This window comes from Camelus bactrianus, chromosome 11 (genome assembly GCF_048773025.1).
Source record: "Camelus bactrianus isolate YW-2024 breed Bactrian camel chromosome 11, ASM4877302v1, whole genome shotgun sequence".
Classification (NCBI taxonomy): Eukaryota; Metazoa; Chordata; class Mammalia; order Artiodactyla; family Camelidae; genus Camelus; species Camelus bactrianus.
The window spans coordinates 41,179,396-41,241,397 of record NC_133549.1 but is presented as its reverse complement, the minus strand read 5'-3'; the positions used below and the strand labels follow the sequence as shown (position 1 = coordinate 41,241,397).

The 62,002-nt window shown below is 55.1% G+C and overlaps 6 protein-coding genes across 20 annotated transcripts; 4 read left to right on the top strand and 2 right to left on the bottom strand.

The window, feature by feature from the left end:
• The first annotated feature begins 2,422 nt into the window (after positions 1-2,422).
• On the top strand, positions 2,423-15,871 carry SEMA4G (semaphorin 4G). Of its 3 annotated transcripts, none has more exons than XM_074373750.1 (16): positions 2,423-2,575; positions 5,549-6,027; positions 6,122-6,270; positions 6,549-6,611; positions 9,179-9,277; positions 9,395-9,488; positions 9,641-9,754; positions 9,928-10,097; positions 10,262-10,350; positions 10,612-10,756; positions 10,886-11,108; positions 11,515-11,630; positions 11,769-11,929; positions 12,137-12,201; positions 13,591-14,646; positions 14,775-15,871. In XM_074373750.1, the coding sequence occupies exons 2-15, from the start codon at positions 5,904-5,906 to the stop codon at positions 14,418-14,420; spliced, it is 2,442 nt and encodes an 813-aa protein (XP_074229851.1). In that variant the 5' UTR covers positions 2,423-2,575; positions 5,549-5,903; the 3' UTR covers positions 14,421-14,646; positions 14,775-15,871. The 3 variants fall into 3 exon arrangements, with proteins under 3 accessions (XP_074229851.1, XP_074229850.1, XP_074229849.1); XM_074373749.1 differs by having other exon boundaries at positions 10,181-10,350; positions 14,779-15,871; XM_074373748.1 differs by having other exon boundaries at positions 10,181-10,350.
• A 500-nt stretch (positions 15,872-16,371) lies between these two features.
• On the bottom strand, positions 16,372-17,628 carry MRPL43 (mitochondrial ribosomal protein L43). The gene is made up of 3 exons (XM_010971032.3): positions 17,409-17,628; positions 17,212-17,318; positions 16,372-17,096 (listed from the first exon to the last, which is right to left on the bottom strand). Exons 1-3 carry the CDS (start codon positions 17,537-17,539, stop codon positions 16,855-16,857), a joined length of 480 nt encoding a protein of 159 aa, XP_010969334.1. The 5' UTR covers positions 17,540-17,628; the 3' UTR covers positions 16,372-16,854.
• A 51-nt stretch (positions 17,629-17,679) lies between these two features.
• Positions 17,680-22,776, top strand: TWNK (twinkle mtDNA helicase). Of its 2 annotated transcripts, none has more exons than XM_010971033.3 (5): positions 17,680-19,492; positions 19,681-19,921; positions 20,054-20,161; positions 20,472-20,613; positions 21,543-22,776. In XM_010971033.3, the coding sequence occupies exons 1-5, from the start codon at positions 18,250-18,252 to the stop codon at positions 21,861-21,863; spliced, it is 2,055 nt and encodes a 684-aa protein (XP_010969335.1). In that variant the 5' UTR covers positions 17,680-18,249; the 3' UTR covers positions 21,864-22,776. The 2 variants fall into 2 exon arrangements, with proteins under 2 accessions (XP_010969335.1, XP_045363349.1); XM_045507393.2 differs by having other exon boundaries at positions 19,357-19,492; positions 19,743-19,921.
• A 2,096-nt stretch (positions 22,777-24,872) lies between these two features.
• LZTS2 (leucine zipper tumor suppressor 2) lies at positions 24,873-35,064 on the top strand. Of its 6 annotated transcripts, none has more exons than XM_074373752.1 (5): positions 24,873-25,253; positions 30,497-30,946; positions 31,571-32,233; positions 32,776-33,033; positions 33,950-35,064. In XM_074373752.1, the coding sequence occupies exons 2-5, from the start codon at positions 30,539-30,541 to the stop codon at positions 34,631-34,633; spliced, it is 2,013 nt and encodes a 670-aa protein (XP_074229853.1). In that variant the 5' UTR covers positions 24,873-25,253; positions 30,497-30,538; the 3' UTR covers positions 34,634-35,064. The 6 variants fall into 6 exon arrangements, with proteins under 6 accessions (XP_074229853.1, XP_074229854.1, XP_074229852.1 ...); XM_074373753.1 differs by lacking the exon at positions 24,873-25,253 and adding an exon at positions 26,457-27,249; XM_074373751.1 differs by lacking the exon at positions 24,873-25,253 and adding an exon at positions 27,682-27,960.
• Positions 35,065-35,123: 59 nt separating this feature from the next.
• PDZD7 (PDZ domain containing 7) lies at positions 35,124-53,245 on the bottom strand. Of its 5 annotated transcripts, XM_074373746.1 has the most exons (18): positions 52,971-53,239; positions 51,594-51,981; positions 48,431-48,571; positions 47,967-48,141; positions 47,254-47,430; positions 46,852-46,999; positions 45,614-45,674; positions 44,809-45,216; positions 44,113-44,310; positions 42,494-42,544; positions 41,720-41,895; positions 38,617-38,708; positions 38,391-38,482; positions 38,172-38,243; positions 37,558-37,715; positions 37,092-37,443; positions 36,693-36,793; positions 35,124-36,276 (listed from the first exon to the last, which is right to left on the bottom strand). In XM_074373746.1, exons 2-18 carry the CDS (start codon positions 51,814-51,816, stop codon positions 36,064-36,066), a joined length of 2,838 nt encoding a protein of 945 aa, XP_074229847.1. In that variant the 5' UTR covers positions 51,817-51,981; positions 52,971-53,239; the 3' UTR covers positions 35,124-36,063. The 5 variants fall into 5 exon arrangements, 3 of the variants coding, with proteins under 3 accessions (XP_074229847.1, XP_074229846.1, XP_074229848.1); XM_074373745.1 differs by having other exon boundaries at positions 37,092-37,715; positions 52,971-53,238; XR_012510162.1 differs by lacking the exons at positions 35,124-36,276; positions 36,693-36,793 and having other exon boundaries at positions 37,307-37,443; positions 37,558-37,711; positions 52,971-53,240.
• Positions 53,226-61,120, top strand: SFXN3 (sideroflexin 3). Of its 3 annotated transcripts, XM_074373759.1 has the most exons (12): positions 53,226-53,271; positions 53,952-54,013; positions 55,373-55,536; positions 56,193-56,367; positions 56,665-56,759; positions 57,123-57,198; positions 57,361-57,446; positions 57,656-57,783; positions 57,981-58,030; positions 58,880-58,929; positions 59,407-59,454; positions 59,723-61,120. In XM_074373759.1, exons 3-12 carry the CDS (start codon positions 55,376-55,378, stop codon positions 59,817-59,819), a joined length of 966 nt encoding a protein of 321 aa, XP_074229860.1. In that variant the 5' UTR covers positions 53,226-53,271; positions 53,952-54,013; positions 55,373-55,375; the 3' UTR covers positions 59,820-61,120. The 3 variants fall into 3 exon arrangements, with proteins under 3 accessions (XP_074229860.1, XP_074229858.1, XP_074229859.1); XM_074373757.1 differs by lacking the exon at positions 53,226-53,271 and having other exon boundaries at positions 53,998-54,126; XM_074373758.1 differs by lacking the exons at positions 53,226-53,271; positions 53,952-54,013 and adding an exon at positions 54,056-54,126 and having other exon boundaries at positions 55,502-55,536.
• Positions 61,121-62,002: the final 882 nt, after the last annotated feature.

The following is a 62,002-nucleotide window of genomic DNA, read 5'->3' as shown; positions in this document are numbered from 1 at the left end:
CTATGTCCCAGGATATAAATTCATGGCTAAGTTAGGATTAATTTCTTGGTTTGACTTTGAGTCTCTTCCACTGTCACTATTCCCCTTATTCATACTTGATCTGCAGAGAGGAGTATTGTCAATCAAAGGGGTTTCCTATAGAAAGTTCCATTAATTGCCGTCACATCTGATCATTTCATTAACTTCAGAGATTGAAGTGGGGGATGGTAGAAATGGATTGTGGGCTAAATATATTATCAGAGGTAGTGGAGTAACTGCCCAACTACAGTTTAGCAAGTACCATGCTGGAGCTCAGCGTTGTATTTACACATACTGTTCATTTGAAAATGTGTGAGTTTCTGAGTCTGCCATCAGATCACCTTAGAGGAAAAAGGCTTGCCTCCTAGAGTGTAGGTGAGTGGGGTGCTGAACCAACCACCAAGTCACTTTGGCCTGCTTGCCACCTCCCAAGGTATCTAAAGTTTACACTGAGTTCTGTGAGAACATGAGGAGCTGTGTCCCTTAGCCCACTAGGCGCCTCCCTGCAGTTCAATTTCTCTCCTTTCTAAAACTGTGCGGCTAGCAGTCTTCCTGCTGTCCCTCCATGGTCACCCCCAACCCACTTTCCCACAAGGAATGCAGATTTATTTTTCATAGCCATGTCTCTCCATCTTTCCAGCTTAGACTTTCTTACTCAGTCTATCACCTCTTTCAGGATTTTCCTCTGTGGTCTTTTCCAAACTACTTGCTGACTTTTCCCTTCTATTTCCTACTAAGAACCTCCTCATCTCATCAAATCAAACTCACTTTCCTCTTTCATGCCCGGAATTTCCCTTCTACCTACTCCCCCAACACCCTCTGTGCACAAACTTGCACATTTCTGCCTTTGCTCTGACAATTCCCCTTCAGGCTTACCTTGCTTCCCTCTTCTTGGGCTTTTCCAGTCCTGATTATCTTTTGTGTAAACACAAGAATAAATTTCAAGAGAGTCACTTAACCTTTTAGAGCCTCTTTTCCCACCTATAAAATAGGGCTATTACTCCCTCAGGATGGAATGAGGGTCCAATGAAAAATATGAAGCTGGGCACTCTTGGTAAAAGTGTGTCTACACTTTAATAGCATTTCTCCCCAGCTACCTCCCCCTCCATACACACACATCCTGTCTACAGAGTGCTGGGGGCGGTGGAAGTGTGACGTGGGCCCTGCTGTCTAGCGATCTGCAGTCACACACAGCAGCCCAAACTACGGGATTGTATATGATGAAGTGCCAAATTGAGCTTTGAGGAATTCTGAAAAGAGGGTGACATGTGGTTCCCCGGGTCTCTTCAGTTAAATACTAATAGCTACTTTAATCATGTTCACCCTCTCTCGAGCCAGTGCTCATCTGCCTGTTCCCTCACTCCCTGCTCCTCCAGAGCTCAGACTACTCGGCACATGTGAGACTCAGTTACCTATGACCCTCTGGCCCTCATCATTTTCTTGGGCCCATATCAATACTGTCATGGATGAGACAGGGAGGATGAGGCCAGGTCACTGCTGGAGATTGGGTTTGATTCAAACCCTAGAGGAGGATTTAACACGCAGTGGAAATTATGACCTGAGTTGAGGGGAAATTGCAGGGTCAAATCACATGGGAGGACTACCCTAGTTGAGTTAAAGGTGTTGAGTTCATTCTGAGGAGGCTTCCTAGATTGCTGCTGGGTAAGGTGATTAAGTCTAGGAAGGACAGGATATTTGCCTAGGAGGAGCCACTGGAAGATCAGAGTAAGAATCATTTTCAAGGTGAGCTGGAAGGGAGGCAGATGTCTGAGTGACCCAGTCCCTGAAGAGGTGAACCCCAGTTATGTCTGAGATTTGTTGAGTGGACAGCTATAAATAGTTGTGGCTTATTTATCCAGAAAAACAGCATCTTCTGCGTGCACTTCTCGTCAAGTTGTTACTCCATCCTTCCAAGCCTGACCCCCTTCAACCCTTCAGACCTCAAGCTGAATGACCAGGTGGCTGGGAACCCTTGAGCTAGGAATCAAGACGCAGTTCTGTGTTGAGTGCTGCCTCAATGCTTGGTGTCCATCTACTCTGGCCCTCTACCCTAGGCAGAGGGCAGAAAGAGGTGGCAGGAGTGCAAGAAGTGAGGTCCAGGTTAGAGGACGGGCCAAAGGGCCCTTGGAGAGTTAAGCCCCCAGAGGACAGGTATGCACATCCCCAAGAGTAGGCAGATCCAAGGGGGTCCTAGGGTTGAGAGAAGGGAAAGTGAGATAAGCCCTTCAAGGGCGCACAGGGTGGTGAGGCCACCACTAGGGGGCGATACCCTGGCCATGGCCCTTGGGGGCGGGGCACGCCAAACGCTTCAGGGCTGTGTGAGCCTTAACCTACTGTGTAGGGTGGGGGCGCGAAAGCAGAGAGCATCCTTCCCCCGCCCCACACCCTGTCCTCTCTCTCCGGCTCCGCCCCCAGGCCCCCGCCCCACCCCCAACTCCGCCTCCACCCCCGCCCCGCCTCCGGCCGCGGCCCCTTCTTCCCGCAGCTGGTGCTGTGGTGCTGTGGGGCCGCGGATCCGCGCATCGCTGTCTCTATGGCCGGGGATCTGAGCGCAAAGGTGAGAAAGGCGTGGAGTGCGGGCAGTGGCAGGGCCTGGGCCTGGGGGCGGGGGCCACGCCAGGCCTTCTCCACGTCTATTATACCCTCCAAGCTGGGTCAGGCCTTTCTCACCACCAAGTCCCCTGGCCCCGCATAAAGGCTCTAGAGGGGCGCGGGCCAGGCCTCGGGCCGCGCTGGGCGCAGAACTGCCGCCGCAGAGTCAGGAACTGGCATGGGGCGGGGGCCCGCGTGGCGAACAGTGTTCCCTAGGATCTGGGTCACGTCTCCCAGCGTCCGGCAAGATCGAAGGAGAGCTTGTCCTCGGTCTGCAGCAGTAGAGGCTGAGGTTAGACCTGAGGCGAGGAAGAGAACCGCGGACTGTCCAGGATGGTGGAGGGAGAGGATAGTGGGGGAGGGGTTCTCAGGCCAGGGGGGATCGCCACCCTACTGGGTGGAGGGAGAAACCGCCCACACTAGGCAGGTGGACATCTGGAATGAAGGTCGAGAATCTGCTGATCCTACACGGATCCTGTTTGAGGGCTGTCTCCCCTCCTCAGTTCCCTCTGCCCTAACATCTAATAATGGGCAGGTGGTTAGAGTTCAGGGGGCTGGCCCTGGGGAGGAACCCAAGCTGTGGAACTGAGGGTGGAGTGTGAGATGTGGACTAGAGACCTTGAAACCTCTTTGCCAATGGGGGAGAGGGGTGGCATCACTACCCCCCCATTTAGCCCCGCACTCCCTCCCAACAGGTTAAGTGGGGGCTGAGAGCTACATCCCAACTCCCATGTCTAGAATTGCAGTATTCATGGAAGTAGAGGAGGGCCAAGTTACATGTTCCATTCCATCTTTCCTTTGCTAAAACTAGGGGCCTCCTCCTACCTGGGTTAAGTAGCCCCTCCTTCCCTAGCAGAGCGGCCTTGACCCATACATCCATTCAATCTGAGCATCCGAGGTCAGAAGCCTCCCCTATCACTACACACACACACACACACAAACACACACTCACAAACACATACTTGGATTCTGGCCTTAGAATTGGGACTTTGGAAAAGGAGGCAGGGTTCTGCTCTGCATCTTACCCTCAGTGGACACTGGCAGCCTCCAAGCCTGCAGTGAAAACTAGACCCCTTATGTACATATGCTTGTCTCTGTGTAGATGTTATTGTGTATTTGAGAACTGTGCGCATACACATGTACTTGATCCTTCTGTGAACATGACAGTGCCTGACCCAGTGTATCAGTGGGTTTGTGTGCATGTCCCTACACGTATGTGTGTATGTGCAAGACCCTCCTGTGAATAGGTGTACAATCCTTCATATACACATGTGTCGGTTTATTACCCTCCATGTTAACCCTTGAGGCTGGGTGACCTACTAAATGAATGGGCATGTGAATACAACCTTACATGTGAATATGTATGAACACATGTGGCAGGCCCTTTAGGTGAATATATGTGTGCACAAACCTCCCTGTGAATGAGTGTGTGCATGACTCTCCTGTAAATACATGTGTTCACAGCCCTCCTATGAATATGTATGTATGTGTGTACCATCAGCATGCACATCACTTTGGACATATGTGACTCTTGTGCAAACCTATGTAAGTGTGCCATGCACCACACTCTGAGTGGTTCCTCTGACCTGGGGTGTGTTCATCTTGCCCAATCCTAGGGACTGATCCCTCCTAGCCATAGGGCTCCCCTCTCCACTTGTGCATTGGGTAAATAGGAGGCCCCAAAGGTAAACAGGTGTGCCTCTACAGTAAGAGGTGGGGCACAGGCAGTTTACCTGAGGCATCCTGCTGTCTTCACCCCCAAATCAGAAGCTGATGCTTCTTTTGTGGTTCAGAGACCCTCTTCTGTCTACTCATACCCTCATTCTCCCCCTCTGGGCTCTGCCCACTACAGGGGTGACCTTTACCTCTTGCAAAAATGCTCCAAATTTCTGTTCTCCCTCTGGCCAACTCCTGGTCCCTCCCCTCTCCTCAAGGCCACATAGTTAATATTTGACCTGGAAGGGAGAGAAGAGGCCAATGGCCCCTCTGGCCTTGTTTGTGGGCCTCTGATGAGATTGGGTGAGTCAGGCTTCCTCCACACCTAGCCCGGCCAAGCTTCGAAGCTTCAGAGATCAAACCTGTTACAGGGGTCAGAGGAGGCCTGCCTGCCACATACCCCAACCCCATCCCCAGCTTGCTGGCTTGAGGGAGGGTCTAGGTGTGGCAGTAGTCTCCAAGATATGCCAGGGAGGTGGCCAAGAACTCAGGGATCCCACTGTTCACCTTTTCCATGTGGCTTATGTCTCAATTAAGTGGCCTTGAACACTAGAGCCTCCTGCACAGACATTATACCTGTGCAGCCAGGGGGTGCCCAGATACCCCCACCTGTGCCTGTGAGTGCCTGTTGGCAGGTAGGGGCATGTGTAGATACCTAGCCAGAGAGTGCAGTACAGACTCGCAGGGGCAGGGCAGAGATGTGCACCCCCTTGGAGAAGAATGCTGAGGAGGAGTATCTAATTAAAGAGAAATTCCAGAGGGAGCTCTCAGGCCAGGAAAAAGAAAGAACAAAGGGAAAACTGGACAAAATAAACAAAGGCCCATTAAGTGTCTCTGCCCAGGCTTTCCTGCACAAGGCACCCCCGCAGGCAGCAGGGGCAGCTGCTGCCCGAGTTGGGTCTCATTGCTGGGAGAAAGCATTCTCCCTGAGAACCAAGGCTCCACTGAGGTGGAGGCCTAGCTAAGCTTCTGACTCGGTCAGAGGAGGGCTGTTACCTCGGTTTTGGGTTGAAGGGAGTCTAAGGTATTGTAAAGTGGGCAAATTCCACTCAACTTCCTGCATCAGAGCAGCGAGTCAACAGAATGACTGAGGCAATTCTCTTGTGGGAGTTTTGTAGATGCTGGACCTCCTCCCTTTGGTACCACCTGAAGTCTGGGGTAATGCTGTCTACCTTCCACCCACACACAAATCAAAGGGTTTTTCTCCTGTTTCTTTCTTCAGAAAACGGACCTCAGAGAGCCAGGACTAACTCTGCTGTCAGAGGAGGGTGACCCCATCAGTGACCTACAACCCCTCTGTGATCCCACAACTCCCTCTCCCAGTGGAGTTTGTATTAGATGCCAATAGGCAGTGTATAATCCATTCCTCCTCTTGACCACTTACCTGGGATTCCATGGCCACACAACCCTGTGATTCCATGTCTCCCCTATTCCAGGACCCTCCCTGGCCCCATGACTCCTGACCTTCCATGTGACTTCCCTGGACTTTGACCCCTGTGACTATTCTTCCCATCATCCCCTTTACTCTGGCCCTGGCTCCCTTTGGGGGTCTTGTTGGTCTGGGCCTCCCAAGGAAGATGTGGGGGAGGCTCTGGCCCCTCCTCCTGAGCTTCCTGACCGCAACTGCAGTCCCTGGACCCTCGCTGCGGAGACCGTCTAGAGAACTAGATGCCACCCCGCGGATGACCATCCCCTACGAAGGTTAGACACCCCCAACCTCAAGAAGCATCAGCAGCCAGGGCTGCAGGTGGGGAGACAACCTCAGAGCTGGGCTCAAAGCTCCTACTCTCCCCAGAGCTCTCCGGGACCCGGCACTTCAAGGGCCAAGCCCAGAACTACTCAACGCTGTTGCTGGAGGAGGCCTCAGCAAGGCTGCTGGTGGGAGCCCGAGGTGCCCTGTTCTCTCTCAATGCCCACAACATAGGAGATGGGACTCACAAAGAGGTCAGCCTCTGGAACCTGGACTACCCAGAGGGTCTCCAGCTTCATCCAGCTCCCTGGGACCTCAACTTCCTGGAAACCCTGTCAGCCTTCCATAGCCCCCTGGTCAGACAGCACTGCCCTTCCTGACCCAGGTCTCCCATACATCCAATGCTCCTCCTGAAATCTACCCCTACCCAATTTCCCCCGTTCCCTGGGGTCCGATCACCTAGTCCCACAGATAATGGGGAAAGGCAAAGGTATTCTCAATGCATCAGCCCATTCCCTTCCCCCTCCTCCAGATCCGCTGGGAGGCCTCTCCAGAGATGCAAAGCAAATGTCATCAAAAAGGGAAAAACAACCAGGTATGTGGTCTACCCTGTCCCCTGCTCCTTTCCTCTTCCTCCTCAGTTGGGGATATCAGGGTTAGTGGAGACACAGTTGGAGAGGCACAGATCTGCCAGTCATTTGCAGCAACCACAGTAACCACTGTAAGTGTAAGTGCCACTGGAGTGGCAGGCCCTGGGAGCAGGACTTCTAATCCAAACATCTGGTGATCTATTAGCTTGGTCTGCGATAGCATTTTCATCTCCTCTGAGCTCCCAAATAATCACGATAACAATAAGTAATCTCTAGAAAGTGCTGACTTAGCTATTAGCTCACCTAATTCTAAAATAACCCTATGAAATAGTATAATCCTCCATTTTACTGTTGAGAAAAATGAAGCTCTGGTCAAGGAAATAGGTCATGGACCCAGTATTCAGTGGAGGGATGTTAGCAAAGTGTCAGCCCTTTCTGACTAAAGAACAGGGTGTCTACAGGGGTCCTATGTCTGGCTATGTAACAGATCCATCCGGAGAGCTTTTGGAAAACATATTCCCAAGGTCTACCAGCCTGGGAATTCCGATTCAGTGGGTTTGTGGTGGTGCTGGGGCAGCTGCATTTAAAGAAGCATCTCCAGGAGATTCCATCAAAGGCTGCCTCTTGGTACAACATGGGTAGAAAATGGGGCTGGTAAGGCAGATGGAGCCCAGTTTGTGGAGGGCTGTAAACAGCTGGGTGGTTGGATTTTATTCTGTGACAGTGGGCACCCTCACCATTTGATACTTTAGAGACCCTCAAACCTTAATGTGCATGTGAATCACCTGGGTATATTCTAAGTGCAGATGCTAATGCAGTAGGTCTGGGGAAGGGCCTGAGATTCTGCAGTTCTAACAAGCTCCCAGATGAGTCTGACACTGCCGGTCCTGGACCACACTTGGGTAGCAAGGCTTTAGGAGAACATTTCCCAAAGCATGTTCTGAAGAGCATTAATTTTCAAAAGAGGTACTTAATGGTTAGATAAGTTTGGGAAATTCTACATGCTCAGTGCTCCAGTGCACAGCAACACCCTTCAAGCTTTGAGGAGTAAAGGTAGGTTTCACCCATGGTTTCCTACTTATTTGACCACAGAATTCACCCCCACCCCAGCTCCCCCTTTTTTAAATGTAAACATCTTGGGGAAACATTACTACAAGAATATTTTCATGGTCTCAGGCACTGGATGGGTTAAAATAGAATGAGTATGGAGGCGAGGAAGGCAGTGGGGAGGTTGGGGGCATCATGTAAGTCAGAGGAGGGAGACCTGAGCAGGCTGGTGGAGAAGAGAGATGGATGCCAAAGTTCTACACCTGGTGAGGGAATGGGATGAGAAAAACAGGCCAGCATGGACTCAAACCCTGGGTAACAGGCAGGAGGAGGACTCGTTAACAAGGCAAAGAAGTCAAGAGGGCGGCAGCTTAGGGCATTTGATGGGCAGAGACCAGTGTGGCTGGAATAGGGTGAATGAGGCCAGAGGAAGGGGCAGGGCCCTATCATGCAGGCCTGGAGCATATGGAACCCTATGTTCAGGACTCTGGTGAGCCACTGAAGGGTTTTTAAATACAGCGGTGACATGGTCTGGTTTATATTTTTAAAATATGCCTTGGAAAGTAGGTTGCAAGAGGGTGCTGACTGGTAGAATCTCTCTGAAAGGAAACTCCAGACAATGGTAACAGCAGTCTCCTTTGAAGGCAACAAGGATAAAAGGGAGACTATTTACAACATATCCCTTTGTTCCTTTTGAATTTTACACTGTGTGCCTGTATTCCTCACTCACTGAATAAATAAGTAGTTTTTGTAAAGACTGGCGGAGGGCTGGAAGAGCTGTCAGGTGGTCGCTGTAGTTGTCCAGGGAAGAGATGATGGTGGTAATTTGGGCTAGGGTGGCAGTAATGGAGGGGGAGTGGACCAAGTCATAAGACATGTAGGACAAAGGCTTAATCATGACAGAGACTGAATGTAGGGGTGAGGGAATGGGAAGCAGCAAAGATGACGCCTGGTTTCTGGACTGAGTACAGGATGGACAGATGAAGTGAGGTGGGAATGACTGGACGAACAGGTTTAAGAGGGAAGACGCAGGTTAGGAAGGAGGGGATGAGCTTGGTTTCTGACAACATGAGTTTGACATGTCTGTGGGATATCAGGTAGAAAGATAGCTGGAAGCTGGGGGTGGGTTTGGTAATGCCAGCCCAAAGCAGGTATGGGAGCTCCATGACTGGGGGACATTGCTGAGAAGGAGATGTGAGAGAGAAGCATCTTAGAGCAGTGAGAGCCCTTGGAGCCGCCGGAACTGCTGGTGCAGGGGACAACAGAAGATGCAGGAGAATCCAGCCAAGCGTGTCAGATAATCCAGGAGATAGTGGAGAGAAGAGGGGTCATGCCATTGGGAGGCCAAAGGACAGTGAGTTCCAGGGAACAGTCTGTGTTCTAGGCAGTGAAAATGCCCACAAGGATCTTGGGAAGAACTATTTGTCCTGTGGGTAGGGGCAAGAGCCAGACTACAAAGCTGATCTAATGGAAGAGGTCTCTAAGGAGACCCAGGGCTCACAGCCCTCCCCTACCTATGCCACAGACGGAGTGCTTCAACCATGTGCGATTCCTGCAGTGGCTCAATGCCACCCACCTCTACGCGTGCGGGACTCATGCCTTCCAGCCTCTATGTGCAGTCATTGTGAGTCTGCCTGCCCCTGCCCTGCTTGCTGGTCCCTGACTGCAGACTGGTCTGACCTTGGGCAACAACCCCTGCCTGTCCTCAGGATCACTGACTTCTGGCCCTTCCTTCCCCCAGGATGCTGAGACCTTCACCTTGCCAACCAGCTTCGAGGAAGGGAAGGAGAAGTGTCCTTATGACCCAGCTCGTGGCTTCACAGGTCTCATCATTGGTGAGCATGCCCTCCTCCCCGACCCAGGCCCCTCATCCATAAGCATGCTGTTTGTGGGACATGGATCTCATTGCTAGGACTTGCCACCCATGTGTGTTATGTGTCTGGTTGTACGTGACATGTCTCTCATGCCTGGTATGTCCCTGCCTCAGATGGAGGCCTCTACACAGCCACGCGGTACGAATTCCGTAGCATTCCTGACATCCGACGGAGCCGCCACCCACATTCCCTGAGGACTGAGGAGGCACCGATGCACTGGCTCAATGGTTAGCAGGACAATGCAAAGGATGATCAGGGGGACAGGAGACTACTTCTTCATCTCTACTGCCATCCCCAAACCCCCAGGAGAGCCTGTTTATTCCTGTGCGTTGTTGAGTGAGAGCGGTGGGTGGAGACGCCCAGCCTATCTCAGAAACCACCTGTACTGCCTGACCCACAGATGCTGAGTTTGTGTTCTCTGTCCTGGTGCGGGAGAGCAAGGCCAGTGCAGTGGGTGATGATGACAAGGTTTACTACTTCTTCACGGAGCGTGCTGCTGAGGAGGGTTCCGGCAGCTTTGCTCAGAGCCGCGGCAGCCACCGCGTTGCCCGCGTGGCCCGTGTGTGCAAGGTGAGCAGGACTGAGGTCAGGGCAAGGGTGTAGAGGCTGAACCTCTGACCCTGGCCCTTGATGCCACGCCCCTACCTTCCCAGGGAGACCTGGGAGGGAAGAAGATCCTACAGAAGAAGTGGACCTCCTTCTTAAAGGCGCGTCTCATCTGCCACATTCCACAGTATGAGACACTACGTGGTGTCTGCAGCCTGGAAGCGGACACCTCAGCCCGCACGCACTTCTATGCGGCCTTCACGTTGACCACACAGTGGTCAGTGCAGGGACAGTGGGGAGGCAAGGAACGGGGACAACATAAGGGCTGGAGCAGAGGTCAATGAGGATGAGATAGGACCTATCATGGGGAGCCTGGCTGCAGACAGAATTTCAGGCACATCCAGTGGCCTGCTGACCCTCAGGAGAGGCCCTATGGGCCTGGAGCTGGGGTTGGTCAGGGTAACAGTGGGCTCCAGGCCAGGCAGGGGGAAGGCTCCACTTAGTGTGGCTCAGCCCCTCCTCTACATCCCATCCCTAGGAAGACCCTGGAGGCCTCAGCCATCTGCCGCTACGACCTGGCCGAGATGCAGGCTGTCTTTGCAGGCCCCTACATGGAGTACCAGGATGGTGTCCGGCGCTGGGGCCGCTACGAGGGAGGCGTGCCAGAGCCCCGGCCTGGCTCGGTGAGTTCCCAGGCCTGGAGTCACTGCTGAGTAGCAGGACCCCTGAGAGAGGCAGAAGGGTCTAACCTTGTGGGGAGGATGGGCAGGTGGTAGAGTCCTGAGATTCACCAACCCCATCTCCCACCACAGTGCATTACAGATTCATTGCGCAGTCGAGGCTACAACTCATCCCAAGACTTGCCATCCCTGGTCCTGGACTTCGTGAAGTTGCACCCACTGATGGCTCGGCCCGTGGTGCCCACACGTGGACGGCCCTTGCTGCTCAAGCGCAGCGTGCGCTACACGCACCTCACAGGGACACCTGTCACCACGCCTGCTGGACCCACCTATGATCTGCTCTTTCTGGGCACAGGTGCTTCTGATCCCTGGCCTGAGCCCTCTGGTGACTGCTGACCTGAGTCCTTGATCCCTATTGACCTCTAGCCCCCTGGATGACCCTTGATCACAAAACCCTGGTAATCACTGATGTCAGTTCTTCAATGAACACTCACTACTGGCCCCCAGTGACCACTAGCTCTTGGTGACTACTGATTCCTGTCACCAACCACAATGACGTCTGACCCTGGTCACTAATGCTTCTGAATCCAATCATTCTTGCCATGACCAGGTGGGAGTTCCCAGTGTCCTGAGGGCCCACAGCTATTGGCTGAATCCTTGTCTCTGACCACATGACTCCAAGCTGCTCCCTTCAGGCTATTGCAGGGAGCTGAGAGTAGATTCCACTGTCGGAGTCTGACCTTCTGTCCTTCCCCTACCAGCTGATGGCTGGATCCACAAAGCTGTGGTCCTGGGCTCTGGGATGCACATTACTGAAGAGACACAAGTGTTCAAGGAGCCCCAGTCTGTGGAGAATCTGGTCATCTCTCGGATGCAGGTAGCCCCTGACTCCTAACCCTCAATATTCTGGACTTCCCAGAATAGGTGGAAGGAGTGGGGAGGCTGGCATTGGATGTATGTGTGTCTGTAAGTGGGAGGAGGGTGTTGCCAACCAGCTGTCCTCTCTGGCTCCTAGCATAGCCTCTACGTGGGGGCCCCTAGTGGAGTCATCCAGCTACCACTGTCCAGCTGCTTCCGCTACCGTTCCTGCTACGACTGCATTCTGGCCCGGGATCCCTACTGTGGCTGGGACCCCAGCACCCACACCTGCACAGCGATCACCACTATAGCAAACAGGTCCCAGGGTAGCAGGTGGGAGGTTATAGGGGGCTGTGAGGGTCCTATGCACCCATGGGATCAAGGCCTGAGGGGAGGAGGAAGACCTGCCACCCCAGCTATGGAGAATGGGGGCCAGTTGTTGGTAACAGGCCATTTATTGACCCTTCCACTGGGGGAACTGAAGCCCAGTTCCCTTGTTCATGAATCCTGATCTTCTGTCTCCAGGACAACATTGATACAAGACATAGAGAGAGGAAACCGAGGATGTGAGGGCAGGGACAGGGACACAGGTAAGTGACATCATGGATGTGTGTGGGTCTGGCGGCACATAGCCTTTTCTCTTTACCATTATTTGTCATTTGTATGTGCATGTATGTATCTGAATGGCTGTGTCTGTGCTTTCAGTGAGGATGACCTAGCACAGAGTAAATGCTTAACAAACATTTGTTGCCCCAAAAAATTATAAAGGAGGAAATAGGCTCAAGATACGAAGTTTTATGTCATTCCTGGAGCTTACAGCCAAATGTGTGAGCAGGCAATCAAATGATCACACAAAAAAATTATTATTTTCACTGGTTTTGGTTACAAAAGAAGTAATTACAACTATGCCAAGGGTTTGAAGGATAATAGGTACTTCCCAAGGAAGATCAGATGGCTAAGCTGATATCTGAAGCAAAAGCAAAAGTTAATAATTATAGTTAATATATACTGAGTACCTACCATGTGCCAAGCACTGACCAAACACTTACATGCACAATCTCACTTGTTCTCACAGCATTCCTATTGGAAAGGTACCATTATTACCATCTCCATGAGGGGCAACCTCGCTGAGGCACAGGGAGAATAAGTAAACTGCCCAAAGTTAATCAGTTATTAAGCAGCAGGGTCAGAATTTGAACCTGACCCCAAGCAGGCTGACTGGAGTTTGTGCTTTGGATCATGGCTGTGCTCTCTCCCGCAATTTAACTGGGCAAGCAGAGGGCATGGGGAGGAGATGATACCAAAGCAGAGGGAATAGCAGGCACAGCAAGCTTGGTGTTTGAGCAACAAGAGAAGAGACTGGAGAAATGGGCAGGGACGGTGCTGAGGCAGGGGAGTGGCATGATTTCCTTAATGTTTTTAAAAGGTCACCCCACTGCTGCCTGGAGAATAGATTAGATGGGGGCCAGAGTGGGCCAGCAGTTGGGAAGGAGAGATATGAACAGGTCTGAGATAGATTCTAGAAGCAGAATCTTAGTGAGGGTTAGAGACAAAGGTGAGGGAGAGAGAGAAAAAGGGAACTCTAAGGTCTCTGGGAAATGGCTGGTGGTGCCATTCATGGTGATGACAATTCAGGAAAAAGACCTGGTGTAGTTTGGGAGGGAGGCTTTGGCCTTACTTCTTGTGACATGTCCAAGAGACCTCACATGGAGATGCCTAGCATGTGGAAGATATTCAAGTCTGATGCTCAGAAGAGAGCTCCATGCAGGAGATAGAGATGAGGAATCACTGGCAGATGGCAGGAACTGAAACCGCTGGGAAGGGCCAATGTGAACCTTATGTGGGAGCATGAGCACCGTGATTCCAGATTCTGTGCTTGGTGCTGGGGATGTAACAGTGAACCATCTGGCTTGCCATCTCTAGTACCCTCTCAGGATAGGCAGTCACTGACCACTCTTACTGTCTCCCGCTCCCTCTAGGGCCACCACCACCACTGAAGACCCGTTCTGTGCTCCGGGGTGATGATGTCCTACTGCCTTGTGACCAGCCGTCCAACCTGGCCCGGGCCTTGTGGCTGCTCAACGGGAGCATGGGCCTGAGCGATGGGCAGGATGGCTACCGTGTGGGTGTGGATGGGCTGCTGGTAACAGACACACAGCCTGGGCACAGTGGCAACTATGGCTGCTATGCTGAAGAGAACGGCCTCCGCACCCTGCTGGCCTCCTACAGCCTCACGGTGCGGCCAGCCACTCCTGCCCCAGCTCCACAAGCCCCTGCAATGCCTGGGGCACAACTGGCACCTGATGTGAGGCTGCTCTATGTGTTAGCCATTGCTGCACTTGGTGGCCTCTGCCTCATCCTCGCTTCCTCCCTCTTCTATGTGGCCTGTCTTCGGGGAGGTAGAAGAGGACACCGACGGAAATACTCACTGGGTCGAGCCTGCCGGGCAGGGGGCTCTGCTGTGCAGCTGCAGACAGTCTCAGGCCAGTGTCCTGGAGAGGAATATGAGGGCGATGATGGGGAGGCACCTGGGGGCCTGCAGGGTGGCTGCCTCCAGATCATCCCTGGGGAGGGAGCCCCAGCCCCACCGCCCCCACCCCCCCCACCCCCACCGGCTGAGCTGACCAATGGGCTGGCAGCACTGCCCAGCCGGCTACGTAGGATGAATGGCAACAGCTACGTGCTCCTGAGGCAGAGCAACAATGGCGTGCCGGCAGGGCCTTGCTCCTTCGCAGAGGAGCTCAGCCGCATCCTGGAGAAGAGGAAGCACACGCAGCTCGTAGAGCACCTGGATGAGAGCTCTGTCTGAGCCCAGCCCCTAGGACAAATGCTCTTCTAAACTAGCCTGGCTGCCCCAGGCTGGGCTGCTGCCTCCCCAATGCAGCCACCCTACCTTCACCCCCTAACTCCAGGCCCTTCTCCCAACGTTTTGATGTCCCCGTAGGGCTGGCCAGAGTCAGGCCCAGCCAAAGTCCCCTTCTCAGTCTCCACAGACCCATCTGTGAGCAGCCCAGGCCAACCGGTGCTCCTCAGAGGTAGGTGCTCCCTCAGGCTCTGCACACTCAGACCCAGCTCCTAATCCCTTTTAACCTAAGCACTTGGGAAGAAAGGATGCCATCTTCCTGCCCCATCCATCAGCTCAAACCCTTCCTCTTTCTCCCAGGCAGGGCTCTGCAGATCCAGATGGCCTCAATGTCACCACTCTCTGCATGGCCCCATGTGCTGAATGGTCCTGAAAACAGACAAGACCTTTGCCAGCCACCAGAGCCACACGTACATTCACATGCACACGTGGAAGAATGTCTATTAGCTGGGCTGCAGGGCTCCCACCCCCACCTCCTGGTGCATTTTGGTGTTTCATCCCTTCTGGACTTTGGGTGTCCTCCCAATTGCCACATCCCATCTTATCTAGTCCTCTCTCGTAGTCCCCGCCCCATGTGATGACCTCTTTGGCAAGAGCTTGGGAACAGGCCAGCCTGGGGAGGTAAGACTGCATCATTCCCTCCTCTCCCTTAATGTGCAGCCCTTGTGAGTCAGCCTTCCCACCCCCTTGGTCACTCTCAAGAGTGACAGAGTTCCAGGCATGTCCCTTCCTCATGCACATTTGCTTACATTTCCACTCACATGCACCTTCTGAGCCTCCCCTTGCTGCCTCGGACCTGTGTCTGTTGGGTTTGGTCCATGAACATTTCAGAGGGAGAGTCTCTCCTGTTTAGCTGTCCTCACAGACACTTCCTCTGGACGGGTGACCAACACTGCACTCAATGAGCCAGCCTCCCTCTGGGGACCAAGCATTTGCTATCCCTAGACCAGAGTAAGGGGAGGAGAGATCTGATGTCTCACCTGGCACATGAAGCCCGTTCTTGGAACTATGCAAAGGGCAGAGGCTGGGAGTTTGGATGCTTGGCTCCCACCCCTGTCCTACCTCACCGGGGCACTTTCAGGGTCCAGGGGCCTCTGAAGTCTCCAGGCCCATAAGGGACAATCAAAACCTGACTGAGCTCCAACATTCCCCTTGGGTGAGGATGACTGTTATTTTTGTAGTTGAGAACGTGGACTCCCACGGATTTTTACTGCCCTTCACCCAACCTCTCCCACCTCCACCCCACAATGAATGTATTTATTGTGAGATGGCCACACTTCTTTAGGAATGCCCCCCGCTCACCACCCAGGAAGGCGGGACTGGCATGTGACAGAATGGGGAGCCTGGACTCAGCTCCTCCCCCCACTGTTGGTTAATAAATACCCTCTTTCCCCACACCTATGAGTGGTCTGCTTGGTCTAGTCTGGCCTTCCCCCAGGGGACCGGCTTCTGAGCCTAGGGTGAAGGTGCAGCAGGGTTGGCTTTGCTTCCCACAAAACCATTTGCAGAGGAAATTAGGATCCTCTGCTTCCATTCTGACTGCACTGGGCAAGTACTTAAAGGCTCTCGCTGTTTACTGATGGTGCTAAGGGCATGACAAGCAAAATTACAACAGTCCAAGATTCATACAGAGGATTTTAGGTTTTTACCTTCTCAATCTTTTCCTCACGCTGGCCCTGCCCCCCTCCTTTTTTAGTTAAGCCTAGAAAATGCTGCCTATTTATCAGCTGGCCTGAGAACATTCTCTCCAAGGGTCAGGCCTAGATTAATCACATAGCCATTGATAATACACCATCCTGAAGAGTTATTACTCATTCTGCTTCTGGTTTTAGTATAATAAAAAAAAAATGGGGTTATAGTTAAAATATGCACGTATTTGGAAATAAGACTTCAAGTGTGACCTTGGCAAGTTTATTAACTTCAGTTTTCTAATCTGCAGACACACGTTCACAAAGATACACATGGCCTAGCCCAGTTCCAGGCTCACAGCAGAGTATAAGGTGCTAGCTCTCTCTAGGTCAATGGTTGTAGAAACAGGACACAGGAGATTCTTCAGAAGTCAAACCTGAAAACCCTCACTGTGATCTGAGAACTCTGATTCCAGAGAAGAAGACACAGCAAGATCCTTGAAGACTCTCAGGTTTCAGGGATGTCAACTGGGTAACAATTAGGAGACTCACAAAGTCACTGCCCCTCTCAGTGGGCACCAAAAAGAAACAGGCAGCTCTTCTTTATCCCAAGCACTAGCTTTGGCATCAACTTTGCCTTTGGTGGGCTCCATCTGTCTACCTGGGCTTGGAATCCCGTGAACCAGTTGGGGAAGAATCACCTCTACTGGGCCGAGTCCAAAGCCTGGGATTGGAGTTGGTGGGGCAACTCTTCACTGTACTTGCACCTGGCCTGGGGCAGGATCCTGGACCTCTCTGGGGCGCAGCCCGCCCAATGTTGTCGATTTGTTGGTGAAGGGATGCCACTGGCCCTGGATGCTAGGGCTGTCCGTGTGGAAGGGCTTGCGGATGCGGATCACATCCAAGCCCGACTGGTCCGCCAGCTTCTGCACCAACGTAGCGATCTCCTCGACCGACTTGCAGTGGATGCTCTCCTCGCGCACAGCCCCGTTAACTGGCCGAAAGGAGGTAGGGGTAAGAGGAAGCTGATCAGATGTCAGATGAGCGGCGGACGAGCAGGCCAAGCACCCCCCGATGCCGCCCTCCAGCCCTCGTCCGGCCCCACTCACGGTATTCGGCCACAACCCTCGGCACACAGCACGGCCGCGGGTTCACGTATATTACGACCCCGGGATTCCGTCGGGCGAAGTCAGTCACCTCATGTTCCACGAACTCCCTGAAGGACCCGAGAAGGGTGAGCAAGGTGACCCTTGACCCGGGGTGACCTCGGCCCGGAATCGCACCCCCGCGCCCTTCCCCGGCTCACCTGGCGCCGCGGGAAGAGGGCGCGTCCCGGCTGAGGCTAAAGCTGAGGCGCTGCAGCTGCTGTACGTAGCGACCCAGCCCATTGTGCAGGACACTGGTCAGGAAGCGGCTAGCGGTCCCGCGCGCCGTCATGGCCACAGATCCAAGATACCCCAGCCGAACCGAGCCGAGCCGAGCCGAGCCGATCCTGGAGAAATGGGGGAAGGACTAACCCGGGGCTTCCGGTTCCGGGAACACTCGCGCCGCGGCAGTTTTGCTTCCGAGGTCACGGCGAGTGGCGCGCACAAGTGACCCACGTTGCCAGTGACAGGGGTGGGCTGAGAGTGATGACGCGGGGCTGAAGAGGCCACGCGGCTGAGGCGCGACAGGCATCTCTCTGGGCACGGAGCTCGGCGGGAGCGGCGGAGTGGCGCTCCGGTCGCTTGGAGTTCCCTTGAAGGAAGGAGCAGCGGATCAGGCCTCTAGCAGGGGGCTCAGCAGAGACACTACGAGAAGGACGCTAGCGGCCGCAAAGATGACAACGTGGAGGGGCAGTAGTGGCAAGGAGATGATCTAAAGAAACTATATCGGCGAGGCACGAGGGGCGCCGCAGAGGGTGGCGGAGGGGAGCGGCGGGGGAAAAGCTGTGGAGGACCTAAGAGGTAGGGAACCGGCCACAGGGTCGCGGATGTGAAAGGCTCGTGTCCTGGGCCATAGATGTGAAGCGGCAATGTAGAGGGGCTGAAGCGGATTCAGAGGAAGAGGAATGCTTTTTGGAGGATCCCCAGGGTCTGACCTAGTGAAGGCACCCGAACCGGGCACATAAGACATTTCAGGCAGTGACTTCCTCCATTTGACTAGAAATGTGGGTCCTTCTCCGAAGTGGGTGCCCCCTCCGCATCCTGCTGCCCCTGCGTGGGTCGTGGATGAGTCGGAGGGGCCTGCCACGAAACTTGGCCCCCGGCCCTCCTCGCAGACGGTATAGGAAAGAGGCTCTCCCCGCCTTGGAGGTACCAGTGTTGCCTGTAACTGCAACTGAAATACGCCAATATTTGCGAGCACATGGGATTCCCTTCCAGGATGGGCACAGCTGCCTTCGGGCACCAAGCCCCTTTGTAGGGGCTTCGAAACTCAAGGACCAGACTGGTGCTACCACTTCCTTCAGTCTCTTTATTGACAAGACCACAGGCCGCTTCCTCTGCATGACGAGCCTAGCAGAGGGGAGCTGGGAAGACTTCCAGGCCAGCGTGGAGGGGCGAGGTGATGGGGCCAGGGAGGGGGTCCTGCTTAGTGAGGCCCCAGAAGCTGAGAACAGTGAGGAGGTCCGGAGGATCTGGGACCGAGCAATACCTCTCTGGGAGCTGCCTGAACCAGAGGAGGCTCAACTGGCTCGTGTGATGTTTGGCCTTACCAAAGTGACAGACGACACACTCAAGCGTTTCAGCGTGCGCTATCTGCGGCCTGCTCGCAGCCTTGTCTTCCCTTGGTTCTCCCCTGGAGGTTTGGGATTACGAGGCCTGAAGCTACTAGGGGCTGAAGACCAGGGGGGTAGAGTGCACTATGTGGAGACCACCATTCCCCGGCCTGGTTCCTACCACAACCTGTTCGGATTACCACTGATCAATCGTCGAGATGTTGAGGTGGTACTAACAAGTCGTGAGCTGGACAGCCTGGCCTTGAACCAGTCCACAGGGCTGCCAACCCTTGCCCTACCCCGAGGAACAGCCTGCTTACCCCCTGCCTTGCTTCCTTACCTTGAACAGTTCCGGCGCATCGTGCTCTGGCTGGGGGATGACCTTCGGTCCTGGGAAGCTGCCAAGTTGTTTGCCCGAAAACTGAACCCCAAGAGATGCTCCTTGGTGCGGCCTGGAGACCAGCAGCCCTCTCCCCTGGAGGCTGTGAACCAAGGTTTAAACCTTTCCCGTATTCTACGTACTGCCCTGCCCGCCTGGCACAAGTCTATTGTGTCTTTCCGGCAGCTTCGGGAGGAGGTGCTTGGAGAACTGTCAAATGTGGAGCAGGCAGCCGGCGTTCGCTGGAGCCGCTTCCCAGACCTCAATCGTCTCTTGAAGGGACATCGGAAGGGCGAACTGACAGTCTTTACAGGTGACCCTTTGGGAAATCACTACTTAGAGGTGGGGCAGAGGACCAGATGACTAAAGCATGTGGGTTTGGGCCACAGTAAAAGCGGAAGAAGAGCCTTCCCCTCCTAACTTTGAAACTCTGCACATGTCTTGGTTTCAAGGGTAGGGCTTTCCTCCCTCACCCAGGTCTGTGTCCAACCCCCCATGCAGGGCCAACAGGCAGTGGAAAGACGACATTCATCAGCGAGTATGCCCTGGATTTGTGTACGCAGGGGGTGAACACGCTGTGGGGTAGCTTTGAGATCAGCAATGTGAGACTAGCCCGGGTCATGCTGACACAATTTGCTGTGGGGCGGCTGGAAGAGCAACTGGACAAATATGATGAGTGGGCTGACCGCTTTGAGGACCTGCCCCTCTATTTCATGACTTTCCATGGGCAACAGAGCATCAGGTGAGCTTCCCAGGCCTGGGGTTTTTAAAGAATGGGAGGGCAGGAGAACAGACCTGCAACAGTTTTCTGACTGGGATGGTCTGGAGACTACTTGTAATTGACTTTGAATTCATTGCCCCTTTCTCTTCCCAGGACTGTAATAGACACGATGCAACATGCAGTCTACGTTTATGACATTTGTCATGTGGTCATCGACAATCTGCAATTTATGATGGGTCATGAGCAGCTATCCACAGACAGGTAACATCCTCCTCTTGTCTAGCTGTAACCCACTTGAACATACATGTCTTCTCAGGCAGCTGGCTTCTAGACATGCACCCTGTACTCTTATTTCCTGACAGGCACATACCATCCTTTGTGTATTTCTATCTCTGTGGAGGTTTGGGATGTGGCAGTAAGAAGTATGGACAGGGACCTAAGTGTGAGTCCTTGGGTAGAGGGAAGTAGAGCAAGGTTGTGTTTGTTGGGAGATGTGAACGAATGAAGAGTATGTCTATGTTCTTGTCCTTCAGTGTCTAGTAACCTGTTTGCTTTGTTGGGGTTGGGGCAGGATTGCAGCCCAAGACTATATCGTTGGGGCCTTTCGGAAGTTTGCAACAGACAGTAGCTGCCATGTGACACTGGTCATTCACCCCCGGAAAGAGGATGATGATAAGGAACTACAGACAGCATCCATTTTTGGTTCAGCCAAAGTAAGTGGTCTTTAGAAGAGTTCAAACTATGGAGAGTAGAAGAGGCAGTTGTGAGCATGGACAGCCCTCACTGAGCCTTAAATCTTCTTGAGTGTCCATCTGGAAGAGATAGGAGGCTGCTGCCTCTGGAGCCATGACATGAGGAATACAAAGGCTGATAATTATTGGTCCTTTGCCCTCCTTGCCCTCCAGGAACTTACATCCTCTATTGGTGAAAAGAATAAGAGTGATTACAACTGAGCATGATAAGAGCTATGATAGGTGGCGTAAGTGTTTGGGGGAACAAAGACAAAAGACATTTGAGTCAGCCAGGGACATCTGGGGAGACTTCCTAGAGGAGGTGTCAATAAAGGTTGGGTTGGGTTTTGGCAGACAATAGGTGTCAAAATAAGCAAATAAATGGGAGTGCCTTCTGAGCAGCTGGACCAGCCTGATCCTGGAGCTTCCAGTGATACACTGAGTGCCTGTTACATGCCAGGCCTGGCATAGAGAATACAGAGCAAGGATCACAGACTATGTGCCATGATGGAACAGACATGGAACTGGGGAAGTTCCACAGAAGTGGGAAGGTGGTGCCTTCTTTACTTACGGGAATCAAGAATGATCTCTCTGATGAAGTGTGACACTTAGACTGGGACCCGTATGATAAGGAACTGGGACTGAGTGAGGTGATAAGCTGTGGAGCAGAAGTGTTAGCAGCAGAGGGAAGAGCATGTACAAAATCTGGGACAGCAACAAGGTTTTCAAGCAGCTGAAAGACTCAAGTGGCCTCAGCTTTGTGGTCAGTAGTTCAAAGAGCTTTGGTGATAAAGGAAGTACTTTTTCCTTCCTGCATTCTTGCTACTCCTCCCTGCACCCTCAGCCTTCCTTTGTGTTGCTCTCATATGTCTTCTCATTGCTCCTTCCTCCTTTGGCCCTTTATCCACCAGGCAAGCCAGGAAGCTGACAATGTTCTGATCCTGCAAGATAGGAAGCTGGTAACCGGGCCAGGCAAACGGTATCTGCAGGTGTCCAAGAACCGTTTTGATGGAGACGTAGGTGTCTTCCCACTTGAATTCAACAAGAACTCTCTCACCTTCTGCATACCACCAAAGAGCAAGGCGCGGCTCAAGAAGATCAAGGATGACAATGGGCTGGTGGCCAAAAAGCCCTCTTCTGGCAAAAAGGGGGCTATGTCCCAGATCTCTGAGACCTGCTCAGGCCAGGCCCCCAACCCCTGCCAGCCAGACCTCTCCAAGCCTTCAAGGTGAAGGCATTGCAGAGCTGGACACTAAAACGAGCCTAGCAGGACAGGCTGGGGTGGAGACTCTTTCTTACTCCTCTGCTAGGGCTGCCACTGTCTTGTGGTCCTGAGCTATGGGCCATTCTCAGTCTGAGGGGCCACGCCTAGAGCAGGGTTCCATTGCAAGAGAATTCAATTTAGCAGATATTTGAGAACCACTGGGTGCCAGACTTTGTTCTAGATCACTGACAAGACAGATGAGGTCCCTGCTTCCACAGAACCTGTAATCTGGTAGAGGAGACAAAACAAGCAGTGAACATATATACATGAAACATAATTTTAGATAGTGAAAAATGCTCTAAAGAAAAAGACAGTAATGTAATAGTGCTTACAGACTAGTTTAAATTAAGGTCTGAAAAAGTGTCTCTGATCAGAGGACATTTGAGCTAGGGCCACAAGAACTAGGATTGAGCCATTTGAACATCTGGAGAAAGAGGGATCCAGGCAGAGGGAAAAGTAAATACAGAGGCCCTGAGGTAGGAACAAGCAGGTTGAGTTCAAAGCAGTGGGGTCAGACCCCCTGAATGAGCAGGTTGAGTTCAAAACAGTGGGGTCAGGCCCCCTGACTTCCTGCCAAAACTTTAGCCCAGGCTTTCAAAGCCAAGGGTGACATGGTAGGTACCAAGTTCCTCTACTCCCCACTCTTGAGCCTGCGGTGGTGCTTACTACCATTAGGTCTGGGTGCTTGGCCTTTGTGATACCAGGGCCTCAAAGGTGGAAGCTTGGCGAGAGTCATGGAAGGAAGCTGGGAGCCCAGAGTGCCTGCCACCTGGACACTGGTCCCATGGTATGCTGCCTTAGACTGCTGGAGTGGATGCAATCATGACTTTTTTGTAGAGCCTTTTCTAGTTTTACTGAAAAAAAAAAATTTTTTTTTTCCATTGCCTTTGTTTCTGTGCTTTTTCTTGTTTGTCCACCAGGTGTCTCCCCAGTCTTTACTGGACTTTCTTACTTTGAATTGGGGTTGGATGCCCCCCCTTCCCTGTAGTCGGAGCTGTGTGCTCCCAGAAAGCAGGAGCATTAAAGGGTCTTCATGTACACACCCCCTTACACTTCTTCATGGCCTAGGGAAGACAGGATGGTGCCTCTTTATCCCTATCTTCCCTGAGGATATCCATGTGATCCCTGGCAGAGGTGTGGGTCACTGGGCCACATGCCAAGGCCTTGCCTGACCAGCTGTCCCTCTGTGACACAAGCCACTCACTGGCTTCTCATTGTGGACTCAAGCTCAGCATATTCTTATCTGGCCTCCCTGTCCATTTCCCTCCTCTTGTACCCTCTCAGCATTTCTCTTATGTTAGTGTGTGTCAGAACTGGGGCTCTTGTTTAGAAATGCACAACCTAGGCCCTGCTCTCCCCTCAGTCCTGGTGCGCTATTTCTGGAGGTTCATTTTTAAGAAGCCCTGAAGTAGACTGTAAAATAACCTACCGAGAGACCCTGTCAGGAATATTTCTAAATAATACTTTCCCATCTCACTTCCTCTGATATCCTAAAATCCTAGTTTCCCTTTAGATTTGCCTGCAAGAGTGATGAGAATGCAAGATGCTCTAAGGGGGCTGGGAGAAGCCTTTTGTAAGGGGGTGGGGGTGGTTCCTGCTTCCTGGAAGCAGGTATACCTTACCAAGGTCTCCCTGTCAATCTAAGAGGGAGCTTCCAAAACTCTGTGGAAGGGTCTCTGGTCTGTTGTGTGTGAGAACTGTGGCTACAATTGTCTCCTGAAACAGACTCTGGAGCAAAGCTGTTCTCTGGGGGAAGGGAGGGGAGAGCTCCTCCAGGGCCTCCCTTCTTGGGGGTCTCTCCCAGACTGGCTGGAGCCAGGCCTCCTAATCCTGCAGTAATCATTCCCAGCCGCTGGCTGGTCTAGGCCTCTTCCATGGTCTGTAACACTGAATGTCAGCCATGCCTTCCAGATGTACACCACCAGGTCTATCCTACCTATAAAGGATATAGGTTCCACATTCTGGTCTCCCTAGAATGCCTGGTGTGTTCTCAAGAAATCCTTTAGTGATTTCCATTAGGTGGGGTTTGTGAGGGCTCTGTAATTTGGGGATAGAAGGGTAGATATACACTTGCCTATCTTGCCCTACCCTCCTGGCAGACATCCCCACAGAGCACAAACCAGGTGATGGGGGGAAGGGAAACTAAAGCTCCCCCAGCTCCGCTCCCTACCCAAACACATTCCATTCCACACCTGTCTTAAAGTCACATCAAAATTAGCCCAAAGATGTTCAGAAGTTCCTGGAGCCTAAAAAGCAATCAGTAATCCCTGGGTCCTGTGTAAGGTCCTTGGGAGCCACTGTCTCTGTACCCAGCCAAAGTGGATTGAGGCAAATTACCTGGTCTGGGAGCAGTACTCTGCCTGTGCCCAGCTGGATGATAAGAATCTCCCCGAGAGCTCAGGAAGAGCCTGGACGAGCAGGGTCCTGCTGGATTTGCAGCCCTGTCCTCAGATTCAGTGTCACACTTGGCTGTGAGGGGGCAGCTTTGGTCCTTCATCCCTTTACTGGGGATGGATTTGAAAAAGGACTAAATTCGCTAGACTCCTGCTGCCCAAGTACTCAGGCTGCAAATATGGCCCAGATACCTGCAGACATCACAGTCGGCCCTCCCACGGGCTGCCTTGGGTGCCATGGAGGGAGGGAGCCCTTGGTGCCTCCCTGCAATACAGGCCAACTTCCTGTTTGTGCCTGTGGGTGGAACTTTATGAGTGTAAGAGAAGCCTGGCCGTACTCTGTGGGGGGCCAAAACTAGCAGACCTGCTCACCTGGGCAGACACCTACTCCTGGGTGGGGGTGGTGCCAGTTCTGCTTGGGCAGCCCAACCTCGAGGTGTGTATGTGAGGAAGGGCGGAGTCTGTTTTGGTGAAACCCGAGCCTTCTTTGTCTGCTTCCCAGGGGTTTTCCCTGTGTCTGGGGAGTGGGCTGAGAGTGGACCAGGTTGGGGTCCCTACAGAGCAGAGGAGGGTGGCAGTAAAGCCCTCTAGCCTACTTGGTTAGGGCAGCCAGGTAGCTCAGCTGTCGATCAAGTGCCGCTGGCCCTGTCCCCAGGTCGAAAGCCAAATCCAGTAAGCTGTGAAGTCAGAGGCCAGAGGGTCAGTCTTGGGCCACCGTCGAGCCACATCTGGGCTGGGTACTGGGTCGGCTGGTGAAGGGGTGCTGAGCAGACCACTCCCCTGACTGGGTCGGGGGCGCGGCCTCAGCCGCCCCGCCCCGCCCCACTCCGCCAAGGCCGGCCAGGCGGGCGCTGGGAGACCGCAGCCCCGAGCGGGCTTGGGAGCCGGCGGTTCTGCGGCGAGGAAGTGCCCGCGCTGGAGCAGGAGCCAGGCGGGAGCTGGAGCAGCGGCGCAGGTGGCGCTGGGTGAGTGAGTGGTGGGGCCGCAGAGTAGGAACTCTCGCCTCCCTCAGAATCTTCTCCCGAGCGAACTTTACCAGTTGGAGAAGCTGGGGATTGGGGTGAGGAGGAGGGGTCCCCAGTCTGGGGGGCGCAGGCGAGGAGTCTGACCCGGCAACCTACACGGAAACTCACACTGACGGGCCCACCTACGCGTGCACGCAGACCCACGCGCGCACTTGAGACACATGAACACACGTGCACTCAGGAGAGGAGTGAGTTACGCCTGCAGTCCGTGGAGCAGCACCACTGGCCCGCGCGACCCCCAGCGGGCAGGGCTCGCTGCTGTCGCGTACTTGATTGATGGGGGTGGCCGAATAGGGCCGCCCAGTGACCGCTGACGGGGGCGGGCCGGGTGGGACACCTCCGGAGGTTCCTGCTTCCTGGCCTCCGGCAGGTGAAGACTAAGACGTAAACAGGCACCGAGCACGTGATCGCTACGCAGGCTAGCAGGGTGTGCTGCCCCCACCCCGGCCTCAGGATGGGAACCTCCCTCCCCGGTACCAGGCGAGTTTGCAAGGTATCTCGCCGGGCTGTATTCCATTCTCCGCCTCGAGGTGATCAGCCCTCTCCCAGGAATGAGAACACAACGCCCCCTGGAGTCGGGGTAGCGCAGGAGGACGAGAGACGTGGGCTGGGGTGGGGTTACCTGGGCTTCTCGCCTTCCTTCTTCCGAATATGGTGCCCCCATCCCTGAAGCTATCCGAGTGGGGCGCTATTCTGGATGGTAGTGTACAGCAGCCCCAGACCAGTACCTCCAGCCTAGGGAGCAGCTGCGGGAGAGCGGGTTAGTCCCCTTCCTACTACCATCCCTCCTTGCTCCTCCCCCCAGTGTAGCAGAAAGCCCACTCATGCCCCCTTCCCCAGAGAACGCATGAGAGTACATATCCCCTCAATCCCAGAGTGGGCCTATCTCCCTCTGGTAGAAGGGAGGACGGCCCCCCTCCCCCCAGGGAACGAAGGAGTGGGCAGTGGCCCTCGGCCTCCCTCCCTGCCCCACCCCCCTACCCCTACACACACGCTGAGTCCAGCTGCTGCCTGAGCTTCTGGGCAGGCTGCCAGAAAGGGGAGGAGGCTCCTGGTGCCCCAGGAGGCTAGGATCCGGGCAAGGACAGAAGAGGGGGTCTCTACAAGGGGAGGGGCTCAGTCTGTTCTTGTGAGGCAGAGGATCTAGGGTGACCCTGAGGGTGGCTGGGCTATGTTTCCCTTTCCAGGGAAAAAGAAAGAAAAACAACCCTTTCCATAGAGCTAAAAATAGAGCTGAGAGCCAGCCAGGGCTGTGGCCTGGAAGGGGGGGATGCTCCTTCCTGGGGCAGAGGAGTTCTGGCAGGCCTTGGCCCTGGGGGGCGGGGTTAGGGGGCAGGAGGCTGTCCTTGCCCAGGGGTGCAGGCATCAGCTGACCTGACTGGGTCACAGAGACCCCTACAGGGAAGTCTGTGTGATAGATGTTTGTGAAATACGAGGTGTATGTGTAAGTTGTCTCTGTGACTGAGTAAGATTGTCAGTGTGTGAAAGATGCTTAGGAGACTATTGTGACTGGGTACGAAGAACTGTGAGCTGTGGAAGCCTGTGCACAACCAGGCGTGTGACACCGAGCATGTCTCTGTGCGTGAGTTGGCCTGAGAGATTTTGGAAAGAACGGACGTGAAACCTTATGATGGACGAGACTGTGTGATCGTGGCTGTGTGAGACTGAATGTGGGAAAAGTCATGTGGGTGTTAAGACTGTGTTGTTTGCAAGAAGGTGAGAATATCTGTGACCTTGAGAAGACGGTGGAATGTTGCCGGCTGTAAGCCAAACTGTAGGTTAGGCCTGTAGGTTTGGAACAGCTCACCCCAGTGATTTTTGGGGGGCCCAGGGAGTACTTCTCTCCAAGCAATGACCTCTCTTAGCAAATGACTCGAAGGGAAGACTGGGGAGCATAAAGCCGCGCTCGGGGAAGGCCTGGGCTCTCTGGGGAAAGGTATAGTGCTGGGGAATTGGGTAGGGGCCTCCAAGGTTGAGGGTGGCTGGGTGTGTTCTCCGAATGGGCCGCCAGGTGGCGCCACTTCCGCAAATCCAACCGTGCCTCCAACCCGTTGCGGGTGGGGCAGGCACCCACCAAATCTCGGCCCCCGACTTGTGCTGGGGCGCGAGGCCCAGAGTGAGGAGGGGGCAGCCGACCCGCGGCCTCCACCTCTGGACTCCGAAGCCGGGGAGTCGGGGAGTTTGTCTGGGAGGAGGGGGGCAGGCATCGACTAGAGGAGCGAAGGGGGAAGGGCGGCCGCTGCGGCGCCGGGCTCTTTGTGCTCGAACAATGACCAGCTGCCGCTGGCCCCGGGGCCCGGGTAAGGGTAGAGGGTGACCTGCCGCTGCCGCCTAGTCCTGAGCCGACCGAGCCCCCAGACACACAGCCACTACTCCTCGGAAGGAAGGATCCCGAGTCGCACAGCGCAGCCCTTGCGTATACCCCGCCGGACACGCGTGACGCGGGGTGCCTGCGCGTGTCGGCGCCCCGGGGGCGGGGTCGCCCTTCGGACCCTCCCCCGCGCTGCACCGCCCACTCTGGCCGGGCGGGGGCCGGGCCGGGCCGGGCCGGGCCGCTCCGAGTGGCCGCGCGCGGGCTGGAGCCGGGCGGCGCGCCTGTGGAGCGCTGGGGGCGGCCCGGGGCTGAGCATGGAGCAGCGCGGCGGAGGTGAGGGGGGGGGCCGGCTCTGGGAGGCGACCTGGGGGCGCCCCCAACTTCTGCGCGGCGGAGGTCCCGTGGGAAGGCGGCATTCCAAAGCTGCCCCCACCTTATGGGAGCGGCGGGGTCGGGGGGAGGGGGGCTCCGAAGGGCGGGTTGGGGGCTCCCGGCTTCCTGTCTCGGAATGGGAACTCGTGATCCCAGACTTGATCCCGTGGGATGGTCCTTGGAGTTTAGTGAGGGGGAGACTTTCCCCAACTCTTCTGCTCACAAACAGGTCTGTGTGAGCTCAGACCTTGGCCAGACTTTCCTTGGGCCCTGGCTGGACCCAGCCCGCAGCTGCCCTCAGCCCACTGAGCTGGGTACTATGTGCTGTGCCCGACCGGCTTCTAAAGGATGTTGGGGAGAACGAGGGGTCCCCTTCCCATAGCCACAAACGCATTTCTCAAAATGGAGCCTCCACTTGCCCCTCCTTCTCTCTCGGGCTCCAAGAGCGGGAGCCGGGCTGGCTGGGCCTGGCTTTCCAGACGCCTGGCGCTGGCTCCCTCGGTGTCTGGCTCTCAAGGCCCAGCTTGATGTGTTTTCTGGGTTGAGGGGCCCCTGGTTCCATGGAGTGCAGGGACCCGGGCTCACTGGGTCCCCTGACCCTGGGGCCTCTCCAAGTCTTTGTCTCTTGTCTTTTGGGGCCTCTGTCTCTCTGTCTCCTCCCCTCAGTGTCCACTTTCTCTGTGCTCCCTGAACTGGGGAAATGCAGACAGAGAGAGATGCCAGCCTCAGCGGCCCCCTAAGAAGCCCCTTCCCACTGTTTTCTCCATGGCCTGGAGTGGTCTGGGAGAAGATGGGGGTGTCCATTTGCCTTGTTGAGGGGGACTCAGGCCCTGCCCTTGCTCGGTGGACACCAGTCACCCCCCATCGCCATCTCCCAGCTCCTCCTCCCTCAGTCTGGACACCTCCCTGGTTCTTCAGGTCTTTTGACTCGTGTAGTGAGGTGGGGGGTGGACTTAAGGGAACACAGGCAAGAAAGAGGGGGAGCAGATCAAGCAAAGGAGTCAGATAATGTGTGTCTCTCCTCTCCCCACACTCCAGTGAGTGATAGAAACCAGGCTCCCACTCACCTAGTTGGCTCTGCATGCCGCCTAGTCTCTCACCCTCTCACACATGCTCCTGTGTACATACACTCCTCTGTACACACTTGTGCACACTCATTTCCTGCTCACACACTTGTATAAGATACATAAACTCATGTGTCTATGAGTGGACATCTATCCAAACATTCTCTCATATAGTCACACTCACACCACAAATTCACTTATTTTGTATGCATTTGTAACTTCACATACTAAAAGACACACCCTGTTTACACACACACTATTGTAAGATACGCACATATGAGGTCACATATATATACATGTGAATATGAATATACTCATACATCTGTCCAAACATACACAGACACTCATTCATGATGTTTTCACACACATTTTCACATACACAGTTCCTCTTCATGCTCTTGTGCACACAGTCACACACACACAAATAAGTACATGCACACACTCCTACTCCTACGCAATTCTCTGTCCACTTCTTGGCCCCCGCTCTGCATGATGACTTCAGCAGATGCCTGAGCCCTGGTCTTCAGCCTCAGGACTAGGGAGGGAGTTCCGGGTGGAGACTTGCTGTCCTCTTCCAGGAAGGAGCAGGGCCTGGGGAGGTGGAGCCCTCCTCCCTGGGCTCCAGGGAAGTGAGGTCTTGGAGCAGCTGCCAGAGGTGAGCTGCCAGTAACCCCTTGGGGTTACTCTGGGGAATGTCTAAAGCTGGAAGTTTTCCTAGAGGTTGGCAGGGCCTGCGCAGGCTTCTTTAGATCTGATTGATTGGGTGTGGTGAGGCTAGGAGTTGTCATGGAAACAAGCATGAGCCTGCATCCACCTCTGGGAGGCAGGAGACCCCAGAGGGCACCTGTGAGCTCCCTAAGAGCTCTGGGTTTCTTGTTTGGCCAGCTCCACCCTTGCCGCCTCTCTGTCTGGGAGAAACTGAGGCCTGGCTGGGGGAAACTGGGCACTGCCCGGCCTTGGCTCTTTGTTCCCTAATTACCATCTGAGTTGCTGACTGCACCCCCAAGGTTGCCCAAACTGCCTCTAATGAGGCCACCTGTCTCAGGGGACGAGGGAACCATGCTGGGAGCTGGTAGAGAGGGCTCCCTTCTTGAGTCCCAGCCTCTGTGGGGGATGCAGGTTTGGACTGGGGCCTGGGCCCCTGCTGCCAAGGGCCCTGTGTAACCACTAGGCCTCCCATCCCCTCGTAATCCCTGCTCAGTCGACTCTGTCCTCAGTTCTGTTCAGACCAGACTTAGACAGCAGTCTGGGGCCCAGGGAGAATTGAAGTTCTTGCCAGTGCTCGGAGGGAGAGCCTTGGGACGGTCCAGGGCATGTAACTGATGTCAGGGGGCTGTCTGACCAGGGACGAAGGGCCAGGAAAGGGACTCACGGCCTTATTTAGGGAGGGAGGTCAAAGTGAAGAGACTCTGACACCACTGCCCTGCTCACAGGTTTCCCTGGAGGCCCTCGGCCAGGCCTGAGCCTCTGCTGCCATGGCCATTGTGCAGACACTGCCGGTGCCACTCGAGCCCGCTCCTGAGGCCGCCACTGCCCCACAAGCTCCAGTCATGGGCAGCGTGAGCAGCCTCATCTCGGGCCGGCCCTGCCCCGGGGGGCCGGCTCCTCCCCGCCACCACGGCCCCCCGGGGCCTACCTTCTTCCGCCAGCAGGATGGGCTGCTGCGAAGTGGCTATGAGGCACAGGAGCCGCTCTGCCCAGCTGTGCCTCCCAGGAAGGCTGTCCCTGGCACCAGCTTTACCTACGTCAACGAGGACTTCCGGACAGAGTCACCCCCCAGCCCAAGCAGTGACATTGAAGATGCCCGAGAGCAGCGGGCACGCAATGCCCATCTCCGAGGCCCCCCACCCAAGCTCATCCCCGTCTCTGGAAAGCTGGAGAAGGTGAGGACCACTCCTTTGGAGCCTGGGTGGAATCAGGGATCCCCTGGAGAAGCTGAAATTTGGAGGCCTATTTAGAGGAAAGAGTGTGGGCTCCAGATTCACAAGACCTGGGTTTTCATCCCACCCCTACCTCATTCTGGTTGTATGATCCCAGGGAAGTAATTTAACCTTTCTCAGCCTCAGTTTCTATATCTATAAAATGGAGGTAATAGTTCAACTCTCATAGGATTGTTTTGAGAATTAAATTGAATAATGTGTGTAAAGTGTTTAGCCTAGTACCTGACATGTAATGTGTATTCAATAAATGTTAGCTGCCTGGAAATACTGTTATTATACAGCAACTATGTATTTAACTTTGAGCAAGGCCTTTAACTCTGCTGAGCCTTCATTTCCTCATCTGTAACATGGGGATAGTGATATTTTGCTTGTTGGACTGTTGTAATGATTAGAGAGGAACTTCTTAAACTGCTTGACAAAGCTGACCCTCAGAAGGCCCTCAGCCAGTGGTAGCGATTGTTATTAATCTATAGGTTTGGGGGCCCCAGATGGGAGGGCAGGGAGTGTGATAAAGGCTTTGAAAGATTGGGCAGCTCATCCCCCATGTCACATGGCACCTCATTTCAGAACATGGAGAAAATCCTGATCCGCCCAACAGCCTTCAAGCCAGTGCTGCCCAAACCTCGAGGGGCACCATCCCTACCTAGCTTCCTGGGTCCTCGGGCTGCTGGACTGTCGGGGAGCCAAGGCAGCCTAACACAGCTGTTTGGGGGCCCTGCCTCCTCCTCCTCTTCCTCCTCCTCCTCGGCAGCCGACAAACCTCTGACGCTGAGTGGCTGGGCCAGCGGCTGCCCGTCGGGGACGCTATCCGACTCCGGCCGAAACTCACTGTCCAGCTTGCCTACTTACAGCACCGGGGGTGCAGAGCCAGCCACTAGCTCCCCAGGCGGGCACCTGCCCTCCCACGGCCCTGGGAGGGGGGCACTGCCTGGGCCAGCCCGAGGGGCCCCTGCTGGGCCCTCCCACTCTGACAGCGGTCGATCGTCCTCCAGCAAGAGCACAGGCTCCCTGGGGGGCCGCGTGGCTGGGGGGCTCTTGGGCAGCGGTCCCCGGGCCTCCCCTGACAGCAGTTCCTGTGGGGAACGCTCCCCACCCCCTCCCCCACCCCCTCCACCCCCTTCGGATGAGGCCCTGCTGCACTGTGTCCTCGAAGGAAAGCTCCGAGACCGGGAGGCAGAGCTGCAGCAGCTGCGGGATGGTCTGGACGAGAATGAGGTGACCATGTGCCAGGTGTGGTCAGCGACAGTGATGGGGGTGGCATGGCAGGACATCCACAGGTGCTGGGAATACAGGGAGCATAGTGTCTGTGCTGAGAGGCAGGTGTTGGGCAGTTGCACTGTGACCCTATCCCCACCCTAGCTGTCTGGCTTAACCTGTAGTGTTGTTAACCCAGCACCGCCACTTACTGTCTTTCAGACTTGAGCAAGTTACTTAATTGTACTGAGCCTCAGTTTTCCTCATCTGTATCTCTGGCCTCAGGGTTATCATGCGGATTAAGTAAGGCAAAGGGTGTAAAGTGCTTAGACTGACATAATGCCAGGCACCTAGGAAGTGCCACGTAAGTGCTTGCTCTTCTTACTGCTGTTGTTTCTCCTTTCATAAAAGCAGCTGTTACTATTGCTGTCATAATCATTATCACTGTTGAATGGAATCCACCCTCCCTGAGCCCAGGACAGGGCCGCCAGGGCAGTCGGTGACTGGGGAGCTGGGGGCGGCCAGGGCTCAAGGTTTGGGGGAGCCGCGGGGACCCAGGCCTGCCCTCTCCCCTGCAGGCGTATGAGGAACGGCAGCGGCACTGGCAGCGCGAGCGCGAGGCCCTGCGAGAGGACGGTGTGGCCCAGGCGCAGCGGGCACAGCGGGCCCAACAGCTGCTGCAGCTTCAGGTGTTCCAGCTTCAGCAGGAGAAGCGGCAGCTGCAGGACGACTTTGCGCAGCTGCTGCAGGAACGTGAGCAGCTGGAGCGGCGCTGCGCCACCTTTGAGCGGGAGCAGCGGGAGCTCGGGCCTCGACTTGAGGAGACCAAGTGGGAGGTGGGCCAGACCAGGATGGGCGGGAGCAGGGGTTGTTGGGGGGCAAGCCCTGGAAAGAGGGGCCCAGCCACACCCCCTCGGCCTGCCACCCTTAGAGGGCCCCCCTTCCTCACCTTTGTGTCACCCCCTCTGACCTCCCTTTCTGGGTGCTGGGGTCTCCTCATTGGTCTTCTAAATGCTCACGTAGCCAGTGGCGTCCCCATCTACTGCCTTCCCGTCGATAAGACTGAGAATGTAGTGCTTGCTACTCTATTCTAAGCATGTTACACAGAGTGTATCATCTGGTCCTCATAATAACTCTGGGGAGTGGGTACTGTTAACATCCTCATTTTAGAGATGAGGAAGGTGCGACCCAAAAAAGGTGGAGCCAAAAATCACACCTAGTCAGTGACTGACCCACGGCTGACCCATTCCTGCTGGCAGAGAGTGATGAGGCCAAGGCACAGCAGGCGGCAGCCGGGGTCAGGGGCAGCCTGAGGGCCTAGGTGGAGCGGCTCTAGGTGGGGCTATAGCAGGAGCAATGGAGGGGTGAGGAGCAGCGGGACACACCAAACTGAGATCTGAACCGAGGCAGTATGGCTCCAATGTCTCTACTTTTCACCAAGATACTGTAGTGCCTCTTAACTGGAAATTGAGGCACAGCCTGCAAAACCGGCCACCAACCAGTCCACAGGGCTCTGGTGCTTCATGGTGATTTAAAGACACCAGCTTTGAAGGAAAAAGATCTGGGTTTATATTCCACTTTAGCCACTTAATAGCTGTATGACCTTGGATGTGTCACTAGGCTTGTCTCAGTATCTCCTTCTGTAAAATGGATGTAATGATCAAACCTCTCCCCAAATGCCCAGCATGATGTCAGGGCCTGACCCTGGGAGAACCCTTCTCACCATCCTTCCCAATTCTCTCCCATCCCCAGGTGTGCCAGAAGTCAGGCGAGATTTCCCTACTGAAGCAGCAACTGAAGGAGTCTCAAGCAGAGCTGGTGCAGAAGGGCAGTGAGCTGGTGGCGCTGCGAGTGGCACTTCGGGAGGCTCGGGCGGCGCTGCGAGTCAGTGAGGGCCGGGCACGGGGCCTCCAGGAGGCTGCCCGAACTCGGGAGCTGGAGCTGGAGGCCTGTTCTCAGGAGCTGCAGCGGCACCGCCAGGAGGCCGAGCGGCTGCGGGAGAAAGCTGGGCAGTTGGACACTGAGGCGGCCGGTCTCCGGGAACCTCCTGTGCCACCTGCCACTGCTGACCCATTCCTCCTGGCAGAGAGTGATGAGGCCAAGGCACAGCGGGCGGCAGCTGGGGTGGGGGGCAGCCTGCGGGCCCAGGTGGAGCGGCTCCGGGCAGAGCTACAGCGGGAGCGACGGAGGGGCGAGGAGCAGCGGGACAGCTTCGAAGGGGAGCGGCTGGCCTGGCAGGCGGAGAAGGAGCAGGTGATCCGCTACCAGAAGCAGCTGCAGCACAACTACATCCAGATGTACCGTCGCAACCGGCAGCTGGAGCAGGAGCTTCAACAGCTCAGCCTGGAGCTGGAGGCCCGGGAACTCGCTGACCTGGGTCTGGCGGAGCCGTCTCCCTGCATCTGCCTGGAGGAGATCACTGCCACCGAAATCTAGGGCCTTGGCATCCAGCTCTGTGTTCTACTGAATGGGGCCAGTGGCCTCAGGTCCACTGAGGACTCCAGAGCTGCTCGTCCCTTGGGATCCAGGCCTCTGGGCCTCTGCCAAAGACTCAGGGCTGCCCTATGACTTAGATGAGCAAGATCAGACTCCCTGAAGGTCCCCATGTTCACTGTCACGGAGAGGCTCCTACTCACTCGACCTATTTCACTCCCAGCTGTTGCCGTTGCCACTCTGCCAACCCCATTCACCCCAGGCGCTGGCCAGCCTACCCAGCCAGGGGGCTGGGGAAAAAAAGGGGCTCCCTCATCTCCACACTCCTCCCTACCCCAAAGCCAGAGAGAGCCAGACAGCGCCAGCTGTTCCAGATGTGCCTGTCCCCACCCTGTCCATGTTGGGGAAGGGGCTGGGACTGGGGTATGACCCCCAGGTTCCAGCTCTGCAGCCTCTCTCCTGGGGTGAGGAGGCTGTAGTCAGACCAAAGGAAGAACTCAGAAATGTCTCGTTTATTTGTGTTTGTGACCAAGTGGCCCCTTCCCACACCCAGGTTTATGGCCTCGTTTTCACTTGTATATTTTTCACATTGTAAATTTCTTGTACAAACCCAAAGACAAAATTAAAAAATCTTGTTTTTAAAAAAAGATGAATGTGCTGGATCAAGATTATGGGAACTTGTGTGACCCTTCACACCCTCTTTATTTGCTGGCTATATCCCTAACCCTCGTAGAGATCTTAAGGGGAGAAAAGGTGTTGGGGGAAGGATAAACCCAGTAGAAAGTCTGAGGTCCTAGTGGACCACAACATAATGGTCTCTTGGAGTTTGAGAAACTAGATAAGCCTCCCATACTGTCCCTTGTGCTGCTTGGGGCTTGGGGCTTGGGGTTGGGTGCAGTGACCCCTTGAGGGCCCCATCTGAGAGTCCCTGTCCCTCACTGCTTGGGGGAATCAGGAGAAAGTGCACACCAATCTCAAGCTCCAGACCTTGGGTGTCTCCACACTGTTCCTTTCTTGGGAGGTTAGGGGCAGTGGGTGGGTGTCACAGGCTGCCCAGTAGCACCTTGTCCTTGACACCAAGTTTATCTGGAATGGGCAGAGCCTTAGTGACAACTGGGGAGGGAGGAAGGTGGGGGCAGGGGATCTGAGCCACCAGTGTGGAGCTTGGGGAGTAGGCAAGGCAAGCAGGAGTGGGAGGTTCCTGAGTCCTGAGGAGGTTAGTAAAGGATGGCAGGAGGATTCTCTGGGGTGAGTGGGAAGAGTTAAGGAATAGCTGGGAAGAGTCTGGGATTAGAATCAGGAGGACTGGAGAGGACTGGGCTAGGGGTCAGCTGGAGAAGTCTGGCGGTGGGAGGGCTCTGGGTATGGGTGGGAAGGGCATTAATGGGAGGTTCTGGGAGCCAGTGGGAGGCAACTGGAGTACCATCAAGGGGTCAGCGTGCTGGGGAATGGTCAGCAGGAAGCTGCTGATCAGTGAGGTTTGAGGCAGGGGGTAAGGGTAGTGGCTCAGGCCTGGGGACCCTGACCACAAGCTCCATGGGCTCCTGAGCCTTGTTGCGGTAAGCCCGGCGGATAGTGTCTACTGCCCGCTGGTGGGTCACCTGCTCCAGGCTCTCTCCATCCACGGCCACAAGCTCGAAACCAGCCTGGGATGGTGGGGGTGGGAGAATCACAGTCCTCCCTCCTCAGGTCACCCCCACCCCATCAGCCAACCTCTCACCTCCACCAGCTAGGACACTCCTCCCTATCTGGGTGGAAGGAATGGACAATGGGACTTTTGTGCCTGGAGATGTTGGGGGCAGGGTGGGGCCCAGACAATGGCCCTTTGTCCCTTGGGGCTAGGGGTGGAACAGGACAGACTGCCCTCAGGCCCAGGCTGGCATGAGGGGACAGATTTTTCCCCTAGGCTTGCTGCTCCTGCAGGCCTGACCCCCTGCTCCCAACCCTCCTCCCACCACCTGGTCTAAACATGTCTGGCTGGAAGATGAGCATGTTCCAGCCCTGCCCCCAGCCAGAATTCAGCTCTGGGCCTAGGAAGTGGGCCCGGGTGCCCTTTACCCACCTGAAGGGCCCCACTGAGGAAGGCGGCGCCCCCAGGAAAGATCTTTTCTATCTTCACCATGGGCTGCACCTTGGACTCAATGCCCCCAGAAATGCTGATGCCTAATAAGAGGGAGAAACACTGGGATAGAGTGCAGTGTTCACACCTCTAAAACCCAAAGCTCTCAAGAGTCCCAAATAGAGGGCCCCTGATTTCTCCCAAAGCCCCAGATTCTATTACTACTCCAATCCTCAACTTACTCAAGATCCCAAACTTCCCAAATCTAGACCCTTCCCACTATACCTCAACACCCAGATTCTTTTCCTAGTCCCAGGTCCCCTAGTTATACCCCCAAATCAGGCCCACCAACCTCACCACACCCAAGAGCCCTCTGCCAGGCCCAGTTCCACCCAGACTCACCCAAGGACTGTTTCATCTTGGACAGTGTGACGGTCCTCAGCTCCCCACTAGGGGCCTTCGTGGCTGCCTTCTCGGCTGTCCCCGCAGTTCCATTCTCAGAGGGCCCTTGCCTGCCCCCTGCCTTGGCCACATGCCCATCCACAGGTCGTGGCAGAGGGGGCCTGGTTTTCCGAGGCTTGTGGCAGCGCCCATTGGCCATGCTGGGAGTGGAGGCAGGCGCCGGGGATGGGGAACGCCCGCGTCCAGGGGACTTGCCTCTGCCCTGGCTGCGGCTGCGGCTGCGGCTGCGGCTGCGGCTGCGGCTCCGGCTCCGGCTCTGGCTTGGGCCCTGGCTCCAGTTCTGCTGAGGGTCCTCGAGGGTCAAGGGTTCTGTCAGCAGCCAGTTAGGCCTCGGGGGCCGGGGAGCAATGGGGGGTGGCTGGGGAGGGGGTGTGCAGGCGCTTCGGTGTGGGGCAAAAGCATTTACTGGCACATCTTGGAGAGGGGGGACGCCTTTATGAGGGTGGCGGGGGGCAGAGGCACCCAGGGAGATCTGGAGGACTCCCAGCCGCTCCCTCAGCTCCCCATCATCTTCCTCCTCCAAGAAGCCGTTTGCAGGAAGCAGGTAGAAGCCTCCACGACTGTCTGGGGAAGAGGGCCAAGGTCAGTCCACCCTCAGGCCCAGGCTGGCAGGAGCTGGTGTGGGGCGGCCGGGCCTGGGCCTGCTCAGGGCGTGAGGGATGCTGCCCAGCTCTATCGCTGTGGTGTTTTAATACTCTCTATTGTAAAATTTACAGTTTTATTTTAGCATGGCTAAGAAAAAAATATAACTCCCACACCAAACTGGTAATTTCTCAGAGATTACTGAGACTAGATTTAAAAAGCGAGTGGGTTTAAAACCAATTATTAAGTAAATAATAGTACAGATGGTGAGTGGACATGATAAAAATGGTGCTGGTAGACGAGGGCTTTCCTTCAGGGAACCACACATACCTCTGAAGCCATGACACCCAACGTGGGGACAGGGATGGAAGGCCCATCCTCCCTTCCCCAATCCCCCTGCGGCATGCCCCCTCCCAGGGCTCTGGGACTCTGACTGACCAGGCACAGGGGTGATGAGGTGACGCTTAGGCGGTGTGTCCTGGCGGGCTGGTCGCAAGGCAGGAGGCCGTACTGCTTGGAGAAGAGAACGGGTCAGGGACAAGGCTCCCTGATGGGCACAGCTGAAGGGGCTCAGGCAATCTCTGCCCCTCCCCACTGGCAGGCCCCACCCCCTCCCCACCTGGGGCTCAGGATCCACAGCCCCGCCTGGCTGCTGACCTGTGCGGCTCTTGAGGGCCTCAAAAGCCTCCAGCTCCACAGGCATCACCATGCTGTCGAAGCGGCCCAGGTCCGTGGGGGCCACCACACTCCTGGGGGAGGGCAAGAGATAGAGGGTGGCAGGGCTCGATTCTGGAGGTTTCTGGAGTTGCCTGGAGGGGCTTCAGCCCTGGGGAGGTTGGGGGAGGTATCAGGGGTCTTCTTCCTACCCCTAAGACCTCCTCACCTGATGTCCCTCAGCAGCAGCAGCTTTGCAGGCCTGTCCAGAATGGCCAGCAGGGGCCTCACCAGGTCCTCCACACCGCCCTCATGCACGTACTGCGGAGAGAGGCACCACCGGTCAGATAGGAGCGGGGACTGCCAGAGCTGGGTGAGGGGGAGTGCCTGGGTGCAGAGGGGCCCCCATGCTTAGGAAAGGTTCTCCCCAACCCAGGCTGTCCTCAGGATGGTCTTATCTTGGTGACTGGGTAGAAGCTTTCAATAATAATAACAGAGCTGTAACAGCAACAACAGCAACAGCTGTGGGCCTTTTTCTAGGCCTTTTACCTGTGGTCTCTCATTTAACACCCTGAAAGATGACAGCAATTACCCCCATTTTATAGATGAGGGAACTGAGGCTCAGAGAGAAGGACTTTGCCCAAGGCCACACAGATAAGGAAGTGTGAAGAGGGATTGGAACCTGAGAAATCTGGCCCTTGCCTGCTCTGGTACCGGAAAAGGATATGCAGGGAGTGGACTCTCCTCCCCGCCCCCACCTCCCAGGCAGAAGGAAGGAATTTGAGCCAAATGCTAGGCCGTGCGCCTGGCTGTCCCAGCTTGTGTCTGCACACAGACCCACAAATTAGGCATTGTTCAAGTCTGCAATGGGGACCTTGGGGAAGGGGTGGCCCTATAGAAAGTCTCTCCGGTCCGTTCCCAGGGTGGTGGAGGCCTTTCTGCCTGGCACTGCCAGGATGCCACCAGCCACACCCCACCGACAAACTGGCAAACTGAACACTGGGAACCACCCTACTTGGACAGCACACTGCCCCCTGGTGCCGTGAAGGAGACAGTACTGATTCTGGGACACACACCAAGCATCCCGGGTGGGTGGGCATGGACACGGAGAAACAGCACACCCTGGTGGCCAGACTGAGACATTCATAAATATCTATAAATAAATATAATATAAACTGTGTGTGGCCCAAAACCACACACAAAGTTACAGGAACTCACACAAACACATATGGACAACACACCCCCTTTTGTCTAGAGAGAGATACACATAATTGTACAGAACCAGTCACATATGTGTACACACTTCGTGTCCATAAACCTGTGTTCAGCATTTATTAAGTGCCAGGTCTTGTTCTGGGCAGAGGGGGCAAAACAACAAAAAGCCACATGGCCCAATAAACTACAAACCACTGGTGATAGGGCAAAGGGAGTCTCAGAGAAGGGTGAGAAGATCAGAGTAGGCTTCATGGCGCTGGTGGCATTTACACTAACTCTTGAGGATAAATGCAGGGAACAGCATGAAAGCTGAAAGGAAAGTGCTCCAAGGGTGATGTGGAATATCAGGTCATTAGAAGTTTAACTTGACTATGGGGTACATGAAAGGCCTCCATGTAGGCTGTGCGGGCTGTGGCTACAACGTGCGTAGTGCCCCTACAGTTGTGTGATTCGTAATCTCTATAAACCTAGGCTATATGTTACACCAGGGGAAGATGATGATGTGATGTGGTGACCATGGAAAAGCAGAGGTTAGTTGGTTGGGGAGTCAAAGCAGGGAGGGCCTTGAACACGAGGATAAGCATAAGAGGCAGCAAAGGGGGCTTGGAGAGTGACCAGAAGAGTGGTTTATAATGCCTGGTCTGGCAGCTGTGGGGAGATGGCTCAGAAAGAGAGGGGAGGCCTGGGGTTCAGGGCCACACATCCAAGTCACTAGGGGAGCTTTACTAATCTTTCCAGCCAGGGTCCACCCTTAGGATCTGATCTCTTGGTGTGGGTGGGGCTTGGGTCAGGTTTGGGTGGTATGCTGTGGGGCATGGCTTGGGCAGGGTGGGAGGAGCAGAAGGATGAGAGAAAAGGAGCTGGCCAGAGGAACAGATGCAGAGCCCCACCTAGTGGCTAGATCCCAGAGTCGCAGGTTCATGGAGGCTGGTACACACTGCCCCACTTAGCACTCAGAGCTGGGCATGACACTTAACTGAGTTTAGACTAAAGGCCTTTAGCGGCCCCTCAGCATGCACCCCCATATGCAGCTTTGCTGTGAACCAGGTCTTGGTAAAAGGATGCAAGAATTACTACGCCTCAGTCTCCAGGTTACACACACACAGATACAACCATACAGTTAAAGCAACACAAACCCAAGTACCCCATGGATATACAAATGAACATGTCACACAAACACAACTGCACCCTGTCCAAGGTGAGGGAGTGGGGGAACCACAAACGATTTCCTGAAACTTTTCCTCTTGTCCTTATACACAGGCTCACTTGTGCACTGACGCACATGCATCACAGGGAATTCATCTTAGGATACCTTCCAGGGGATTCTTGAAACAGAGGGATAGGAGAGGGCCTTCCAGTCCTCCTGGAGGGGGTGACCTATGTCTCCTGAAGCCTCCTGAAAATTCAGGCTGCAAAAAATGCCTTCAGATCTATCCTCTACCCAACACTGAGGCCCTCTGCTTCTGTCTGAAGTGGAAGGGAACAGCAAATAACAGTGAAGGTGTTAGGGGAGGCCTGGAGTGTGTGGGGTGACAAAAGATTACTTACTTGGGGAACGGAAGAGGGGGCCTGGCATGAGGCCGGGCCTGTTGGCTGACCCAGGATTGGTATGTGCTCTTTGGGTTTTAGAGGGCACATACCAATCCTGGCATGGACTTAGGGAAGGCTGGGGTTTAGAAGAGACCAGGGCAGGTGACTGCAGGGACTCACATCCCAGACTCATTACTTGTCTGGCTCTTTCTCTCCTCAGTTTAAATATCACCTCCTCAGGGAGGTCCTCCCAGACCACACCAACTAATTTGTGTCTCTTGGGTTATCTTCTCATGTTCCTTTTCTCCACAGCACTTCACATGACTTGTCACTATGGGTGTTTAGGTTCTAGTTGCTGTCTCTCTCTCCTTCCTGGCTGTGAGCTCAGTGTGTGTGTGTGTGCGCGCACGTGCGCACGTGCTCGCATGAGCAAGTGTGGATGTGACCAGGGTGACTTCTGCTTTTACTGACAACTGGCCTCACAGCGTTGAGCCCAGATACTGGTCAGCAGATAGTGGCCTGAATGAATGAGGGACTGGGTGACTGAGTGACCATGTGCCCGGGCTGGGGGTAGGCTGGAGGCTCACCCGGGAACAGTGGCGGGTGACCGCCAGCACCTCGTCGTCAGTAAGCAGCCTTCGGGCCAGGTCCTGAATCAGAGGCCGGCGGCTCTCCCAGGCTTGTACCCGCTCATCCACACTGGGAAGCTGGCTAGAGGGGCTCCCAGACCTGGCAGAAAGCAGGGCCTGGCCCCTCTCCCGGTCTGCAGGGCAGGAGCAAAGAGGTATGATGAAGGAGCCAGGAGCCATCAAGAGAGGAGGCTGTGGCTCCTCTCAGTGGAGCCAGACCCCCAGGTGCCCCTGATGGAACCCCAGCCTAGTCCAGATGCTCCCCACCATGGCATCCCACCGCAATCTGCCCATGATTGGAGTGCCAATCCAGGTCCCCCAGCCCCCAAACACAGACCCCTATCCCAGTCTGTTCCTTAATGGAGTCCTCGCCCATCGCCCCCTTGGCAGGCTCTGAGCATGCACCTGTCATACTAGTCTCTTCCCCACTGGAGTTCTAGTAAGGCTCTGTCCCTCATCACCCTCATCACCCCAAAATCTGTCTTTAGGAGTCCCAACTCAAGCTCCCAGTCCTCAAAAATGAACCCCAATATCTGCCTGCTTACCCTATCTCTCCTAGTAAGCTTAGTCCAATCTTTCAGGTGCCCCCATTATGTACCTCCCCATCTGTCTGATTCCTCATGCTTGGCCCCAGCTGAATTTAGCTCAAAGCCCCTTAGCTACTACCCCCAATGTGGAGCCCATCTGCAGCTCTACTGTAGGCCCTCTACAGGCCTTGGTAGAGGGACTTACCGCATCTCAGTCTCCAGGTGACAAACTTCTGCACAGGTCCCACTCCCCCTGCTATGAAGAAGAAAGAGGTTCAGCTGCAGGCCCTGGTCCCCAGTCTGAAAATAGGGGTTAGGGGGCTCAGGACTGGCTGGATCACTGGCTGGAATGAAGGTGATGAGACTGGGAAGCACAAGGCGAGGATATTGAGGAGGGTCTTGAAGGCCAAGCTCAGGCCAGAGACTTGGCTCATAGGCAATGGGGGGTCAGTGAAAGTTTTGGATAAAGAGAGGGTGCAGTCTTGCTCTGCTTATGGAGGTTCATTTAGGAGCAAATAAAAGAGGGAAGAACCCCAAGGGCAAATCTTGGGGGAGCACATACCTTCCGGGGACAAAGGGAAAAAGAGGAACCTTTGAAGGAGAGAGAGGAGTAGCCAGAGAGGTGGGAGGAGAACCAGAAGAGAGCAGGGCCCTGGGGTCTGTGGAAAGAGAGATGAGTTTAGGGAGGGGGCTGGCCGGTCCTGATTTGAAGGGATTTTCTCTGATGGGACTGTCACCTTGAGACCTCTGGGAGGGGCAAGGCCCAGCTCATCCTCTGGTTGTTTTTGTCTACCCAGCATTCACTCACCCTTCTGGAAACAGCACCCTGATTTCACCTGGGGACACCCCCGCCCCAATTCTCAGTCCCTGTACTCTAGGGTGGATATGTGATCTAAGCTGGCTGATAAAACAACTCTCTTTCCCACATCACAAGTGATGTGTTGTGCACATGATCCCAGCTGCGCCAATGAGAGCTTGAGACTTTAGCTGAAACTATTAAAAGAGACACACCTTCCCCTGGGTTGCTAAGCAACAGTGGTCTTCTTATCTCTAAGTGGCAAAGCCAGTAATAATGAAGACAATCCAGGGAAAAGAGGAACCAAAAGATGAAGGGGGCAGATGTCTGATGAGATTATTTAAATCTTTAGACCCAGCTTAAATCAGTACCTGAGCCAAGAAGTGCCTTTTAAAGCTAGTTTGAGTTGAATTTCTGTCCCAGGTAACCCCAGGAGTCTCATCTCATCCCACTTTTGGTCCAGTCTCTGAACCTCACCAGACTGATGAGAGGCTCTCTGTAAGGGTCCTTAGGAAGGCCTCAACATGAGTGAAGCCTGCCTAGGCCCTTCTGCCTGAGTCCTAATCTAGAAATGGCTTTGCTCAAGATGGTTCTAGAACTGGGTGGGGCCTGTGGGGAGCTCTGGCCAGGGAGGGTGAAGCCAAATGCTCTAGGAAAGGAGTGCCCTGCCTCCCCTCAGCACCAAGAGCACAGGGATCTGACCCAAGGTTATTTTCATCTGTGCTGTGACTCATCAGTTTTCCCCTCTGTAAAATGGGAGGATAAGGTAGTATAACAAGGACCACTACATTTTCTGAGCACCTTCTTTGTGTCAAATAATGTACTAAGTGATTAACATACATTAGCTCACTTATTCTTCACTATTCCTAAAGAAGTAGGTATTACTACTCCCATTTTACTCATGAGGCTTGCAGGCTGAAGTGATGGCTCACAGCTAGTAAAAGGCAGTGTGGGATTTAAGCTCAGAGCTGCTGGATGCAAAGTGGATTTTCCCTCTGTCCTCCGGGTCTGACTGGTCCAGGGCTTACCTTTCTCCAGGTCCAGGCGGGGGCGGGGCTTAGTGGGGCTCCTGCTGTCCAGCGTCCAGGCCTCTCTGCGCCCATCCCCTGACAGGCGCCCCTGCCACCCTCCTTTGAAGAAGAGGTTCATCAGGGTCTTGGAGCGCTGCAGGGCCCCCTTATCCCCAGGGGACCCCGACTTCTCCTTCCTCCGTTGCTTCTTCTCCTCTGCAGACACAAGGGAGCACCCGGGGGGGCTGGAGGGGTGGGCAAAAGGGAAGGACGAGGGGCAGGGGTGTGGGGACAGGCAGAGAGAAAGCAGAGAGAAGGGAGCATAGGGGGCACACAGGATCTGCAGCCGAGTGGGGAGTTAGGGATGAGGATGGGGGGCCACGTTCCTCTTCCAACTTTCCACCCCTTCCTGCCCCAGCTACAAGCTCTGCAAGGAGTATGTGTGTAGACAGGCCTGGGAACTCCAGGATGGAGGGTCTGCGTTAGGGGCTGATTTGGGGCCCAGAGCTGACTGGAGCTGGGACTGGGATGGAGGGTAGGTTTGGGTCTCAGGACTAGTTTAAAATGGAACCCAGTGCAGGGTCTGACTGTATTCTGGGGTTGGGGCTGGAGCAAAGCCTGGAGCAAAGGAAGGTTTGGGCCCAGGACAGGGTGCAAGACAGGTTTTGGACCTGGAGCTCTGGAGATAGCAGCAGCCACCCGTCCCCCACGTACCCCACAAGGTCAGGTGGCTCTGTGAGCGTGTGATGGGGGGCCGGGGTCGGCTGAGGGCCAGTAGCAGAGCAGTTTTGGGGGACTCAGAGTGTGCAGAGTTCAGGCGGCGGGTAGGCAGGGGGCCGTCAGAGCGGATGGCTGTGTCCCTGAGGATGACTGTGGGCCGCACGCTGCACCAGGTCTCCACACGGCCCCCCACGTCGGGCTCGGTCTGCATGGCTGTGTCTGCCCGCCCCCAGCCTGGACCCTGGCTGCCTGGCCCCTCAGGCCCCAGGCAGACATCCATGCGGTCCAAGGGCAGGGAGCCTGAGCCCTCGGCAGAGCTGTAGGGGGCACTGGAGGCGAATGAGGAGACGCTGGAGCTGCTCTCAGAGGCGGGGGACAGCTGCTGAAGCACCCCGTTGTTCACTGCAGGCAGTGGGGAAGGCAGGGGCATCTCAGGAGTATGGCTGGGTTGCTTTGGAGCCCTGCCAGGGTTGCAGACTACCCATGGGCTTGGAAGGAGGGGAGCATTGGGCAGCAGCAATGTTGGAATCACAAGGTCTAGGGAACCAGCTGCTCAGCAGTCCTGCCACTGACTTGTTGAGAGACTTTAAGCAAGTCAGTTCTCATCCATTCAGCCCTGGGACTCCAGACCCCAGGAGAGCCTGGAATGGAACCTTCAACTTCTCAAGAGGGGAGCTCAGAAGTGGCTCTGGGCATGTGAAAGTCCCAAAGAGATCTTGGTGGCCCTGCCCACTTACTCTCCCAGCCCCACCCTGAGGCTTCAGCTCTTTCCCTCCAAACTTAGGGCCCAGCTACTTACGTCGATCCAGCCAACAGTACTCAGAAACCATCTCCTTGTAGGCAGGATACCGGCCAGTCTCCTGAGGAGGATGGGCACGGGAGGGCACAGGGGAGTGGGTGAGAAGGGAGGGTAAGAACGGTGGCATGATGGGACAGGAGTCAACTTTTCAACCCCATGACTCTCCTCTGAGTTCATCAGGGTCTAGCCACATGGGCTGCTTCCTTTCTGAACGTACCAAGTTCCTCTACACTTCAGGGCCTTTGCACTTGTTCCTTCTGCTTGGATTCTCTTCCTTCATCTCATGACCAGCCCCTTCTCCCTCTTAAGGTAGAACTTCCTCAGAGCTAAAAGGTCCTGAAACCTGAGCTAAAAGGGTCTTCCCAAATTACCCCACCTCCCCCTCTATTAATTTCCTTATAGCAGTTGTCACAATCTGCATGCATCTAGTTGGTCTTTTTCCCTCCAGTAGCAGAGACCTTGTCTGTCTTGTTCACTGTCATAGCTCCAGTACCTGGCATAGTGGCCGTTATGTAGTAGGTACTCAAAAATATTGAATGAATGAATGGGAGCAGAGTGGGAGAGAGAAGGAGTGCTTGGGATAATTTGAGAGAAAGGAAAGGGAGAAATGGGATGTGGGAGAGGCTGGGGATATGGCGAGGAGGCACTGAAGGGTGAGATGGATGAAGACTTAGGAGGGAGAAGAGTGGGCCAGAGGCCAGATTTGGGCCCTAGGGAAGAGTGAGACATCACCAACTCTGGGAGCCAGGGTGAGAAGGACCCAATCCTTAGGCAAGTGTGAGACCCACATGAATAATGAATCCAGGCACCTCCACTGAAATCCAATCTCTGGCTCCAGCCCAGCTCTCCCTGCCCTGTGCCCTGAGGATGCCCACCACCCAGGTCCTGTCCAAAGCCACAGCTTTCAACCCACCCTTCTGAGTGGGACATTCTTTCAACCCTAGACCTCCACCACTCATATGAAGAGGCAATGGCCCGAGCATCTGGGGGGCAGGGCTGGAACCAGGTCTTACTACTGACCAGCTGAGTAATTGATTGTGATTACTGAGTTACGTTGCGTCTCTGAGCCTCAGTTTCTTCTTCTGTGAAATAGGGATGAGGACAATGCCTGCCCTACCTCTCACATGGCTGTAGAAAGTCGTAAGTTGCAGAGCCATGGGCAACATTAAGTGCTAGGGTGGTCTGGGAAGTCCTTCCTATAGTCTGCCTTCCCCCCTGTCTCCCACAGTCCTGCCCACCTTGATGGTCAACATGATGTGTGTTTGGCCCTTCAGCACCTCTACGGCCTGGCTGTGGCTGATGTCGTCAAACCTGACACCATTGGCCGCCAGGACCTGGTCCCCCACCTTGATGCCGTTCTCCTCGGCCAGTCCACCGTGATCCACCCTGGGGTCAGACAAGAGGCAGTCTGATAGGTCACCTGGCCTGCCCTCCCTCACCCCATTCCAGACTCTTCACCTGGATATGGGGATGCCCAGTCAAACTCCTTGACTCTCCTCCTGGTGACCCCAGCCTCTCTGTCCACATCCCACTGCTGACCTAGGTCATGCGGACATGTCTTTGGCCAGAACTCACTTGCTGACCCATCCCCAGGTCCCAGCCCAGCCCGACCCATTTTCATACTCTGCCCCAGTCCTCACTTGGACACATAGATGCCCAGGCCAAACTCCTTGCCCCCACGGATGTTGAAGCCCAGGCAGAAGTCGTCAGAGGTCGTGTAGAGGTGGATGATGCGCTGCACGCCATCCTCTGAGCTGCTGTTGGACAGTGTTGAGCTGCACTTTTCCACGACCAGCCGTCGATTGACCACATCCACCCTGGACAACAGCACAGGGCTCTCAGCCTGGGCCACCATCCACTGCCACCCACCCGTCTCCTCCCAGGAGCCAAGACAACAGGTGGGGCTGCCTCTGGGGACACTTAGGCCTGAGATCTTCAGTGGGACATAGATTTCATCAAATTAGGGAAACCATGCAGATCTCCTTTTATTGAGCAGCTCCAACCGCCAGGCCCCATTTGGAATCCTCCCCGAGCCCCTGGGGAGAGGCAGGCACTGTACGATCCCCAGGTTCATCGCTGCAGCAGCAGCACAGGGGAAGGGCCACTGGGGTCTAGGATAGCAGGGTGTTGGGAGGAGGGCTAGGGGAAAGACACGGCCCTTTCTCATTTCAGGGTCAGACCTTGGGACTCCTGTGTTTCCAGTGCCAGGGGCTGGGGAAACGGAAGCCATAATAGCCAGGCCCTGGGCTGAGACCTGTGCCCTTGGCCTCTCCCTCCACGGCTCGGGGTGGTGGTGCTGGGGTGGGGAGCAGGGGGTGGGGAGCAGGGTGAGGGGGAGCCTAGGCCTGCTTACCACGTGGTCTTCTCCTTGGAGAATTTGATGCCCGGCACACGGCCCATGCGCCTCACCATCATATGCAGGCGGCTGCTGCCCGTCAGCACCTTCACGGCACTGCCCATCGTGGTGCTCTCCAGGCTCAGTCCGTTCACCTCCGTGATCTTGTCCCCTACACACAGGCCAGCCCGCTCTGCATCAGAGGAGGGAGGTGTCTGACGTGGGAGAAGTCCCCCAGTTTGAGGCTGAGCCTCCCCCATCAGACGGGGCTCCCTGAGGTGAAACTTCTTCCATGAGATTGGGATTCTCAGGTAGGGTCTGAATATTCTCCATCAGACTAGGGACCTTCTATCACCCCATTAGATCAGGCCGTCCAAAGCTGAGGGTCCTTTCCTCCCACCCCTGACAACAGCATCTCTGCACTCCACTGAGCTAGGGGTCACATCCTGAGCCAGAACCTCACCCCTGGGGGCCCTGCTCACCTGCACTGCTCCCCTCCTCCACTTTGCTGACGAAGATGCCCAGGCCGTGCTCAGAGCCTCCCCGCACACTGAACCCCAGCCTCCCGGCTGGACTCTTCTCCACTCGGACTGCGTGGATGATGTCGCTTTCGTCACTGTTGGCTGTCGGGGTGGGGACATAGGCATGACTCCCCTGCCCATTCTGGGCTCAGAGGACCCCTGGGCTCCTCAATTTGGGGCCTGCAAAGGCTAGGTTGCTGAGCACGGGCACCCAGGACCCTAAATGAGTGGGGAGGCAGGTAGCTTCTGAGTCCTTTCTGAGTGATTTTGAGCCCATAGCCAGCTGATTCTATCCGCACAGGTCTCAGGACCTTCTCAGCCCAGCCAAGGAATCTTTTGCTCTCCCACCCTCCAGCCCTCTTTCTCCTCAGTCCCTCCCTGGGGCCTCCCTAGGGCCCTGGGCCAGAGAGATGTCAAATCTGGGGTTTTGAGCCTAGGAGCTTGGGGTCTCTGAGGATGGAACAGTCTCTACCTCCACTGCTGTAGCCCGGCCACCAGACATCCCTTTAGGCACTCAGCAGCCTCTTCACTATCTTTCTGCTTCCACTCCTGCCTCCTTTAATCCACTCTCTACACAGAGTCAGCTTTCATACTAGATCATGCCTTTCCTATGGTTAAAAACTTCAGTGCCTGTCCCTGCTTCTAGAAGGAACTCCACATTCCTACCATGCCCAGTAAGGGCCCTCCCTGGGCTTCCCTCTGCCCGCCTCTCTACCGTCACCTCTGGTCGGCCTCCCCGGCCTCATGACCTCCCTCCTGTTCCTCTCACAGGTCAGCCCTTACAGTGTTCCCTCTGCTTGCGATGCTCTTGCCCAGACCGCGCCTGTTCCCAGTTCCTCCTGGCTCAGACACCGCTTCTCAGAGAAGCCTTCCTAGACAACCCTACATAAGAGTCTCTTCCCCCTCCTTCCAGATCGTCTCTGTTAGACAGTTCTCAAAGCGAGCTCTCCAGACCAGCAGCATCGGGAGCACCTAGAAACTTATTAAAAATGTGAATTTGGGGGTTTTACTGCAGACCCATTAAATCAGACACTCTGGGTGTAGGGCCCAGCAATCTGTCTTTTGACAGGCAATTCTGATGTATTCTGAAGTCTGAGGACCACTACTCTATCATATCATCCAAATTAGTACCCTCAAGATTCTTGCCATCCTTTCTCATTAGTTGTTTATTTGTGTATTATTTATTCTCTCTCTCCTTTCACCAGACTGTAAGCTCAATCACGGTAGGGAGTTAGTCATTCTTTTCCACAGATGTATCCCCAGTGTGTTGCACGGTGCTTGATATTTGCTAAGTCTTTTTACAATAAATGAAATAATAAGCAGAATAATGAATAAATGAGTGAGCTGGGAGAGTGAGGAGAGATGGCTGGTTGGGATTAAAGATAATGCCGCTTCTCTGGGATCCACTGAGTCTGAGGAGCTGGTGGGAATTTTTGTGGGCGATGAGCAGTGTCCCGCTTCCCACTGTTTCTCCGTTATCAGTTACTTTAGGCCTCTGGAATGGTTTAAACAACAACATGGGGAAGGGGCTCCAGGCTGTGGTGAGTTGGGAGATGTTTGTGCTCAGGCAGAGGGGACAGTTCTAAGCTCAGAGGCTCCCAGCCCAGACAGGCTAGGGGCCAGCTGGTCAGAGCAACGCCCCAGTCCTTCCATTGCTAGGGAATGCTACTCCCTGGCTGCTCTGGGGCACTGAGGGAGGCAGAGGGAGAGAGCACTCAGGAACTTCTGGAAGAGGATCTTTAGAGGGACAGTACAGAGCCCCTGCATCATAACTGTAGCTGGGCGTGGTGTAAGTGGGTGCGTGAGGGGGAGGTATGGCCTAGTTCTTTTAATACAATGGGATTTACAAGGGCAGTGCTGCAGTGCCCCAGCCCTCCCTGTCTCCTAGCTTTTAGTCTGGGAATTTCTGCTCCATGACCAGAATGGCAATGGTGACTGTCAGAAGCACCCTGTTGCTCACCTGAGGGTGAGGCCAAATGTGGTGGAAGATGGGGGTGAGCGTGCTGGGCCACTGGGGCAGGAAAGCCTGCTCCCTGACCAACAGGCTCCACCCCTGCCCTGGGGCCTGGGTAGGGGAACAGAGGTACCCAGCTGGGTCAGAGGGGAGGAGCAGGGTGTGAAAAGTTCAATCTGGGATCCAGCCAGGGGAGCTCTGCTGGCTGAGACAGAGGAGGGGAGCTGGAGATATTTATCTGGCCTGCCTGCAGAAAGCCCAGGCTGAGGCGGCCCCCACTCCCTGCTGGCATTCAAGGTCCTGCCTTGATCACCAGCTTTTTGTCGCCTCACATCTGTCACTGCAGCCAGGTTGTCACCATGCTCCACGCTTTCCACTTTAAACCTTTGTCTGTGATCTATCCACCCCACCACCAGCTGCTTTTATTGCTCTGTCTCTAAGCCCTGCTACACTGTAAATTTCTGGAAGGTGAAAATTGAGCCTTATTTCTCTGTAGGTCCCCCACAGGACCTAATGAGGGCTGGTATAGAATAGGTGTGAAATGAAAGGTCATTAAGCAACTATATAAGATTAGGTGTCTCCCTACTCCAGAGCCCAGACCTGAGGCTTCCTCCCGACCCTCGACCCTCTTCTCCTTCTCTTTGGAACATCTTCCACTCTACTTCTCTTTCCATCCTCTGCTCCTGAAGTCTAATTCTCTCTACCCAGCTGGGCACTGACTCCTCACAGCCCAGCACAGAGCTGGGTACACAATGGGCTGGTTGATGAAGAATGTCCTTCTCCATCCTGCCCCAACCCCCAAACCCCCCAAAGTCACACACAAATGGGTTTGGAGAAAGGAAGAGTCCGTCAGAGGGAGGGCCCATTTCAATGCCTCCTCTTGCTCACTTGAGGGCCAGCATACCACACACCCCTTCCCTGCCTCCAGGCCAGGATATCCCACCTCTGACCTCTCCACAATCCTGGACCCTAAAGGACTGGCCTGAAGATGAGAGAAGAGAAGATGAGGGAGAGTCTAGGGATTACCAGAGGCCATCTCCTCCCACATCCCGAAGACTCGCATCTCTTGAGCTCCCTCACCCATATTGGCTCTGCCTCCTCCTCCTTAGTGCTGGCTGTCCCCTACCCCCATCCGCAGTCCCCAGCCCAGTGGCGGGGCCCCGCCCTCACCTTCGATGGGGGAGTTGATGAGGATGACGCGGCCCATGGGCGATGAGGCTCGAATTCCGCGGCGGGGCCCATTCAGCAGCCGCTGTTGCTTCCTCAGCAGGTATCGCGTTGCCGAGCCCGACTCGCTGCCCAGGTGGCCTCGGGAGGAGAGGGAGCTCAGAGAGCCGGAGCTCAGGTCTCCGAGTCCCAGTGGGTCGAAGCCTACTGCGAAACCATGCGCCATGGTGGCTAGACTGGGGCGGCGCCCTATAGGTCCAGAAGGAACCTGCTATCCCTTGAGAGGAGGGCCCCGCATGCCCCCAGCTCCATCAACATTCTGTGCAGACAGGGTTCTCAGGGACCGGGAGCCCCCCACCTCCGCTGCTTCTCAGGGGTGTGTGCTCCAGACCTGCGCAGGGAGAGCAGGCATTGGGGAACGGGTGTGAATGCTGCCCCTGCTGCCCCCCAGAACTTCCACCCTTCCCTCTGGTTTGAGCAGTCTGCCTCCCATGCCTTGGCCCCTCTCCTCTCCTACCCCAGGCCAGAGAACTGCCCAGTTCAGGCACCATCATGGACTTTTGGAGCCATTTATACAAGCAGGCAGGTGGGAACCTCTCTTTCATCCCTAGTTAGTTTCTGCTGTCAGCTGAGTCATCTACTCCGGTAGGTCCCCAGTCTTCAGTAGAGGTTGACAGAGTGGAGATGGGATTATTTCATGTCCTAGGGCTTCAAGCAGTGTGACACAAATTTGGGCCAGGACAGTTCACTGTACCACCTCTCTTGTGTCTGTGGGTAGAAGGCCAGCCCCAGGGGTTCAGGCCTCGAGGGGACTCAGAACCTGAGACAGCTGCGGCCAAGGGCCTCAAAGATTCCCTGGCCCCCAGAGATCCCCAGGTCCCAGGCTGCCCTCCTCTCCGTTCCCTCTCCCCTTCCGTCTAAAGAGGTGTGTGAACCTCTTCCAGCCTTGGGGGAAGGACCTGCCGGCGAGAGCTCCACAACATCCGACGAAAAACCTGGACCAAGACCCCAAGAGCAGCTCCAGGACCCAGAACGCAGCACCCTACCCCCGGCTCTGTCCTCCTGGGTCCCCTCACCTGCTCGCGTGTCCGGCCGCCGCCGGTATCGCCAGCGCACGGGCGCGAGCAACAGTCGCAGCAAGGGGATCCCCGCCCACGCCCCCGCGGAGGCTGCAGGAATGGGGCTGGCCTGCGCAGCCCGGGCTCCCATTGGCTGGGAGGGCTGCCAGTTACTCCCCTACCACCTCCTTTGGTGCCTGGGACAGGCGTTCGTAACCTGGGCTGGGGCCGCTGAGCTCTACCAGATCCAATTCGAGTTCCGATGTCCCAACCCGCCCCGCGAACTTAGGGCTTGGGTCTCAGCTCGCCCCTCTCCCGTTACCGGTTCAGTGCAGGGGAGCCCGAAAAAGCGTCTTCTCCAGGCCTCCAGGGCTCATGGAATCGCCAGTCCTCTACGGTCACCTCTGAGGCCTCAGTGAGGGAATGCCACCTGGGCAGAGCAGGAAGAGCGCCCACGGTGTGCAGGAGCGTGGGCTGGCGCCTGGGTGTGCGGCACGCATGCTCTGTATGGTGACTGAGAGTTGGGGCGGGGCGGGGAGGAGGCTAAGCCGGGCTTTCTTCACATGCATCCTCTCATGTCAGAAAGTGTCTCTCTGGCCAATCAGTTCTGGGACGGACACAAGGTAGGCAGCTGGTCTCAGGACACTAGGAGGAGGAAGAGTCTTTTTGATCCACTTATTTGATGCAGACAGAGATACCTTGAGCCTTCTGCCCCTTCACATCCAGGGCAGGGACTGGGGCTAGAGTCTGTGATGCAGGAGTAGGGATTGGGGGCGTAAGGGAACTGGGGACTCAGTGGAGCTAGAGGTTACAGAGAGGGGTAAGGAAGGGACTGGGGGTGGGGAGGAATGGCCTGGGGACACAGAAGGGCAAAATCAGATTGTGAAGGGGTGCAAATGCCGAGGTGCCGCGAGAGAAGCTTGGGGGAACCGGGGTAAGGAACCCAGGGGACCAAGTAGGCAGAAGCCACTGCCAAGGCAGCCATCAAGTAAACAAGTAACCCGAGTCCCTCAGTGCGCACCATCAGAGGATGGCCCCTCCACGCCGCCTGTCTTAGCCCAGATCGCTGCAAGCCTTCGCCTTGGGTACCTAGATTCCTTGCGGCAGATGCCCTGTGCCTCCCGAGGCCAGCCAAGGGACTGCAAGCAAATGGGGCAGCACCCGCGGCCCCTCCCCTCCTCACTCCCTCTGCAGACGCGGCTTGAACTGATCCTAAGCCTGGATTGGCTCTGAGGCAGAGTAGGGCCAGGTCTCCGTGGCCCGGGCTAGGGGCGTCGCCCCTAATAACACCCATCGCCCCTAGGTTCTGCCAATCCCTGGCCACGTCAGGCGGATGCACGGAGGGAGCCCCCGCCCCTAAAGCTGGTGAGCGTCAAGCGTGACGTTACGCGTGATGGGTGTGAGGGCGGGGGCGACTCGCGGAGAGGAAGGCGGGTCTGAGAGCTGCAGAGGCTGGGAGCCCGGTAGCCCAGGAAAGCGTGAGTGCTCGTTGTGCCAGGCGGGGTTGGGAGTCTGGGGAGTAGGGGGTTGAGGGCTGCGAGTCGGAGAAGGATGCTGCCTTTGAAGTGTGCTCCCTGTCCTGTGGGATTCAGTATCCGCTGCTTTAGGGAGGTCCATGGGGCACGAGGGAAGGTTGGTTGGGGAGGGAAGGCCAGGGTGGGGCTCTGTGTGGTCACAACTTCAAGTGTCTACAGCTAATGTGTGTGTGTGTGTGTGTGTGTGTGTGTGTGCGTGCAAGTAACAGTCTTTGTGTGCCAGTGTATGCAGGGTGTGTCCACCCCGTTTGTATGTATGTGTAGGGCATGTATAATGATGTCTTTGTGTGTGGGTATGTGAATGTGAGTGTGTGGAGAGAGAGGAGGGTGTGTCTGCCTGTGAGGGAGGAAGTGTGGTTGGAGAGGATTAGTCATTCTGTAGGATTTTGCCCAACATGGCCAGATGGCTGCTTCAGGCTTTCTCTCTGTGCTGAGTGGAGGGGTCATTTACTGAAGCCTGCTCCTTGAGAGGCAAGTGGCTCAGGAATAGGTGGATGGGTGTCTTTGCCAGCCCTTCCCAGCTGGAGAACAAGGAGAGCCTTGGACCATTCAGTGTGGGTTGAGGAATATGGGTCTGGAGAGGGGACTTGTGCCCACAAGCACACCTGGCTGGCTGGCATCAGCATCCCCTGTTTGAATAAATCTGGAATAAATAAGCCCTGGAGTGGTCAACGAGCCCTTGGTCTCCTCCAATCAGGGCCTGGAGTGTAGGATGGCCTATGCCATCTTCCCAAACAGCCTTGAGGGTTTGTATGTAGGTCTTAGGGCAGCTGGGGCCTAAAGCTGGCATGAACATAGATGTGTAATGCATATAATCAGTGTTTTTATGCATCAGAGCACACGAGTAGCTGTATGGGATTAGTTGCTTCTCATGCATCAACCACACACGTGTAAATGCTCATTCGTGAAAAGCTGCATCAGGCCAGAGGGCAAGGATGTCTATTTCCCTGGCTCTGTTTTCCCCTGTCCCCTCCTCCAGTGGCTGCAGGTCCCTGGGCTGGGACATTGCCTAGAAAACAGCTCCTCCTCTCCCCCCACCCCTTGCTTACCTATCTGGAGTCACCTTGAGCTCTAGAAGGGATTGGCAATAATAGGCCCAGGGACCAGGGTAGGGCCACTAAAGTCTCCCCCATGTGGAGCCTTTGGATCCCCTACTTGGAGTCCTCTTACTCTGGTCCCTGCCCTGCAGGAAATGGGTGAGTTGCCCTTAGATATCAATATCCAGGAACCTCGGTGGGACCAAAGCACTTTCCTGGGCAGAGCCCGGCACTTCTTCACTGTGACTGATCCCCGAAATCTTCTGCTTTCTGGGGCACAGCTGGAAGCTTCCCGGAACATCGTGCAGAACTACAGGTGACTGCGGACCCCATCTGCCCCAGGGTCTCATTCCTTACCATTAATACAGTACTTTTGCACCTGTTTCCCCTCACTTGAGTGTGACCCTGTTCCACTCCTCCACCCCCTAACTGTCTGGCCCTGTCTGTTGGAACCACAGACAACTGGGGCACAGAACTGTATCCCAGGGGATTTCAGGCTGTTTGGGTTGAGGAGTTGGTGTTGATATTTATGGGTAGGGGGCTGTTCTGTGCTTCACAAACACTCTATAGGAATCTGTCCCACTGCTGGGCCACCCTCTGCAAGGACAGAGAGGCTCAAAGTTGGGTCCCAAGGAGGTGGGAGGGCAGCCCCCTTGTCTCCAGGAGGAAAAACCCTTGCAACACCTCTAGCCATTTTTGATCGATTGGAAACAACCACTACCCATGACTTAGTGTTTTGGCAGAAATAGAAGGGCATCTCTCTCCCTGTGGCTTGAAGGGAAACAAACTCGCCTCCCAACTTTCTGGGAAGATTTGCTTCTTCCCCAGAGACAAGGAGCTCTTTTATCCTGAGATTGGAGGCCAACGTGCTTGGTCCTCTGCCCAGACTTACCCTGAGCTGGGTGGGCAGGGCGTGGGAGGGGCGGATCTGCCTCCTAGAATTGCCTGTCTGCTCCTTGCCAACCTCTGCAGGGCCGGCGTGGTGATGCCAGGGCTCACCGAGGACCAGCTGTGGAGGGCCAAGTATGTGTACGACTCTGCCTTCCATCCGGACACAGGGGAGAAGGTGGTCCTGATTGGCCGCATGTCAGCCCAGGTGCCCATGAACATGACCATCACTGGCTGCATGCTCACCTTCTACAGGCAGGTCCTATCCTGTGTATCTCCTCCCTGGGTGCTCTGTCCAAGCTAGAGCGTAACTTGATGACTGGGCACTTCCTCTTTGGGCCAGTGGGTAGGTGAGAGCCTGTGTTAGAATCCCTTCCATTCTTCAGGACTCAGCTCCAGAGACAATGGATGTGTTTGTGTAGGGAAGGTCATGCAGGGGTCACCAGAGCAAGTTCTAAGATCATCAACAGGGCCCGTCCTGAGGGTTTGGGGATAATCTTTGGGGCTTTATTACTGGGGAGGGACGCGATAGAAGTGTCTTTGTTCCCTCAGGAAGACCCCAACCGTGGTGTTCTGGCAGTGGGTGAATCAGTCCTTCAATGCCATCGTTAACTACTCCAATCGCAGTGGTGATGCTCCCATCACTGTTGGGTGAGAGCTCATTCCCAGGAACTTCTCTCCCTTCCCTCCTTTGCTCTCCCCTATTAGCTCCTGTTCCCCGAGGGCCAGGCAGCCCATGGCTCAGTGCTCTCTTCTCAGCCCGCCCCCCTCACTTTCCTGGCCTGGCTGAGGGCATGGGGTCTTTGTATGTGTGCTTTGGGGGGACCCACTTCTCTTCCAGGGGAGGGACTGGGGCTTCCAGACAAGACTGCACTGGAGCAGAGGAGACGTTCCCCTGCCATGAGGCCATCCTCCCATGCCTCATACATTGAAGAGTTGGCATGTCCCTGAAGGAAAGAACCACATGCTGGACTATTCACCTTTCCCCTTGTGTCCTGGCTCTTCCTCCCACAGGCAGCTGGGAACAGCTTATGTGAGTGCCACCACCGGGGCTGTGGCCACGGCCCTGGGACTCAAATCCCTCACCAAGGTAAATGCCTTCCCATTCCACTGCCCCCAACTCACCCTTTATCTGCTTCCTTCTTCCCTGTTGCTCCTCCATCGCAACCTACAGGCTCTCCATATATCTCCTCAGAGTTCCTCACCACCCCATGGCCCTTAGGGCCACTAAATGACATCTCTCCTCCCCCAGCACCTGCCCCCACTGGTTGGCAGATTTGTACCCTTTGCAGCTGTGGCAGCTGCCAACTGCATTAACATCCCCCTGATGAGGCAGAGGTGAGTTGCCCCGGCTCCTGGCGTGTGCACACTCAGTGAGCATGTAGGCCTCCCAGCCAGCCACGTGAGCTGCTAGGCCATGTCTCAGACTGATGCTGGGATCCTGGGGTGGGAGAACCAGCCTCTGAATCTAGGCTGTCTGAGGGGACCCCAGGGACTAGCTGCCTGTGAAGGCATTGCAGGTGTGATCTGACAACCACCCTTCTCAGGGAGCTGCAGGTGGGCATCCCGGTGACCAATGAAGAGGGTCAGAGGCTTGGCCACTCGGTGTCTGCAGCCAAGCAAGGAATCTTCCAGGTGGTGATATCAAGGATCTGCATGGCGATTCCTGCCATGGGTGAGGCAGGGGTGGCTTGGTGGGGCACAGGAGGCTCTAAGAGAAGGGAGTGTCATTGTCTGGGGGTTTTGAGAACTCTGGGAGCTAGAAGACTCTGGGGGAGAGTGGGAAGAGCTGGGAAAAGGGATCCCCTCTTCTTTAGTGTCCTGACTTTCTCTCCAGTGACTCCCTCCCTCCCTGCTCTGCTCTCCCCTCAGCCATTCCCCCCGTGATCATGGACACCCTGGAGAAGAAAGACTTCCTGAAGGTAGGTCTCTCACCTCTCATGTCCTGGAAGTGGTGGTGACTGAGGGCAGAAGTGACCAGTCCCTAACTCCCTCTCCAGCCTGACCTAAGTCTAAGGCTTCCTACATGTTTGCCCCACCCCCTCCACCTTCATTCATTCAGCAAGAATGAATTGGGCTGAAATGAAGGAACACTGAGGGTGCAGAAGATGAGGGAAGGAAAGAAAAGGTTTCTGTCCTGAAGGAAGTTGGTGTCACTCCAGAAGCCTCTGACCAGGCTGATAGGGATGGACTGTTACAGTCATGCTTGGTATCATGCTCATGCCTTGCCTGCAAACAACATTCACACACACACACAGGCTCACACATGCATGACAGGACAGATAGTAAGGCATAGGAATCCAGGCTTTGGCTCATTCATTGAATCATTTATTTGCAAATGTTTGTTGAGTACCAACCGTGAACCTTAGAGGAACAGAATGGTGGTCTCTGTGGCTAAAGTTAATTGAGAAGGGGGTGCAGAGCAGGAGATGTGTTTGGAAAGGGCCAGATTCATGCACTGTGATGGGAGGGAGGAAGTAGAGGGCTAGAGGGGGCTTCTGGAAGAAAGCAGCTTCTGGAGGAAGTGTGGGAAGCAATTCTGAGGTGAGAATGGGTGGTGGGACACTCAGGAGGGTGTCTGTAAACAGGCCTGACTGGAGTGGAGGGTGGTGATTTTGAGGTCCCAACCCTGTTGTGGGATTGGGAGAAAGAATAGGGCCATGTATGAGGCTCAAAGGCAAGGCTGTTGGGATAGAGCCCTGGTAGGTGAATGTGTAGAGGTGAGGGGGGCACGGGACACACACTATTCCAATGTCTCTGTCTCCCCACAGCGCCGCCCCTGGTTGGGGGCTCCCCTGCAAGTGGGACTGGTGGGCTTCTGGTAAGTGCGCAGGGAGTTGGTTAGCTAGGGTGTGTGGGAGTGTCCTTTCCACGGTGGTTGTGGGTGGGTAATATTGCTTTTAAGTTGTTTATATACACCATTCATTCATACTTGCAGCTGGTAGGGGTTATGGACACGTGTTGGGCATACTGTATATGTTGGGGTGATCTTGGTCCTTGAAGATCAAGAATTTAGTCGAAGGGATTCTAGTCTTCCTTCTCCATGGAAACCATGGAAATATACCTTTTGGGACTATGCTGGAGTTGCCTGCACATTTAATTACTGATTATGTCACTGGCTGTGGAGCTCTGGGTCACTGTTCTGGAGGCTCTTTCCTCAGTCAGAACCTAATGTCAGCGTTGGCTTTAATCAGTCTCCACCCCTAGGGGCTGTCTCCAGAGGTGGGGTGGGGTGCAGGGAGGGAACACCCTTAGATCAGAGCTTCACAAACCTTTCCAACACTCTTCTCTCCCCCAGCCTGGTATTTGCCACCCCCCTGTGCTGTGCCCTCTTCCCCCAGAAAAGGTAAGTGCTGCCCCCTGGCTTGGCTGGGGGCTCCAGACAGGTTTCCCCATCTCAGGAAGCAGCTAATCTTAGGTTCCTCCAGTGAGTTCCCAGAGGAGGCCTGGCAGACGCTTAACTTAATCTGGTGGTGGGGAAATGACAGTGATCCAGGACTTCTGGCAGTCAAAGAAGAAGACTCTGTGGCCTGGGAGGAGTGGTGGTGATCCCTTAGCCTGAGGTGGAGGTGGCTCAGGGGGACACTCAGCCTGCCTGCGCTGTTCTGTTGCAGCTCCATACGTGTGAGCAGGCTGGAGCCAGAGCTGAGAGCTCAGATCCGTGAGCAGAACCCCAGCATCGAAGTGGTTTATTACAACAAGGGGCTTTGAGGGAGGGCTAGCCCCTGGCCCCCTCCCTAACCTCCTTGGGCTGCTGCTTCAGTGGAGCCTTGCCGTCCCTGCCACTTGCCTATCTGAGTGATACTGGGCAGGGGGCTTGGTGGGGGAGTAGCCGTTGAGATCAGCAACCTGTTAGGCTAGGAGAGGTGACCCCATAAGCCTTTTCTCTCCTCTGATTTCAAAGAGCAGGGTCACATAATCCACATAATCCCTTTTCTCCCACACTAGTGTGTCTATGGATGTACATATGTAGTATGAGTGTGTACATGATGTCCTGGGATGTCCTCATGTCTGGCTTCCCTTCTTGGCCTCTTGCCACCTGCCAGCCAGCTAGGCTACAGGACTTTCTTGCCCAAACAGTTCCACCAGCCAACTCATTTCTGATGAGTTCTTGCCCCTTCTGGATACAGGAGGAGCCTCAGGATTTCAGGACAGAGACAGGGATACTAGTAGGCCAAACTGGGCTGAATCCTTCAGCTGTCTGCTTCCTGGGTTCTGAAGCTGACGCAGGAACTGGGCTGGCAGAGGAGGACATGTCAGGATAAGGAAGGCAGGGGGCTTATCTCTTCCTGGAATAGGCCATTTCCTCCCCTCTTCTCTACTAGAACAAAGGAGTGTCAGTATCCTGTACTGCTCTTGACATCTTCCTGACTCCCCAACACTGCAGTGTGGGCATCTTTAAGCACAATCCTGGGAGTTCTTGGTCCACTCTGATGTCATAATCTCAGATCGAAGCCTACAATCCCAACCCCCTCCCCCAATCAAACAGCCATGAAGGCAGAGTAAGCATTCCCCTTTAAAAGCCCCACTGCACCCTCTTACAGAGGGACACAGCTGTGGGAATGGTGCTTAAACTCCACAGGTATCTGAGTGGGTGTAACTAGGACACCCTCAAGGGCAACTAAGCTCTGAGTGTAGTCTTAAGCAGGGGATTTTTTTGTTCCATTGACCTTGTTAGACATTCAGCAGAATCCTGACCTTGGCTACTTCTGTTTCTTGAGGCTTGACCCTGTTCCTCCCCCTACCCCCATCTCCAAGAGGAGGAAGGGCCCAGGCATCAGCGGCTGGTCCAAAGGGGAGGTGGGCTTGATGATGAATATGTGCTGGTCAACTTACAGAGTGTGGAGTTGGACCTTGACTCTAATTCCTGTGACTTCTGGCTGAAGTAGTGGGGTGAAGGCCCTAGTGGGATCCCCTAAGAGCACTTTCTTGCCCCTCAACCAACCGCCACCAGTAATAAACACTATGGTGCCATTGTTACTCAATAAAATAAATACCTGTCTACTTCTTGATCTTCGCTTGATTCCACTTCACTTGGGTGCCCAGAAGAGCCTCCTGCCTGCGGCCTTCCCTTCTCTCCCCAGTGAAATCCAGGTCTTAGTCTCTTCCCTCCCCTTCTGTAGGGAGCCTCATTACCCAGCAGAGGGCGCGCTGAGATTAGAAAATCAGCACCCCAGTATTAAAGTAGAGGGGATGCCTGCATCTTATATTCTCTCAGCAGCTGGAGCCCTGACTTCGTTTACATCTTCGTTAGGGGGGCTGATCACATGCCTACAAACCAACTCAGGCTTTGAGCTTCTTGGTTCCCTCACGCATCTGGCATGGGGTGGTAGCCTCTGGGAAGGGAAGGCGAGAGGGCTAAGCACTGCCCAGCTCTTATCAGAGAAGTTGTTAGGGTGCCAGCACACCTCTGCACCCCTCCACACCCTCACTGATGATGCAATACTGGAACAAGCCTGGTGGGGACCATTGCTAGTTAACACCTCTTCCCCCATCCCAGGGCCCTCCACCCCCTCCCTGCTTAGGAACCCCCTTTTTTCTGGGAAAAAAGAGGTCCAAAGTTCATGCCTGTGTAACCAGTCAGAATGGCCGTCATTCAAAAATCCACAAATGACAAATGCTGGAGAGGCTGTGGAGAAAGGGGAACCCTCCTACACTGCTGGTGGGAATGCAGTTTGGTGCAGCCACTATGGAAAACAGTTTGGAGATTCCTCAAAAGACTAGGAATAGACTTACCATATGACCCAGGAATCCCACTCCTGGGCTTGTATCCAGAAGGAAATCTACTTCAGGATGACACCTGCACCCCAATGTTCATAGCAGCACTATTTACAATAGCCAAAACATGGAAACAGCCTAAATGTCCATCAACAGGTGACTGGTTAAAGAAGATG

What these genes read in the sequence shown, in the direction of transcription:
- SEMA4G (XM_074373749.1), top strand. Translation starts at nt 5,904, where the DNA reads ATGTGGGGGAGGCTCTGGCCCCTCCTCCTGAGCTTCCTGACCGCAACT. An exon ending in GATGACCATCCCCTACGAAG is followed by an intron (nt 6,028 to 6,121) that starts GTTAGACACCCC and finishes TACTCTCCCCAG; the next exon opens with AGCTCTCCGGGACCCGGCAC. An exon ending in TTCACGTTGACCACACAGTG is followed by an intron (nt 10,351 to 10,611) that starts GTCAGTGCAGGG and finishes TCCCATCCCTAG; the next exon opens with GAAGACCCTGGAGGCCTCAG.
- SFXN3 (XM_074373759.1), top strand. Translation starts at nt 55,376, where the DNA reads ATGGGTGAGTTGCCCTTAGATATCAATATCCAGGAACCTCGGTGGGAC. An exon ending in ATCCCCCTGATGAGGCAGAG is followed by an intron (nt 57,447 to 57,655) that starts GTGAGTTGCCCC and finishes CACCCTTCTCAG; the next exon opens with GGAGCTGCAGGTGGGCATCC. An exon ending in GTGGGACTGGTGGGCTTCTG is followed by an intron (nt 58,930 to 59,406) that starts GTAAGTGCGCAG and finishes TCTCTCCCCCAG; the next exon opens with CCTGGTATTTGCCACCCCCC.
- TWNK (XM_010971033.3), top strand. Translation starts at nt 18,250, where the DNA reads ATGTGGGTCCTTCTCCGAAGTGGGTGCCCCCTCCGCATCCTGCTGCCC. An exon ending in GAGCAGCTATCCACAGACAG is followed by an intron (nt 20,162 to 20,471) that starts GTAACATCCTCC and finishes GGGTTGGGGCAG; the next exon opens with GATTGCAGCCCAAGACTATA. An exon ending in CCATTTTTGGTTCAGCCAAA is followed by an intron (nt 20,614 to 21,542) that starts GTAAGTGGTCTT and finishes TTTATCCACCAG; the next exon opens with GCAAGCCAGGAAGCTGACAA.
- LZTS2 (XM_074373752.1), top strand. Translation starts at nt 30,539, where the DNA reads ATGGCCATTGTGCAGACACTGCCGGTGCCACTCGAGCCCGCTCCTGAG. An exon ending in TCTCTGGAAAGCTGGAGAAG is followed by an intron (nt 30,947 to 31,570) that starts GTGAGGACCACT and finishes ACCTCATTTCAG; the next exon opens with AACATGGAGAAAATCCTGAT. An exon ending in ATGAGGTGACCATGTGCCAG is followed by an intron (nt 32,234 to 32,775) that starts GTGTGGTCAGCG and finishes TCTCCCCTGCAG; the next exon opens with GCGTATGAGGAACGGCAGCG.
- PDZD7 (XM_074373745.1), bottom strand. Translation starts at nt 51,816, where the DNA reads ATGGCGCATGGTTTCGCAGTAGGCTTCGACCCACTGGGACTCGGAGAC. An exon ending in GGAGGAGGGGAGCAGTGCAG is followed by an intron (nt 48,142 to 48,430) that starts GTGAGCAGGGCC and finishes CCTCTGATGCAG; the next exon opens with AGCGGGCTGGCCTGTGTGTA. An exon ending in CTGCTGCTGAGGGACATCAG is followed by an intron (nt 38,483 to 38,616) that starts GTGAGGAGGTCT and finishes GCCCTCCCCCAG; the next exon opens with GAGTGTGGTGGCCCCCACGG.
- MRPL43 (XM_010971032.3), bottom strand. Translation starts at nt 17,539, where the DNA reads ATGACGGCGCGCGGGACCGCTAGCCGCTTCCTGACCAGTGTCCTGCAC. An exon ending in CCCTCTTCCCGCGGCGCCAG is followed by an intron (nt 17,319 to 17,408) that starts GTGAGCCGGGGA and finishes CGGGTCCTTCAG; the next exon opens with GGAGTTCGTGGAACATGAGG. An exon ending in GAGGGTTGTGGCCGAATACC is followed by an intron (nt 17,097 to 17,211) that starts GTGAGTGGGGCC and finishes CCTTTCGGCCAG; the next exon opens with TTAACGGGGCTGTGCGCGAG.